The sequence below is a fragment of the Rhinopithecus roxellana genome, chromosome 15 (genome assembly GCF_007565055.1).
Source record: "Rhinopithecus roxellana isolate Shanxi Qingling chromosome 15, ASM756505v1, whole genome shotgun sequence".
NCBI classification, from domain to species: Eukaryota; Metazoa; Chordata; class Mammalia; order Primates; family Cercopithecidae; genus Rhinopithecus; species Rhinopithecus roxellana.
This window is the reverse complement of record NC_044563.1, coordinates 30393354-30465442: the sequence shown is the minus strand read 5'-3', so window position 1 is coordinate 30465442 and position 72089 is coordinate 30393354. Positions and strand designations below refer to the sequence as shown.

The 72089-nt window shown below is 38.9% G+C and overlaps 2 protein-coding genes across 2 annotated transcripts; both read left to right on the top strand.

The window, feature by feature from the left end:
* Positions 1-4531: 4531 nt before the first annotated feature.
* On the top strand, positions 4532-5978 carry LOC104664221 (RAD9, HUS1, RAD1-interacting nuclear orphan protein 1). The gene has a single exon (XM_010365697.2). It carries the CDS (start codon positions 4658-4660, stop codon positions 5378-5380), a length of 723 nt encoding a protein of 240 aa, XP_010363999.2. The 5' UTR covers positions 4532-4657; the 3' UTR covers positions 5381-5978.
* Positions 5979-45472: 39494 nt separating this feature from the next.
* KCNA4 (potassium voltage-gated channel subfamily A member 4) lies at positions 45473-52790 on the top strand. The gene is made up of 2 exons (XM_010365698.2): positions 45473-45924; positions 49059-52790. The coding sequence occupies exon 2, from the start codon at positions 49841-49843 to the stop codon at positions 51800-51802; it is 1962 nt and encodes a 653-aa protein (XP_010364000.1). The 5' UTR covers positions 45473-45924; positions 49059-49840; the 3' UTR covers positions 51803-52790.
* The last annotated feature ends 19299 nt before the right edge of the window (positions 52791-72089 follow it).

Sequence of the window (72089 nt, the reverse complement as noted above, 5' to 3'; positions counted from 1 at the left end):
CATACACCATGTTCTAGACACTGTTCTAGACACTGGGAGATAAAATGTCACTACCCTGATGGCAAGAGAAACAGACACATAAACAAAGAGGGAAATACACATAAACAATGAGGATAATATGATCACAACTGGTGGTGTTTTGGTGAGATGTCTCTTCAACAGGGAGAAAAGGGAGGGTGGGATGCAATTTGCAGGCAGAGAGGATAGCTCATTTGTAAGATCTGAGGGAAAAAAATGAACCTGTAGTTAACAATGCAGTATTGTATGCTTTACAATTTAAGAGCATAGGTTTCATGCTAAGTGTTCTTGCCAAAAAGGAAAAAACTCCAAATGACAAAAAAAAAAAAAAACCCAAAAAAACAAAAAAAACCCTTACACACAAAAGAACACAGGCAAATTTTGGAGGCAATGGGTATGTTTAGCACCTGGGTTACAGTGATGGTATCATTGGTGTGCGCATATGTCCCATATGTCCAAACTTATCAAGATGTGAACATTAAATATGTGCAGTTTTGGGGATATGAATTATACCTCTAAAAATGTTTAAGAAGGAAGGAAGAAAAAAGATCTGAGCAAGAAAGGAATAAAGTAGAACTGTTTTTGTTGTTGTTGTTCTTTGAGACAGTGTCTCACCCTGTCGCCAGACTGGAGTGCAGTGGCACAATCTCGGCTCACTGCAATCTCCACATCCCAGATTCAAGTGATTCCCCTTCCTCAGCCTCCCAAGTAGCTGGGACTACAGGCATGCACCACCATGCCCAGCTGATTTTTTGTATTTTAGTAGAGACAGGGTTTCACCATGTTGACCAGGATGGTCTTGATCTCCTGACTTCGTGATCTACCTATCGTGGCCTCCCTCAGTGCTGGGATTACAGACATGAGCCACCATGCCTGGCCCCAAGTAGAGCTTTTGAAGGAACAAGAGGAAGTCAATAAAGCCAGGGGGCCTGGTGTACAATGAGAAAGGAAAGATGGGTCAGACAAATCTGGAAGCACAAGCAGGGACTTGAGTATGCAGGATTTTGAAATTTGCTTAAGAACATTAGGAATTCGTTGACTAATTTTAAAGCAAGTAAATGGTAGAAGGGATGATGCTTCTAACTTTTATAAATTTTACATATTAAGATATATTTACATGTGTTGAAGTATAATTTATATACCAAAAAAATCACAAATTTTAAGTATCTTATTCAATAATTTTTTAGTAAATTTATAGTGTTGTGCAACTATTCTCTCAATCCAATTGAGAAGATTTAATCATGAAAATTTCCCTTTAGCATATTTACAATTAATCTCTGTTCCTTCTCCAGTCAACCACTAATTTGATTTTATAGATTTGACATTTCTGCAGATTTCATATAAATGGAATTGTATAATATGTAGTCTTTTGCTTCTGGCTGGTTTCACTTCACATAATGTTTTTGCAGTTCAGCCATGTTATAAAATGTATCAATATTTCATTCTCTTTTATAACTGAACAGTACAGTGTATGGATATATCATATTTTGTTTATCCATTCACCAATTAATTGGTGTCAAAAGACAAAATTACAATAAATTTAGTTAAAATCTCAATTGGTTTTATTGTGATTTCAGAATTGGGCAACACTTCATTCCATAAAATAGAATAAGTGTTCTGATGACCTAAGCAAAAGGGGTTGTGTTAGGGCTTCATGCAGAAGCTTTGTGCAAAACAACACCTTAACTTAAAACAATCTATTATGGATTCAAACTTAAAACTTAATTTTGATAGTATACATCAACTTTGCTCTCCTGTAGCTCCATTGCCTCCCTACTCATGTGCTATTATTATACATTTTACATGTTAGTACATTTCAAGAACATCAACACAGTTTTATGTCTTTTAACCATATGCAAGAAGAAAAGTGTTACAAATTAAAATATATTTATACTGTCTCTCATATTTGCCTATGTAATTACCCTTATTAATCTTTCTATTTCTTTGTATTAGAGTTAATCTCTAGTTTGTTTTCATTTTGCCTGAAGTGCTCCCTTTAGTTTTTCTTATAGGGCAGGTTTGGTAGAGATGAATTCTCTCAGTTTTTGTTTACTTAGCAATGTTTTAATTTCTCTTTATTTTTTGTGAGATAGATTTGCCAGATATAAAATTATTCATTAGGAGGGTGTTCCAAGATGGCCAAAAAGGAATAGTTTTGGTCTGCAGCTCCCAGCAGGATTGACGCAGAAGACGGGTGATTTCTGCATTTCCAGCTGAGGTGCCTGGTTCATCTCATTGAGACTGGTTGAACAGTAGGTGGAGCCCATGGAGGGCAAACCAAAGCAGGGTGGGGCGTCGCCTCACCCGGGAAGCACAAGGATTTCCCTTTCCTAGCCAAGGGAAGCCGTGACAGACTACCTGGAAAAATGGGACACTCCCAGCTAAATACTGCACTGTTCCCAAGGTCTTAGCAACCAGCAGACAAGGAGATTCTCTCCCGTGCCTGGCTCGGCGGCTCGCACGTCCACAGAGCCTTACTCACTGCTACTGCAGCAGTCTGAGATCGATCTGTAGGATGGCAGCCTGGCTGGGTGAGGGGCATCCGCCATTGCTGAGGCTTGAGTAGGTAAACAAAGCGGCCGGGAAGCTTGAACTGGGTGGAGCCCACCACAGCTCAACAAGGCCTACTGTCTCTAGACTCCACCTCTGGGGGCAGGGCATAGCTGAACAAAAGGCAGCAGACTACTTCTGCAGATTTAAGCATCCCTGTCTGACAGCTCTGAAAAGAGCAATGGTTCTCCCAGCATGGCGTTTGAGCTCTGAGAACAGACAGACTATCTCCTCAAGTGGGTCCCTGACCCATGTTTAGCCTAACTTGGAGACAACTCCCAGTAGGGGCCGACAGACACCTCACATAGGCGGCTGCCTCTCTGGGACAAAGCTTCCAGAGGAAGGATCAGGCAATAATATTTGCTATTCTGCAGTATTTGCTGGTCTGCAGTCTCCACTGGTGATACCCAGGCAAACAGGGTCTGGAGTGGACCTCCAGCAAACTCCAACAGATCTGTAGCTGAGGGACCTGACTGTTAGAAGGAAAACTAACAAACAGAAAGGAATACCATCAACATCAACAAAACGGTCATCTACACCAAAACCCCATCTGTAGGTCACCAACATCAAAGACCAAAGGTACATAAAACCACAAAGATGGGGAGAAACCAAAGCAGAAAAGCTGAAAATTCTAAAAATTAGAGTGGCTTTTCTCCTCCAAAGGATTGCAGCTCCTTGCCAGCAACGGAACAAAGCTGGATGGAGAATGACTTTTATGACTTGACAGAAGTAGTCTTCAGAAGGTCAGTAATAACAAATATCTCTGAGCTAAAGGAGAATGTTCAAACCCATTGCAAGGAAGCCAAAAACCTTGAAAAAAGATTAGATAAATGGCTAACTAGAATAACAGTGTAGAGAAGACCTTAAATGACCAGATGGAGTTGAAAACCATGGCACGAGAACTTCATGATGCACAAGCTTCAGTAGCTGATTTGATCAAGTGGAAGAAAGTGTATCAGTGATTGAAGATCAAATTAATGAAATAAAGTAAGAATACAAGGTTAGAGAAAAAAGAGTAAAAAGAAATGAACAAAGTCTCTAAGAAATATGGGCTATGTGAAAAGACCAAATCTATGTTTGATTGGTGTTCCTGAAAGTGATGGGGAGAATGAAACCAAGTTGGAAAACACTCTTCAGGATATTATCCAGGAGAACTTCCTCAACATAGCAAGGCAGGCCAATATTCAAATTCAGGAAATACAGAGAACACCATAGAGTTAATCCTCCATAAGAGCAACCCCAAGACACTTAATCGTCAGATTTACCAAGGTTGAAATGAGGGAAAAACTGCTAAGGGCAGCCAGAGTGAAAGGTCGAGTTACCCACAAAGGGAAGCCCATCATACTAACAGTGGATCTTTCAGCAGAACCCCTACAAGCCAGAGGAGAGCAGGGGCCAATATTCAATATTCTTAAAGATAAGAATTTTCAAACCAGAATTTCATATCCAGCTAAACTAAGCTTCATAAGTGAAGGAGAAATAAAATCTTTTACAGACAAGCAAATGCTGAGAGATTTTGTCACCACCAGGCCTGCCTTACAAGAGCTCGTGAAGGAAGCATTAAACATGGAAAGAAACTACCAGTACCAGCCACTGCAAAAACAGGCCAAATTGTAAAGACCATCGATACTATGATGAAATTGCATCAATTAACAGGCAAAATAAACAGCAAAAATCATAATGATGGGATCAAATTCACACATAAAAATATTAACCTTAATGTAAATGGGTGAAATGCCCCAATTAAAAGACACAGCCTGGCAAATTGGATAAAGAGTCAAGACCCATCAGTTTGCTGTATTTCAGGAGACCCATTTCATGTGCAAAGACATACAAAGACTCAAAATAAACGGATGCAGGAAGATCTACCAAGCAAATACAAAGCCAAAAAAAAAAAAAAAAAAAAAAAAAAGCAGGGGTTGCAATCTTAGTCTCTGATAAAACAGACTTAAAACCAACAAAGGTGCGGTCTGACAGGAGCTGCGGCCCGGTCCGGCCCGGGCTGGCATGGGTTGGAATTGGAGCCTATCACCCAACCCGAAGGCTAACAGCATCATGTGGTTACTAACTGTTCCTCATTCACCGGTTGATGCCTCCCAGAAAAAAACGCCGCCAGCCTTCCCAGAAAGCCCAGCTGCTGTTCCACCATCAACCACTGGAGGGCCCCAAACACAGCTGTGCATCTACACAGCTTCCCATCACTCACACTCGACAGGTGCCCAGCAAGCCCATTGACCACAGCACCATCACTTCCTGGGTATCACCTGATTTTGATACAACAGCGGGAAGCTTGTTCCCAGCCTACCAGAAACACCACCACCAAAACCGGGCAAGACATTCAAGTCGAAAATCTACCACCTCCAAGTTTCCACATCTAACTTTTGAGAGTCCGCAGTCTTCCAATTCAGAGACATTGGGGATCCCCTTAATCCGGGAGTGCCCCAGTGAATCAGAAAAGGATGTTTCCAGAAGACCCTTAGTTTCAGTGCTCAGTCCCCAAAGCTGTGGGGACATGTCAGCACAGGCACTTCAGAGCTTACCTTATGTGTTCATTCCACCTGATATCCAGACCCCAGAGTCATCGTCTGTGAAGGAAGAACTCATTCCCCGAGATCAGAAGGAAAACAGCCTTCCAAGCTGCTCTCTTCACACTGGCACTCCTGATAGCCCAGAGCCTGGACCTGTTCTGGTTGAAGACACCCCCGAAGACAAGTATGGAATAAAGGTCACATGGAGGAGACGACAGCACCTGCTTGCTTACCTCAGGGAGATAGGGAAGCTGAGCAGAAGCCAATTCCTTGTGAAAAGCTGACTACCATCAGCAGTCTCAATAGAAAAGACACATGTTTTTTGGAGTCATAAAGGAATTCAATTCCCAGGGTTTTTTTTTGTTTGTTTGTTTTATTTTGTTTTGTTTTTTGAGATGTAATATCGCTCTGTTGCCCAGGCTGGAGTGCAGTGGTATGATCTCATCTCACTGCAACCTCCACTTCCTGGGTTCAAGCGATGCTCCTGCCTCAGCCTCCCCAGTAGCTGGGATTACAGGCACCTGCCACCATGCCTGGCTAATTTTTTTGTATTTATAGTAGAGATGAGGTTTCTCCATGTTGGCCAGGCTGGTCTCAAAATCCTGACCTCAAGTCATCTGCTGGCCTGGACCTTCCAAAGTGCTGGGATTACAGGTGTGAGCCACCACACCCAGCCGAGATTTGTTTTCTAAGATACTTTGTGTCATGAACAGTTTAGTGTCATGAACTATTCACTTGATATTTTTCTTGTATTAACTGTTTAAATTTTTAAAATATCTTGTAGTAACTCTTTAAAATGTATGTAAGTAAATGGCTGCAGAAAGTTTTTTTAGAGAATCCTGCTTCTGTCAGTAATACAGCGATATTACCCCATCCACTAAAGGTCTTTGTCTCCTTAACCACTACTCATTAACCCTTTAATCACCTCATTCAAACCAATTCATTCTGCGTTTTTGAGGACCAGCTCTTGTCAGGCTCAGTGGCAGCTTCTATGACCTGATGGATGGAAAAAAATCAAACTCTTTGACTATGGTTGACTGCCACCTCTGCAACCTTGACTCATCAGCTGAAAAGGCAAGAAGAAGAAAGGGCAGCAAGCCCTGTTTTAGGGACTATATGAGATCAGGGAAGATAAAGAGGACATAGACGAGTTCTTTAGGATTGCCTATGTTTTGAGTTTTTGTTTCTAACTGAAGAAATCTGTCAATATTAAATAGGGTGGGAAAATGATTTATTTGAGTAACTGTTCAACTGTGTATAAATAAATAAGGAAAGTTTTCAATGAAAAAAAAAAAAAGCCAACAAAGATCAAAAGAGACAAAGGTCATTACATAATGGTAAAGGGATCAATTCAACAAGAAGAGCTAACTGTCCTAAATATATGTGCACCCAATACAGGGGCACCCAGATTCATAAAGCGAGTCCTTAGAGACCAACAAAGAGACTTAGACTCCCACACAATAATAATGGGAGACTTTAACATCCCACTGTCAAAATTAGACAGATCAATGAGACAGAAGGTTAACAAGGATATCCACGACCTGAACTCAGCTCTGCAACACAGACCTAATAGATATCTATAGGACTCTCCACCCCAAGTCAACAGAATATACATTCTTCTCAGTACCACATCATACTTATTCTAAAATTCACCACATAATCAGAAGTAAAGCACACCTCAGCAAATGTAAAGGAACAGAAATCACAACAAACTGTCTCTCAGACCCCACAGTGCAATCAAATTAGAACTCAGGATTAAGAAACTCACTCAGAACTGCACAACTACATGGAAACTAAACTTGCTCCTGAATGACTACTGGGTAAATAATGGAATGAAGGCAAAAATAAAGATGTCCTTTGAAACCAATAAGAAAAAAGACACAACGTATCAGAATCTCTGGGACACATTTAAAGCAGTGTGTAGAGGGAAATTTATAGCACTAAATGCCCACAAGAGAAAGCAGAAAAGATCTAAAATCGACACCCTAACATCACAATTAAAAGAACTAGAGAAGCAAGAGCAAACACATTCAAAATCTAACAGAAGGCAAGAAATAACTAAGATCAGAGCAGAACTGAAGGATATAGAGACACAAAAAACCCTCCAAAAAATCAATGAATCCAGGAGTTGGTTTTTTGAAAAGATCAACAAAGTTGATAGACCGCTAGTAAGACTAATACGGAAGAAAAGAGAGAAGAATCAAATAGATGCAATAAAAAATGACAAAGGGAACATCACCACCAATCCCACAGAAATACAAACTACCATCAGAGAATACTATAAACACCTCTATGCAAATAAACTAGAAAATCTAGAAGAAATGGATAAATTCCTGGACACATACGCCCTTCCAAGACTAAACCAGGAAGAAGTTGAATCTCTGAATAGAACAATAACAGGCTCTGAAATTGAGGCAATAATTAATAGCCTACCAACCAAAAAAGTCTAAGACCAGATGGATTCACAGCCGAATTCTACTAGAGGTACAAAGAGGAGCTGGTACCATTCCTTCTGTAACTATTCCAATCAATAGAAAAAGAGGGAATCGTCCCTCACTCATTTTATGAAGCCAGCATCATCTTGATACCAAAGCCTGGCAGAGACACAACAACAAAAAAGAGAATTTTAGACCAATAATCCTGATGAACATCAATGCAAAAATCCTCCATAAAATACTGGCAAACCGAATCCAGCAGCACATCACAAAGCTTATCCACCATGATCAAGTGGGATTCATCCCTGGGATGCAAGGGTGGTTCAACATACACAAGTCAACAATCATAATTCATCACATAAACAGAATCAAAGACAAAAACCACATAATTATCTCAGCAGATGCAGAAAGGTCAAAATTCAACAGCACTCCATGCTAAAAACTCTCAATAAACTAGGTATTGATGGAATGTATCTCAAAATAATAAGAGCTATTTATGACAAACCCACAGCCAATATCATACTGAATGGGCAAAAACTGAAAGCATTCCCTTTGAAAACTGGCACAAGACAGTGATGCCCTCTCTCACCACTCCTATTCAACATAGTGTTAGAAGTTCTGGTCAGGGCAATCAGGCAAGAGAAAGAAATAAAGGGTATTCAATTAGGAAAAGAGGAAGTCAAATTGTCCCTGTTTGCAGATGACATGATTACATATTTAGAAAACCACTTTGTCTCAGCCCCCAATCTCCTTAAGCTGATAAGCAACTTCAGCAAAGTCTCAGTATACAAAATCATTGTGCAAAAATCACAAGTATTCCTATATGTCAAGAATAGACAAACAGAGTCAAATCATGAATGAACTTCCATTCACAATTGCTTCAAAGAGAATAAAATACCCAGGATCCAACTTACAAGGGATGTGAAGGATCTCTTCAAGGAGAGCTACAAACCACTGCTCAAGGAAATAAAAGATGACACAAACAAATGGAAGAATATTCCATGCTCATGGATAGGAAGAATCAATATTGTGTAAATGGCCATACTACCCAAAGTAATTTATAGATTCAGTACCATCCCCATCAAGTTACCAATGACTTTCTTCACATAATTGGAAAAACTACTTTAAAGTTCATATGGAACCAAAAAAGATCCCGCATTGCCAAGACAATCATAAGCAAAAAGAACAAAGCTGGAGGCATCATGCTAACTGACTTCAAACTACACTACAAGCCTACAGTAACCAAAACAGCATGGTACTGGTACCAAAACAGAGATATAGACCAATAGAAAAGAACAGAGGCCTCAGAAATAACACCACACATCTATAACCACCTGATCTTTGACAAACCTGACAAAAATAAGAAATGGGGAAAGGATTCCCTATTTAATAAATGGTGCTGGGAAAACTGGCTAGCCATATGCAGAAAGCTGAAACTGGATCCCTTCCTTACAGCTTATACAAAAATTAATTCAAGATAGACTAAAAATTTAAATATTAGACATAAAACCATAAAAACCCTAGAAGAAAATCTAGGCAATACCACTCAGGTCATAGGCATGGGCAAGACTTTATGACTAAAACACCAAAGCAATGGCAACAAAAGCCAAAATAGACAAACGGGATCTAATTAAACTAAAGAGCTTTTGCATAGCAAAAGCAACTACTATCAGAGTGAACAGGCAACCTATAGAATGGGAGAAAAGTTTTGCGTTCTACCCATCTGACAAAGGGCTAATATCCAGAATCTACAAAGAACTCAAACAAATTTACAAGAAAAACCAACCCCATCAAAAAGTGGGCAAAGGTTATAAACAGACACTTCTCAAGAGAAGACATCTGTGCAGCCAACAGACACATGAAAAAAAAAATACTCATCATCACTGGTCATTAGAGAAATGCAAATCAAAACCACAATGAGATACCATCTCGCATCAGTTAGAATGGCAATAATTAAAAGTCAGGAAACAACAGATGCTGGAGAGGATGTGGAGAAATAGGAATGCTTTTACACTGTTGGTGGGAGTGTAAATTAGTTCAACCACTGTGGAAGACAGTGTGGTGATTCCTCAGGGATCTAGAACTAGAATTACCATTTGACCCAGCAATCCCATTACTGGGTATATACCCAAAGGATTATAAATCATGCTACTATAAAGACACATGCTCATGTATGTTTATTGCAGCCCTATTCACAATAGTAGAGACTTGGAACCAACCCAAATGTCCATTCATGATAGACTGGATTAAGAAAATGTGGCACATATACACCATGGAATACTATGCAGCCATAAAAAAGGATGAGTCCATGTCCTTTGCAGGGACATGGATAAAGCTGGAAACCATCATTCTAAGCAAACTATCACAAGGACAGAAAATCAAACACCACATGTTCTCATTCATAGGTGGGAATTGAACAATGAGATCACTTGGACACAGGGCGGGGAACATCATACACCAGTGCCTGTTGGGTGTGGGGGACTGGGGGAGGGATAGCATTAGGAGAAATACCTAATGTAAATGATGAGTTGATGGGTACAGCAAACCAACATGGCACATGTTTACCCATATATCAAACCTGCATGTTGTGCATATGTGCCCTAGAACTTAAAGTATAATTAAAATAAAAATAAAAATAATAAAATTCTTCATTAACAGTCTTTGTCTTTCAGCCGTTTGAACATACTATCCCACTTCCTTCTGGCCTCCATGGTTTCTGATGAGAAGTCATCTGTTAATCTTAGTGAGTATTCCCTGTACACAAGCCTCTTCTATCTTGATGCTTTTAAGAATCTCTGTCTTTCAATAGGCATTTTATGATGTGTATATGTGTGGACCTGCTTGAGTTTATCCTACTTAGAGATTTTAGAGTTTCTTACGTTTATAAATTAATGTTTTTCATCAAAATTGGGAACTTTTGAGAATTATTTCTTCAAATATTCTTTCTTGCTTCTTTGTTTTTTCTTCTCCTTTTCTGAGATTTCCATTATGCACATGTGGCCATACTCAGTGATGTCCTACAGTTTCTGAGGCTCTGTTAATTTTTCTCCAATCTTTTTGCTTTTTGTTCCTCACACTGCATAATCTCAATCGATCTGACTTCAAGTTTATTGATTCTTTCTTTTGTCAGTTCAAACCTGCCATTGAGTCCCATAACCACTTCAGATTTTGTACTTTTCAAGTATGGAATATTTATGTATGTTGATTCTCATCATTCTTATGTTTTTCTTTAGTTCTTTAGATGTAGTTTTCTTTCTTTCTTTAAATATATTTATAATAGATGATTTAAAGTCTTTGTCTATTAAGTCCAACATTTATCTGGGAAAATTTCTATTGACTGATTTTTTTTCCTGTATATGCACCATACTTTTTCTGTTTCTTTGTCTCATAATTTTATTTCTTTTTTTAATTAGACATTTTAAATAACATAAGTAGCAACTTTGGAAATCCAATTTTTCCTTCATCAGGATTTGTTGTTTTTGCTTTTGTTGATGGTTAGTTTAGTGACTTTCCTGGACTAATTTTGTAAGGTCTGTATTATTTGTTGTATGTAGTTTTGCCACTGTGTGAGTAGTCTGGCACTGTAGTATAGTATTTGCTCAGTTGTCTTAGGGGCCAGATCATTATTGGACTGGGATTTTCTTAAATTCTTTGAACAAATTATCCTCCTAATCTCTGTAGGGTTTCTGTGTGCTTTTTGAGGCATACCTTCAATGCTGAGTTAGGCAGTTTACAGCTCAGCCTTAGCTTATACTCCCTGTTTGAACAGAGCCTGGAGGTTAACCAGAGGGAAAAGATTAGAGACTTCTTCATCAGCTTTTCCTGGGCATAGGCACAATCTGCACATGTATGTGGCCTTACAGATTCTCACAAGCTTATAAACCTCCTATGGCCATCTCATTCCTCAGTTTTTCCCTTTAAGTCTTCGTGGAGCCTCTTGTAAGTCTAAACAGATATTAATACTTGAAGCTGCTGTGATATTAAATAATTGCCCCAATTGCTTTTGACAAATGCCCTAGGAATAGGACTGTTTGCACAGAGTGAGCTTTAAATTAGGTCAAATAAACATAAACTCTAAGAATGGAGCTATTCAGAACATTTTCAGATAGGTCAACTAGTATTAGTTCTCAGGGTATGGGGCTTTTTAGAAATGCCAAATATCAATTTTTCCCTGTCTGTTGGCTGCTAGTCTGTTGTCTTTTGCAGCTCTCATGGTTGTGAGACTATTGATTTTCAAGGTTGTTGCAGAGTTGGAGATGGGGTAATGGAAATAGGGTAAGCTGAAATATCACAAAACTCTTTCTTCTTAGTGAGATTCACTTAAAAAAAAAATTAGCAAACACTCCTTGGATTTTGGTAAGTCTTTGCCGAATATCCTGAATTCTGAGAAAGTTGATTTATTCAAATTTTGCCAACATTTTTATTGCCTTTATGAAGGAATCGAATTTTCAGGTTCTTACTCAAATATGCCAAGAACATGCCTCCTTAATTAAGCCTTTTGCGGTACAATGGTTCTTTCATTTTAATGACATTCAATTTATCAACTTTATTCTTTTTTGGATCATGCTTCTGATGTTGTTTTGGAAATATTGTTTTTAATTTCTAATAAATATCTATGTGAAAATATTAGATAGTTGGATATTTGAGTGTGGAGTTCTGATTAAATATCCAGGATGGGGATATCAATTTTGGAGTCATAGGTAAATAGATGTGATTGAATGAGGCCATAAAAACAATAGGTAGACAGAGAAGAGAACAGAGTTAAAAGATCATGCCCAGTGGCCATGAAAAGGAAAAGGATATGAGGAAGAGCCAGCAAAGAATCCCAAGAAGAGTTCAGAGAATGGAAATCTAGGTAACTGTGGTGTCTTGGCAACCAAAGGAAGAAAGTATGTGAAGGAAGAAAGAGTGATGAAGCCTATCAACTTATTTTTCTGGGGCTAATAAGACAAAGTTGGCCATGTCTTTGGCAATGTGGCACTTATTAGTTTTGGTGGGATGTTAGAGGATAACACTTACAGGAAGTTCAAAAAAGAATGTAAGGAGACAGTTTGAATGTATTGAGTATACACAGCTATTGTAAAGAATGAGGCTTCTCTGGGGCTGAAAACTGGGTGAAGAAATTAGAATGCCGGTAAGGGTTGCTTTACCTAACTGGCTACTTGTAGTGCTTCTCTCTCGGCTATCTGTATCCTCTTTATTCAGGTAAAATTTTGGAATTTTACCAAATACTATCATATGTATTATGTGAGTTGACTATTACAAAAGCCCTACTATGATGGAAGGGAAGTGATAATTATTACCTCAACTTTGCAGAAGAGGAAATGAGAGTCACTTCACTGGAGGTGAAGTGCCTTACATAGAGTCAGCTGAAAGAATGGTCTTGGCTGCAGGCCTTTTAACATCATCCCACTAAAAAGCTGGCCATGATTTTCAGGTTGACAACACTGCAGTAGCATCCTATTATGTGAGGATTATATTCAAAATTTAGTACTTATGACTAAATTTGAATAAGGCCAAATTACTTTTAAAAATCCCCTATAATCACCAGCAGGATATGGCTTATTTGAAGTCAAAAACCAACAGCTAAGATTTTTTTCTTAAAGTTGTTTTTGCATATATCTAATTCAAGTGAGTTAAATGCATCTATGACGAGACCCCACTGAATTTCAGGAACAATGTTTGAAACCCGCAGAAACTATATTATCTAATCATCTGTAAACTCCCTGAATTTCTCTTCTAGAATCATAATTCTCTACCTAAATGAACCTCCATTGTTCTAAATTTTGGAGAAGTCTTAAGGGCTCTAGGATTCAGTGCTTGGGGGCATCAAGAAGGTCCATTATCATAAAGAGCTAAGAAATGACCCTACTGTGTTAGCTTTGTTGCTGAACAACTCTTCACAGTGCATTTTTTTTTCTGTCATAGTATTTGGACTTCAGCTAACCCATGTAGTTTCTGGGAACTTTCACAGGTCTTTGAACATACAGAGTAAAAGCAAAGGATTCACATATTGATTCCTTGCTGTTACAAATTCAATGGTTGGAAATCTACCATCTGCCTTAGTTTCAGGTATCTGACATCTTAGGGATGAGTAAGACAGCTTGGAAAAATCGCCAATGAAATAAGACCCCCAATTCCACTTTGCTATCAAGGAGCTGTAAGAAATGGGAGTTTAGGGACTTTACTTTCAATGTTTCTAATTTTTTATAACATTCTAGTGTCTGTGCCATTTTGAATCTTAAGTTATACTATGGGAATTTATGAAAACTTTTAGTCTAAAAGACATTGCTAACATAATCAAGGGCTTAAAACCAAGCGTATTTCCAAGAAATCCAAGCTATTTCTAAAGGAATAGTAAACTAAATTGATGAAACAACTAGAAAAGTAATTAAATTAACAGAGGATTTTAACTTTGGAATTTAATTTTTTTTAAGTTTAAAATTGAATGATGTATTGGGTTAGGATAGGTTTGCAAAGAGCACTGATTGAAAAATACCCAGGTTTTACCACTTACTGGTAATTTACTTAAACTTTCAGAACTTAGCCTCTTATTCTCTTTCCCATCTTCTCTTTCTTCCAATGATATGGGGCTAGAAATCTAGTAGGAAATATTAAATTGTGATTTTTTTCTCCCACATTTACCTTCCCCCTCATTTTAAAGTCACATACATCTATGCTTTGTAATTTCTTGCCTCTGGAATGTTTGTGATGTATTCCATAGAAAGCAGAAGCTTTGATAATTCTCTTTCTGTTCTGTTGAGCTTTATTTTTTTCAGGATTTTAAAGCCATGAGAGATTATGCTAGCATTCTGAAACAGAGATAGTTGGGAGCAGATGCATGAATCAGAAATAAGCTGAGCAGTGAGGGAAGCTTCTAAGAAATTGGAAAAACAGGAGAGAAGAGAAGAGAGGATACCTGTGTTCAGGGATTATGTTGCAATGATGTCAAGACCTAAGACAGAAATGGCTGCCATCTCCTAGGCCTCCCCACCCTGCCTAAAGGTCATATGCCTCCAGCCTCACAGGAAAGCAGCAGAGCAACTTCTCCTGAAGTGACCATGTGAACTGAGGTGATTATGGGTGTCTGAGTGGGCATCAGTATGGATGAATGATCACCAGACGGGCCTCCCCAAAGTCTTAGTGCTATTTTGATCCTGGTGTTTTACACAACTCTGGGGTAAAGGGTGGGGAATGCTACAACAATGACAGGTTAGATCACCTTTTAACCCAGGAAGCTGGGGGTCACAGTCAGTACTAGGTTGTCTGAAAATAAATTTTAATGAGAAATTTCTTGCATGCCTGATGTTGTGGGCTGAGAATCTGACAAGTAATATATGCTGATTTCCTCCGTCCCTCCATTCTTTCCTTCCTTTCTCCTTTCCTCAGTCCCTCCCTCTCTTTCTCTTTCTATCCTTCTCCCATTTTCTTCCTTCTTGGTATCTTTCTGTAGTTGATCTGAATCATAATTATTGCTGACTTTCTGAACTGATTAGGGTTGGGGCATGATGTCAGTGGAGCAGTGATCCCACTTCGGTTTAGTCATTGTTCAGAAAGCTTTGAACAGAAAAAAGAACTACTCAATGACTAAAGCTGACTCTTCTTTTCTTCATCAGCCAAAAAAAAAAAAAAAAAAAAAAAAAGACAAAGAAAAAAAAATCCCACCAACAGGAATCGATTGCTCAAAGAGAATTTTACAATATGTGTTACTAAGACTTAAAGAGATATGTCCCACAGGGCCTGACCAATCAGAGCACTGTATCTGCTCAAGACAGTCACTGGTTCAAAGATGACAACAAGACATAGGGCACTGATTCGAAAGTTCAGGAAAGAACTTTTCAGTAGAATCTCTGGGTCTAAATATGATGTAAGCCTAGAATTGACAGTTGTCATTTTTGCCACCACATGAGAACTTATCTAAAAGTGGAGACATTGAGTCCCTGAATCCAGCCTATTTTGAGCTTTATAATCTCCTGAATTTCTTAAGTACATTAGCCAATATAAATTACTTCCTCCACTTTTTTCCTTAAATTGTTTTGAGTTGGGCTTCTGTCACTTGCTTTCAAAAGTACCTGATTAATACAGAAATTATGTCAAGTCAGGGAATAACTGTAATCTATAAGGGAAAAGCCAGGATCCCAGAAGCAACTCAAAGCATTTGTAGCAAAAAGAATGGTCATAGTAATCATATATTTTAAATAATATTAACTCTATTTCTCAGTAGCATGTCTACCCTTGTTTACTTGTAAAGGCTTCCAATAGGGATCACTCTATAAGAACAGAATGGTGGTTCCTCTGCTCTTCTGCAAGTTTTGTAATTTCTGAAACAGGAATTATTTCCAAGTAGAAGGCTGCTGTGAACCCACAATGGCTTTCATGAAAGATAATAAGTTTGTATCAATTTACAGTTGTAAGCAGAAGAAGCTTTTGTCTGTTAAGGCTTGTTCATTAAAAGTTACAGAATATTATATAACACTACACAAAGCCTAGATAAAGAAGAAGGGCTACAGTATCTACCAAAGATGTTGCCAGTGTTGTGGATCCTTTTACCTGAGAGAAATGACATTTTGTTCATTTACTGATCTTGTTGGATGACTGATTGCATTAAACCAATATATGTCAATTCATCACCAAAGCCAATTTCTTGCTACTGGGTCATAGAATAGGTGATATTATTTTGTAATATGAGGCAGAACCTTGATAGGCCCTTTTTCTTGTAAGTGCTAGCAAAATAATAAATTTACCCTGTACCATTTTGGGATTAAAGAAGGAAGGTGTTCTGCTTACTTCGAAGAAAATCAAAATTATTCTTGCTCTTGATAACTATGCTTTTTTTCTGATAAAGAAAAAAGTAGAAGAAAAATGTTAATCTTTAAAACCAAGTGCATTTTGGGTTTTTGTGGGTTTTTTTTTTTTTTGCTTGTTTTAGTTGGATCATTGTATCATGTGACAGCAGGTAGGTCAGGTAAGTTTAAGCAAAAAAGGGAAACTCATTAACAGGTTTAGAAATGGAGAATGGACAGCCAACTGCAAGAAAGTCAGCAACGCTGTCGGATCTCAAAACTAATTGACACCAGAGATAAGAATTTGAATTTTATCAAATGCTTTCATAAAATGTGTTAATAATAATTGTGTCTTTTTTCTTGCCATCTAGATGATTTATATTAATAGACATGTATTAGTTAGGGTAGGCTAACTTCTACAACAAACAGAATCAAAGAGCAATAGTTCAAAAGTTTATTGTTGAGACAGAGTTAGAGATGAGTAGGTTAATAAGGCAGTCTTCCTCCACATAATCATTTGAGACCCAGACTGACAGTCTCTGCCATCTTCAAAATATAGCTGGTGTCATCTTCAGCAAACTAACACAGGAACAGAAAACGAAACACCGCATGTTCTCATTTATAAGTGGGAACTGAATGACAAGAATACATGGACACATGGGGGCAAAAACACACACTGGGGCCTGTTGTGGGGGTAGTTGGAGGGAGGAAGAGCATCGGGAAAAATAGGTAATGGTTGCTGGGCTTAATACCTAGGTGACGTAATGATTTGTGCAGCAAACCACCATGGCACACGTTTACCTATGTAACAAACCTGCACATTCTGCACATGTACCCCTGAAGTTAAAATAAAAGTTGAAGATAAAAAAAAAAAATAGCTCCAAGATCTTGGTATCATTTCCATTCCAACCACTTAAAAGGGAATAAGGGAATGCAGCAGTTCTTTGCAAGATGTACGTTGAAGTGGCACATGCTACTTTTGCCTACATTCTACTGGCTAACATGTAATCATATAGCCACATCCAGTTGCAAGAATAGCTGGGAAATGTAGTTTCAGTTTGGCGGTTGATTTCCAGCAGCAAATAATATACCACAGATAATGGGACAAGAATTTTTAGTGGATAGCTGGTTATCTCTGCCATAATGTCCTAATATAGACACATCTTTGACTTTCAGGGATGAAACATACTTGGTTATAATGTATTATTCTTTTAACGTCTTATATGGCATTACTATTCATAAGTGAGTAAACTTATAGTTTTATTTTTCCATGCTAAATATTTTATATTTAGTTATTTGTATGCTTTTGGCTTTATATTTAAAAATTGGGGGAAATTCTGGAAAAGTATAAAAATCATTTCTTTAAGCTTTACAAAAAATTTACTCATGAAATATCTTGCCTAAGTTCTTTTATTAAGTAATTTTTTTAAATGAAGTTCGTCATTGTCAGGTTCATGACTACGCCAAACGTCATGCTAAGGGTCAGGTTCCAGCCCCAGCTAAGGCCCAAGGGGAGTGGGTGGATGTGGCGCAGGGAGCTGGAAGAACACGCGAGAGACAGTAGGTAAACGAGACATGGCTTGATTCAGCATCCCCTTTACAGGGTCAGTGTTACATTTATACACCACACAAACAATAGTGACTGAGAGCCAGGTGGTGAGCTTCTCTATGTTATGTCTACGTGGCTATGATTATATAAGACATGGGACTGGTGATGGGTCTGTCTACGCAGTACTGGCTTTACTACCCAAACCCGGAGTCCGAATTCTCCGGCCCTGGTGTGTAAGTCCAGACCATGCAAAATGTCCACCCCCAGAATATGTTCAGGTAAAGGAGAAACCTACACAGTATACAGGTGGGGAGCCAAGTGGCCATTGCTAAGATGCAGAGACACAGGTTTCACTTTCACCAACTGGCCTTCATAACCATCAATGAATGCAGCTTTGCCCAGAAACTTACCCAGGTTTCCATAAACGAAGCTTCAGTTTGCAGCAGTGTCTACCAGTTCTAGGACCCACTGTACATTGGTGGGAGGCCAGTGGATTGCCAGTTCCACATGTGGCCTCTGATCATCAAGTCCCCTCCCTCAAGCCAGGCACCATGGCAAGTTCCCTGTCAAAGGAAGGGTCCGGTCTCTTTGGCTGTCAGCAAATAGTCCTTGAGTACAGCATCTAGGTGGGGCTGGGTTGAGCAAGAGTATGTTGTCCCCTTTTGGACATTTTCTGGAATTGCTGCTCCGGGGACAATTGCCTCCACAGAGCCAGCAGCATCCCATTGGGTTGCCTGTCAATTTTCTCCCGAGCAACCCCAGCTGCAATTAAATCAATCCACATCTGCATGTGGGTCACCCCCTGGGGCCCCTTTTGATCTCATGGGGTGGTTACCTGCAGAGGGGACACCTTCCCCTTCTTTATGGCCTGGGTTCCCCAGTCCTGCCAATGGCCTTATGCCTCCCTGAGGGCTGCCATAGCAGTCGTCGTTTCATGTATGTGGCACCCCACATACGGAGTGAACTGCAGCTAGGGAGCCAAAAGCACTCAGGGGCACTGAGCCCAACACAAGATCCCTCATGTGGGAGGTAAAATGTTCATCATCTGGCCCCTGGGTATACAGATCAGACATAGCCTGCTGCATACCCATCTCCTGGAGTACCTGCACCAAATCAGTATACGATTGCCATTTACTCACAATTTCTGTTGTCTCTCCAGCATCATTCCAAACAGTCCATATGGCTGCCATCAGCCACTCAATTAACATGTGGTCACCTTGCCCTTGTGCCAACTGTCAGCACATCTGTAGCTGCTGACGAAGGGAGGGGTGAGTTGTGATAGAAGCCAGCTTCTCCATCTCAAAAGTGGAGCAAGAAATGCTGTCAGCCCCCTCATCCCAAAGGCGGAGTAACCAGGCTGGGAGGTGCTCCCCTGGGTGCTGCCTGCATTGCTTACCTAACTCCTGCAACTCAGTGGGGGTATAAGCACTGTAAGAGGTGTGTTTCACCACTGGGCAGGGGAAGGGGGGGCTGGGCTCTCCCCTGGGGTCCTATCAGCTGCTCATCTTCTACCTTCTGGGGTAGGGATCACAGGATGAGCCCATAGCAGAGGAGCGTCCTCCTCCTCCTCTGCAACAGCATCAGACTGAGTGGGAGTGTCCCGCTGGCAGATCCGGCTCAAAGTCTCTGCTGACAACTGTTTGTGACTCCAGGCTATTTATCTGAGCCTCTAAGCACCCTGCTTGCACCTGGAGGTCCTTCACCCCAAGGTTTTGCTCCAAGCTGTGTATTTGGCCCCCAGGTGCTCAACTTGTGCCTGGAGGTCCCTTACCTGTGCTGCGTCCCACAGGGACTGAGGATGCACTTCACATAGTACTGTCAGAAATGCCCATCTGACTCTGCCAGTGAAGGTGTGTTCCTTCTTGGTGCTGTGAACTTCCAGTTGCTTCAGTGCCTTCTCCACACTTGCTGGAGACCCGTTCACTGCCTCTCACGTTTCCATTGGGTGAGCTCCAAGCAGCACTGCCACCACCAGGTACCATAGCCCGTACTGCGGTCACATAGCCCACCGGGGGCCCTCAGAGGCTGAAGACCCACTCACCTCAGCCTGCTGACATTGCCAATTGTCAGGTTCACGACTGCAACAATGTCATGTTGAGGTCCGAAAGGAGTGGGTGGATGAGAAGAAAGCTGAAAGAACACTCGTGGTGGGGGGGCACAGTTGGGTGAAATATGGCTTTATTCAGTAGCAGGTCTCATCGACAGCTTCTGTCTGTCCTGTCTTGGCTGCTTAATCTGGCGGCTCCCACACACAGCTATGAGGCTGGCTCTCACTTGCCTTCAGGGTAAGCAGCTTAACTCTTTCTCTTTCTGGGCATGAGTGAGCTGAGCTGTGTCCTGGATGCCCTCTCTCTGTCTGTAAAGATGGACGTATCCGACTCTCTTTCTCTTTCTCTTTCTCTGGGCACCAGCAAGCTGAGCTCTGTTCTGGCTCTCTCCTTTCTGTCTGCAAAGATGAACAGCTCTTGCTGTCTCTCTCTTTCTCTGGACACATGCCTATACAGTGTCAGCAGGGCAATTATACCTTTTATAGACAATAGTGGCATAGAGCCAAGGGATAGCCTTCCCATGTTGTGGCTACACAGCTGTGTTTACATTATACATGGAATTGTGCACGTGCACTGCAAACTCTGGCTGAGATGCCCACTTCGGCCTGTTCCTTGACCAAAGCGCAGCCCTGTTCCTTGCAGTAATGTATTGCCTGTTGTCCCATTTTGGATGTGTATATCTATGTGTCATTTTTTTCCTGTTTCCTATATGGGCTCCACTTACAGAACTGGTTGTAAATTCCCTGGTGCCCGACAGTCTCCCTGCAGCCACCTCTCTCCTACTGCATCTTTGGGCGGTCAGACATCTAACTTCAGCCCTGACTCCTTGAACATTTATGTGCCCTTGAACAAGTGATTTGACCTTGCTGTGAGTTGATCTTCTTGTCTTTCATATGGTCTGAGAGTACCTGTGCTGGCTTCCCTAATGCTGAAATGGAATTGTCCTTGAGTGGACACTTCTTAGATGATACCTATTATGGCCAGTACCTATTGTGACTTGACCTTCTTGTCTTTCATATGGTCTGAGAGTACCTGTGCTGGTTTCCCTAATGCTGAAATGAAATTGTCTTTGAGTGGACACTTCTTAGATGATACCTATTGTGGCCAATAGCTCAGGAGTAATTGAAGCCTTCAGTTCAAAACTTGTGTGAGAAAAATGAATCTTGCCAACTACTGGAGTGAGCATAGAAATGAATCCATATCCCCAGTTGACCCTCGAATGTAGCCTTGTCAGAGACCCAGAGACAAAGTATCCTGCTAATCTGCACTGGGTTCTAGGCCCACAGAAACCATGGGATAATAAATTTGTGTTGCTATAAGCCACTAAAAACAAATTAATAAAATACTTAAGATGTTCCCCCATGGAAGGGTTCCATTGCCAGGGATCTGCACTTCACAACTAAAGGAATTAAAGAGAATTACCTTCTTCATATTTCAGACTGTGGCCTGCTTCTGGTTCTTCTTTCTATGTTCATATGTTTGTTTAAATCATCCTGCTTTTGGAGCAGGAAGAATTACTATTACAGTTTATAGAAAGAAAAGAAATCTGGTACATGCTAAATTCATTTATATGAATATTCATCTGTAACTACCTGACAAACCCAATTAGTTGCTTTCTTCTATGGATTCTGAGCCTAAATCCCTTTAACAGATCTTTGACCTTTTCTCAGGTAAGGTTTTGGAAGTATCCTATTTGTTCACTTACTGATTGTGTATTGCATGTAAGACCTTGGGCCAGAGACTATAGAGATTAAGAGAAAGTTTAATATTTGACCCTAATTTTAGGCCAAAACAATTTAGGTGGAAAGAACAGATACGATTCAATTTAATCATATTCAACCGCTGTGCTTTAGAAAGCTGGGAGTGTGGAGAATGGAGTAGGTGTACAGAAAATAAGAACAGTTTTGTTCTTGAGGTCTTGATAAAGGCTGTTGTGAGTTGGATGGACAATAATTATTACTGACTAGGTCTATCTGGGATAGTTAGGGGAGACTTTCTGAAAGAGGCAACACATGAGCTGGGTTCTAAATCTCAAATAGGATTTGATGACTGAGGATAGGGGTAATAAAACAAGAGAAATAAGTACATTCCAGATAGGAAGAACAGTATAAGCCAAAAAAAAAAAAAAAAAAAAAAAAAAAAACCTATTCCAGGGCAGCAGGGAAAAGTCTGAGGTGGCAAAACAAAGTAGGAGGCAAAGTTCTCAATATAAGTAACTTGGTAGAGAAACATTAGGAGTTTGGATTTTATCCCATTGACTAGGAGGATTTAAAAACAGAAATGCCCACAGGGGCCAGGCAAGTTATGAATAAGTAAAACGGCCAGGTGTAAGTGCAACAGGTCCCATGGACATAGGAATGGGGGATGTGAAAAACCAATCTTTGCTAATAGTGAGTTCTACTATGCAGTTCTAGCTGATTATAGCCAGACTCGAAAGCAACCTCTGTAGGGTTGACAGTTCTTGTGATTGTTCAAGAAAAAAACTTCTGTAAAATCTACTGACTTGAAAATACTAGATTAATTATGTAATGTTATAGAGCTCAAATAAAATACATTTGTCTTATTTGTAGCCCAAGAGCTTTTGGTGGTGATGGTGGCTAACAATTTTGGTAGGAGAGAAGGCTATGAATTGAATGGTGTCTTAGGAAGATTTGGTGTTTGTGATAGACTGGATGAGGTAGAGATACAAAAGAAAAAATGCCTCAGGCCAGGTATGCTGGCTCACACCTGCAATCTGAGTACTTTTTGTGACTGAGGTGGGATTGCTTGAACCCAGGAGTGCAAGGCTAGCCTGGGCAATATGGTGAGACCTTGTCTCTACAAAAATTTATTAAAAAATTAGCCAAGCATGATGGTGTGCACCTGTAGTCCCAGCTACTTGGGATGCTGAGGTGGGAGCATTGTTTTACCAGGGAGGTGGGGGCTGAGGTTAGCTGAAATACCGCCACTGCATTCCAATGTGGGTGACAGAGTAAGACGCTGTCTCAAAATAATAATAATAATAATAATAATAATAATAATAATGATAATAATAATAATTGCATCAGACCAGTTAAACAGGAAGATCTTATTCAAGACTACCACAATAAGGAGAGAAATTGAATTCAATTTTGCGGAATGAAAAGTGGAAGAGTTTTTAAGTACTGAGATGCACTAGTGGAAAAATACTGAAGGAAGTTAGTGGAGAAGTTGATCAATGTGATGAGAATGTCTGTAATTGCTAACTGGCTGTTTTAAAACTTAGGCTCCTATGTCTCCACAGAGACTGGACGATAAGAGTGCTATCTTTCTTGATGAGTATATTTCAAAAGGATGGTTCCTAGGTCCTTCAGACACTCCTGGGTTATAGAAGATTTATATCTGTTAAAGCAAACTAAACATGGCCTGAGAAGGACTCCCTATTTCTGTATTTGAGTCCACGTGGATGAAATGCAACCTAACTTAATAGGTAGACAAGACTGAGAACCTAACTTGGGAGTGTGTGCCTGTAACAGTGGCTGGGCCTTGGCCAATCCCAGCAGCCATACGTCAACCACTCACACAGTGTGGAGTGTTCAAACTATATTCAAATGAGGTAAATGCCAACCTGTAACCAATCCAGCTGTTTCTGAACATCACTTCTGATTTCTGTACATCACTTTTCTTTTTTTGTCTATAAATTTGTTCTGAACACGAGGCATCCCTGGAGTCTCTCTGAATTGGCTGTGGTTTTGGGGGCTGCCCAATTCGCAGATCATTCATTGCTCAATTAAACTCCTTTAAATTTAATTCAACTGTACTTTTTCTTTTACCACATCTAAAAGGCAGAGAAAGAATTTACAACTGCAAGTTTTCTAAAGTAAATGCTCTAAGGAAAGGGAGAACAGAGGCCTAAAGTTAGAAATGAACTTGTCTAGGCTGGGCGTGGTGGCTCATGTCTACAATCCCAGCACTTTTGGAGGCTGAGGTGGGCAGATCACTTGAAGTCTGAAGTTTGAGACCAGCCTGGCCAACATGGTAAAACCCTGTCTCTACTAAAAATACAAAATTTACCAGGGCATGGTGTATGTGCCTGAAGTCTCAGTTACTTGGAAGGCTGAGGCAGGAGAATTGCTTGAATCAGGGAGGCGGAGGTTGCAGTGTTGCAGTGAGCCAGGACTGTGCCACTGCAACCCAGCCTGGGCGACAGAGCGAGACTACATCTCAAACACACAAGCACGCACACACACACGCACACACAACTTGTCTAAAGTTTAGTCAAGCTGAGTGTTAAGGCCAACTCATTCAGAGGATAAATGCAGGGAGAGGAGTCAGAAACTATGGCAATAATCCACATGTGACATTCTGAAGTCCAAAATGAAGGACTAACACCTGAACCAAGAAAATTTGTGAAAGGCCTTGAAATAAATGAAAAAGATTACTAGGTGCTTTCAGCTGATAAAGTAGGTGTTTTCTAGTGAGCACTCTGCCAGTTTATTTGAATCTATGGGGTTTCTGTCTTTCATTGCCTGTGAGCTGTTTTCCAAGGATTTACAATGTAAGTTGTGGTTAACTGATTGTCATACCAATTAATCTTCTTTATAGACATGCAAATGAGATCTGTCTGCTGTAGGAACAATTCATTTTCCTTCCCCTTCTACTTATGTAATAAACCCATTTTATATCTACTTTTGAATTATTTACCTCTATTTAGAAATTCATGTTAGTATTTCTTATTGCTTATATATGGGTGATTCTTTGATTGGAATAGCTTACTGGTTTCTTGTTAATTAAAAGAGTTACCATATTTAGCATGGGTTTAATTACATGAGAGTCTTCATTATATAGTTTTAAAAAACATTATTCTTTAATATCTATATAGATATAAGAGAATAAAGGTATAAATGTAAGAGATTTAAAAGATAGAATCAATACAAACCAGTGAAAAATGTGAAGGTTAAGAAAAAGGAAAAAAAATGATGCTGTTGAATTTTGTGTCAAGGGGCTTGGATGGATGATTTATTGTAGATAGAAATAGCGGTAGCAGGAGGAAGCGAAGTTTGAGTACCAAAGTGGGGAGGAGAGGCATTCCTTCTTTTACAAGTATTGAGTTTGAGAGGAGGTTATAATATGCTGGTGAAAATGTCCAGCATTTGGACATGATGTGATTGGAGGTTCCATGGGAGGTCAAGGCTAGAGGTATCATCTGGGAGTTGTCTTTACATAGGTGACCTACAGAGAGGATGATATCCCTGAGGAAGAAGGTAACAAAAGGAGATGAGGACAGAGCCTTGGGGATTACCCACATTTAGGGTCAGGGTGATAAGCTGAGGCAGCAGAGCAAGATAGATTATAAATGGTGTTTACAGTTTTTCTCAGGAGTAGGAAACCCTTTAATCCTTTCCCTATTTCTCTGAGAATTTTGTCTTAAACCTCATAGCCTTTCTTCTTCTTTTTCTTTTGAGATGGAGCATCACTCTGTTAGCCAGGCTGGAGTGCAGTGGTGCGATCTCAGCTCACTGCAACCTCCGCCTCCTGGGCTCAAGCGATTCTTGTGCCTCAGCTTCCCGAGTAGCTGAGACTACAGGCATGCACCATCATGCCTGGGTAATTTTTGTATTTTTAGTAGAGACAGGGTTTCGCCCTGTTGGCCAAGCTGGTCTTGAACTCCTGACCTTAAGTGATCCTCCTGCCTCGGGCTCCCAAAGTACTGGGATTACAGGCGATGTACCCTTCCTTCTATCTATAAACTTTTTCTTCATTCATACATCCTGACCTCCCACTTTCCAGGATTCATTTCTCTGACAGTTCTGAGCCTGTCCGTCAAATAACTTGGAATCTAATAAACATAGGTGTGACTTCCAGAGCTGCCATTTTAAGCTGTGCAACTAAGCACAAGTGAATTTAGTTCACTGAGCATCTGTTTTCTCATATGACAAAAGCTGACCATGATGCTTTCTCTATGTGGTAATTGTGAGAAATAAGTAAGGTAACATAAGGCACTACCACACAACACTTGGCAGATAGTAAATGCTCTTTGAATCTAAGTATGAATTGCCAGATAGGCTCCCCTATAATGACATGATTCATTTGTAACTTTTGCCCACAACTGAAAGATTTACAATTACACCCCATTTATTGGGGAAAGAGCTATTTATCACAATGAAATATTGTGCTTTTTGAATTCCAAGAGAATTAACCTTCCTCTAAATTCCACTTCCTTATTTCATCGCCTTTTCTTTTTTTGGCTTTAGTGTATCACGGAAATTTTTTTATCTTGCTTATGCCTCATTTCATGATAGGCTGTTATAAGCGTATAAGCACAGACCACAAAAATATCAGGAAAATATGCAACTGTAAAACTAAGGTTCAATCAGATTCAGAACTTTAGTTTAATGTGAATCTTTGTATCTTTTCTCCATGGAAATTTCGTATTGCAAGGAGTAGATAAGTGCCTCGCTCTAAGAATTTAGGAGTGATTGGGTAATTTATTTTCTGCATCTGTCGGCGCCTGCTTTTTTGTTACATTTTATTCTAAACTTTTGTTAAATACATGTTTATAATTGAAAGGTTTTATAGTCCATTATGTGCCTTTTATTAGCTATTGAGTTCACATGAAGTTTTCTCTAGGAATCAGCCTGAAAATAATGCTGCTTTATTTTTTATCTTCAAGGTACCCAACCCAATTGAAGGCAAAAAAGAATGTAAGATTCTGATAAATTTCTATCTCTACTCCTATAGTTTCGTCAAGATCAAACACATTCCACACATTGGCAGCCACACAGAGCAGAGACCAAATCAGATGCATATGTGAAGCTGCAATGAAAGAGAGCTTTATAGAAAGGAAATAAAGGCCTAGCAGGCATGGCTGGCTGACAGCTGAAGAAAGTGCTACTATCATTATTAAGGGGAAGCAAATATACTGCCAAGGTTCAGAGAACATAGTATCAAACATTGCATATGGACCCAATGCGGGGTGACTCATTCTTTTGCTCTTATTGTAAATGGGAGAGCCAAGTGCTTATTCAGAAAATCTGTTGACAACAAGATATAATCTAAGACACTTTGATAGTTGTTGAGATTTGTCAGATTCTTTGTGCAAGAACTGTGCTGAGTAACCCAGCATCTATTGTCTAATCCTACTTTTTAACCATCCAGTTACTTTGCTCATGAACAATTTTATCCAGCTAGGGTAGAACATTGAAGGAAAGCAGTGAAATCTTTAGAAATAGGTTATGTCATCACTGAATTTAAAATTATGTGCTTTTAAAATTTTATTTCAGGTGTCTCATTATACTTTTAAGATACTAATGTAGTTTCATATTCCTCAGCTAGTTGGCTTGCTAAATCTTATAATATATATTGATTACTTATAGATGGATAGCAACTGAAGTTCCTAACTAAATCCCCTCCTTTCTCCCTTCCCTCCTTCCTTCTCTTCTCTCTTTCCTTCTCTCCTCCTTTCCCTCCTTTTATCTAGCAAATATTTACTGAATACTTACTAAGCTCTGGAAGGAGAGTAGTGAAAGCCCTTCTGCACTTAAAAAGCTTCTAGTCCAGGAAAATTACACAAATAATAGATACGGGTATTCCAGATAATGATCAATGGCATGAACATCGTGAAACAGGATGCTGCGATGGTGACTGGGCAGTGGGGGTCCTTTATTAGGTGGGCAGGAAAGACCTGTGACATCTGCCTGTGACTTGAATGATAAGGAAGAGCCAGCCATGGAAGGAACTTAGGTCAGGCCCTACCAGGCAGAAAGAACAGCAAGGACAGGGGTTCTGAGGGTGAATAGAGCTTGGTGTATTTAAGGAGCCAAAAGGCCATTGTGATTGGTCTCTGATAAGAGTGAAGATTGTTGAAGTCAGAGACTGAGGCATTGACTCACTTAGAACCTTGTGAGTCTCTGTCAGAAGGTTGGGTGTTGATCTCAATACCAGGGAAATTCATCTAAATGTGGAATTGATATGATTAAAGTTTACAAAGGTCACTCTGATGTGAGGTGAGGAGAAAGAACTTAAGGAATTAGAGTAGAGGCAGAAAGGTGTTTTAAGGAGGCATTTAAAGTAGTGTCAATAGAGATGATGGCCATTCAATTTGGGATGCTGCTTCTAAGGGAGAAGGGAATAAAGGATGGTAGGTAAGAAACTAGCATTTCATTTCAGATAAGATAGTAGAAGATAAGTAAATGGGGAGGATCTGATTTAAGAAGTGAGAAACTTGGTTAATCTATATAATTTATGGAGATTGTGAAGTGTTATGGCAAGAATGAGATTTCCTTGTAAATGTGAAAATCTACCTAGATCTCAATTTCATTTTTCTTCAAATCTCTCACAGATGTCACAGCTGAGGCCAATGATATTACCTTCATCCTCCTGCCCTGTCCTCTACAACTCTTGCAGGTTCATCACTACTCCAGAGTCTAGGGAAAACTCACAAGTTAGGAGAATTTAGGAAGATCCAGATCTGAGACTCAATGCTAAAGCACCCTTCTAATATATGAGGATCACATTGTCTTTAGAGACTTAGATTGACTGGTATTTAAAAGTGAACTGTCACAAATTTATGTTTTATAATGATTAAAGTTCTAAACACTTAGTATTTTGAGTTTGACACTGTTGTTCATTTTACTAATGAATGGGTCTTAGAAAGAATTTTGTTGTGCTTGTAGTAGGGAGTCATGTATACATACTCCCTCTGACAGATAATTTCAAGAACATTTTAATGGAGGGCCTAAAATATGTATGGCATGACATTTAAGATAGAGGAAGGCAGAAATCAAAAGCGTTTTTTGTTTGTTTGTTTGTTTTTCTTTTAATTAGTGTTGATAACCTCACTATCACAGCTCCCTAAAGTTAAGTTTGACTATATTTGTTATTCTTGAAGATAGCTTCAACTTGACCGGTCAGCCAAGTATTTTCCAACAACCTTCCACATATTCCGTTTACACTGAAGCTAATATTGTCCCCACATTTCAATATTATTGTGCTTACAGGAGCATGACTGAGCTTATTTGATAACACCTCTTTAAATTCAGTTAATTAAATGGAAAAAATGTTAGTAAAAAACATTTGTTACTACAGTAAAAAAGTTTATTTGACTGGAATTTTTTCTTCTTTTTGGACTGATTGTTTTGGCATTGTAAATCTGCCTTCCAAATTCACCCACAAACATGTTTCTGTGGAAACAGAGCCACAGATAGAAGCAGTGGTTATTGATTTTCGTTTGGGGCTACCACCTGGTTTATGCAAAACCCTAGAGAGCATGTGCTAATTTCCATGTATATTTTATCTCCTCTTTTCTCTCCCTAGTGCTCCCATACCCATATGAGTTTTAAAATAATCAGTTATCTGTTATTTATCAAAAAGCCAGTAAACTGGCAGTGTCTTAGTCATCTCAGACTGCTATAACAATATATCATAAACTGAATAACTTATAAATAACAGACCTTTATTTCTCACAGTTCTGAAGCCTGGAAGTTTGAAATCAGGGTGCCAGCAGGATCAGGTTTTGATGAGAGCCCATTTCTTCATTCATAGCCACCATATTTGTGCTGCATCCTCATATGGCAGTAGGAGGAAGGGATGTCTCTAGGTCTTTTTAATAAGGATATTAATCCTTTTTATGGGGCCTCTGCCTTTATAATCTAATTACCTTTTAAAAGCCCCATCTCCAAATGCCTTCACATTGGGGGTTAGGTTTCACTAAAATAATTTTAGGGAGACAAAAACATCAAGTCTATAGCAAGCTGGTACAACAAGGGCAGGGAGTCTGGACTTTTCCTGTTATTTGAGCCTTTTTGATTTGGTCTGCCTATAGCCAATTTCTTCTGACTCTGGTTTTTAGGAAGCCCACTCAGCCTCAGGCTAATCCATCGGCTTAGTCAGCCCCCAATGCCACATTGAAGCTGTTCTTCCTCATGTTCCCCAGTGTTCTCTAGCCTCTCCACAATACTAAGTTCCTTGTCCTTTCATCTGGGCCTTCCACCCTGATATGGTTTGGCTGTGCTCCCACCCAAACCTCATCTTGAATTTTCATGTTTTGTGGGAGGGACCCAGTGGGAGGTAATTGAATCATGGGGACAGGTTTTCCCATGCTGTTCTCGTGATAGTGAATAAGTCTTATGAAATCTGATGGTTTTTAAAAAGGGGAGTTTCTCTGCACAAGCCCTCTTCTCTTGTCTGCTGCCACGTGAGATGTGCCTTTCACCTTCCACCATGATTGTTAGGCCTCCCCAGCCACGTGGAACTGTGAGTTCTCTATTAAGCCTCTTTACTTTGTAAATTTCCCAGTCTCTGGTATGTCTTTATCAGCAGTGTGAAAACGGACTAAAACAGTAAACTGGTACCAGGAGTGGGGTACTACTGAAAGGATACCTGAAAATGTGGAAGTGACTTTGGAAGTGGGTAACAGGCAGAGGTTGGAACAGTTTGGAGGGCTCAAAAGAAGACAGGAAAATGTGGGAAAGTTTGGAACTCCCTAAAAACTTGTTGAATGGCTTTGACAAAAATGCTGATAATGATATGGACATCTCCTAGGAATTAAGCCCAGTACCCAATATTTATCTTTTCTGTCCTTCTTCCTCCTTCTACCCTCCATACTCAGGTAGGCCCCAGTGTCTGTTGTTTCCTTCTTTGTGTTCATAAGTTCTCATCATTTAGCTCCCACTTATAAGTGAGAACGTGTGGTGTTTGGTTTTCTGTTCCTGCATTAGTTTGCTGAAGATAATGCCCACCTCCCATCTTTTGTAAACTTTTCTTCATCACAGGTAGAGAGTCAAGAAATTCAGCATAAATTATTTTCCTCCTTGATATTGTAAAGGTCATTAATTAGATCGCATTACTAGCATCAGTGGGAGACTGAGAACTGAAAAAGGTGTAGACTTAACCTGTGACAAAGCACTCTAAAGTCCAAGTAGAGGAAGATAATTAACATGATTGTTAAGGAATTTATAGGCCTGCTTTATTTGCTATTCTTCAATAGCAAAACCTTTGCTCTCACAGAACCATGTCCACATAAACTCTGATCTGGTGAGATTTCCTTTCCATTCGTTTCACTCATCCAAAGAAAAAGAAAATGGTAAGATTTAAAATATGTATTTCTTTTCAAACCATCCTCAGACAGTTGTCTTGGTAGTTTACATCAGCTAGGGTAGAAAAAAACAGAATTATGGATGTTAACACAACACAGAAAAATACCATTTAGTTTTCTTTGAATTTTACGTTGGTTTAATTTGTTAATATTCAATTAATTGTTTTATCTTCCATTTACTCTGCAATAAAAAATTTCTTTTGAAGAAACAAATTAAAAATTCCCCCCATCTTAATGAAGTGATGAAAATGTTTAGTTAAGAGTTATCAAAAATTTCTATTAAAATTACCAAACTAACCTGGCAAATAAAAAAAATGAGTCATTGTGTTATAAAAATGTTTACTTTGTCAAATAGATTTTAGAAATAGAACAATTATCTCCTTTCTTTTGGCATTCATTTAGTTCTAACTGGTGATGAAAATAGTATTGTTTATCACAGCTCACCAGCTTATGGTCTCAGAATTTTTCATCTTTACTGCATTTGATCTTTGCAACAGCTTTATGGTGAAGCTACTGTTTTAATGCCCAATGAACTGATAAGAAAAATAAGAATCAGAAATTGTATATTTTCCCAAAGTCATATAGCTAGTGAAGAATAGTCAGGATTTGCTCCTAGGCAGTTAGAATATAGGAAGTGCACTGTGAAGTGTGCTGCCCTCTCTAACAACTGCTAATACTTTGTTCTTTATGAACAAACATTTTATATAGTTGACAATGTGACAATGTTGAATTTTGAGTCCTTTGCTCCTGGAAAGAAGCAATGGTGAAGAAATCCTCCTACATAAGGATCACCCTGAGCTGGTGTATTTCAAGCTAAGGCCCACCTCTATCCTTTCTTATTACTCCCACAAACTCCTGGATGGCTCCCTTGCTTACCTGTCTCTAAAAAACCCCAGACCCCCTTCATTTTCTTTGAGATGTTCCTCACTAATGAATATTGTCTCTACTGCAGTGGTCTAAATAAAATCACTTCTTTGGTACACTTGTCTTTCGCAGTTTAGTGCCATAACCAGGATATGATCAGCCCTTGTCTTAGGAATACCTGCTTACTCTACTTCAGTAAGACCTCTTAGAGCCCTTTGTGATCCACTCCTGACTGGTGATCTGGGACTCAGGACCCAGTGGTGATTCCAACTTCTGGTCCTGTGACGTGGGCTCTTGTCTACCAATAGCATGGTAATGATTTGATTTTGTTTCTTTTTTGAATATTCACTTGATTTCTCGCGCCCACATATTTTGATTTTGTGGTCTGAGCATTTGCTGATCTCTTAAAGAAAAGAATGATTTATAGAGATCTGTCTTTGTTGGGTGAAAGATGTTAGAAACTCTAGTGTGTTAGTATTTTGTGTTTGTCTACATGTCTGTTTTGAGGACAAATCAATCAAGAGCTTGTACCCACTGAGATGAGAATAGCTCTTTGACATGGACTAGTGAGTTTTGTATTTCTGTGTTTATGCTTAACCCATGACTGAATTTTAGAGTTGAGGCTATAAACTTTTTCTCTTTTTTTATACATTTATGTCTGTATTTCAGAAAGGCTTTTACCTCTCATTGTATGAAAGTATAATATTTTCCTGCTTCTAGATAGTTTTACCAAATTTGATCGTAAAATCTCTTAAAGTTCTATTCTAATTGACTTAGAGGTAAATTATTGCTTAGAAATTGAATATTCGTAAAATTATCAGAATTTCTAAGACTTTCAGTGTGCTAAATTTTAAAAATGTCCTTCTAAAAACTAATTCAGAAAAGTTTTAAGGTTTCAAGCTTATATAATGTAGGCAAATCTTTACCAATGAGACATTAATATTTTTAGTTTAATAAAGCAGCCATGTTTTATTTAATTTATCAATGTTAACTATAATACTCACGTAGATTTTTATTTTACTTGGTTATGTTTTCCTTAAAATTTACAGGTTTGCTGGTAACTATGCTAACATTTCTTCTACTTAGTGTTTAAGTCATAAAAAATATAAATTTGTATTTACCAAATTGAATAATTATTTGTATTTACCAATTGAATAAAACTTTATTTCATTAGCAGTTATACTTTTTAGTATGCTAGCTTGAAGATAACTTACAAAATCTTTAGGTAGCTTGAAACCTTGAATGGATAATAAATTGAGTTACTTATGGGCTATTTGTTAGATTCCTAGATTATTTCTAAGTAACATAAAATATCAAAACAATTACTTATCATAGTTTTAAGTTTGTTTACTTTTTATTTTTACTTTTATATGCTATAAAGAAGCTATATATTTTTGGGTTTGTTAATGATCATGTTCATTTTCACCACTTTGAAGATTTGTACTGTAAGGCTATATATGGCTATAAAAAGATATGAAAAACTTTTGGAAAAGGAATTTTATTTGTCATAGCCAAAGCGGGCTAAAGTTTGATTTATTTATAACATTTTAAAAAAGAATATTCTATCAAATATTATACTGTTGCAAAACTAGCATTTAGTTTTCTCTATTAAAATAGCATTTTTAAAATTACTGGTCTGCTCTTCATAAGAGTAAATAAATGGTTATTCCTTAGCTTCTGTGTAATCTACCTCAATAGCAGAGATTCTGTTTAGGTCTTAACAGACTAACCTATGGTTTATACTGACTTTATTATATCCTTGATTATTTAAGAAAACCATGGATTTTCACATAGACTATGAAAAGTAAGGAAGGCCGTGGACAACATCACCAAGAACATGCACATTCTAGCTGGCAAGCTTCAAGACACTTAACCAATGGTATTGCATAACCGTAAGATTTCCTCCAGCAACCTCTTAGAATCTGCTGCACTGATTATTACTCTTAGGTTCAATAACTGACTCTTTTTTTTTTTTTTTTTTTTTTGTCTTTTTTTTTTTTTTTCCTTTTTGTGGAGAACGGGGTCTCGCTGTATTACCCAGGCAGGTCTCGAACTCCTGGGCTCAAGCTATCCTCCCGCCTCTAGCCTCCCTGAGAGCTGGGATTACAGGCGTGAGCCACTGCGCCCGGCCAATAACTGACTCTTTAGTGACACCTATTATACTAGTATTTTCTCTTTTCCAGTTTAGGCATCATCACTCTTTTAAGATGCTTCACCTCAGACCTCTAAAACAACTGACTGACTCAACTAGTTTTATAGTAAAAATGCCAATAAGAACCATTGAGATTATTTCTTTAACCCTGCCTCACCCCACCTGGGATGCTTGTTATTGCTTCTGAGTTGTTGAATGTTGAGTGAAGAATGACTTTCATTTGTCTTGAACAAAAGGAAAAGACTGACAATGTTGGACTTTATCTGAGCTCTGTGTTCCCAGAAAAGAGCCATAAGAAGAAAAGCCACAAAGGACCACCCTGTTCAGCCATATTTCAAGTTAATGCTCACCTCCATCATTCCTCCTATCATCTGTCCTGTAACACCCATAGGATTCCAGGGTGAGCACCTTATATATCTGCCTCCATAAAACACCAGGCTCCTTCCTTTTCTTTGAGCCTGTCCTCATTAATGGATGCTCTTCATGTTGTAGTAGGCTAAATAAAATAATTTCCTCAATTCTCCATTGCATTTTGTCTTTCATATAACTTATTTCATCCAGTTCTCACAACAACCTTAGAAAGCAGGCATCATCATTATCATCTTGCAGATGAGAACATTACAGTTAGAAAACTTAATCAAGGTCATATAGCTAGTAATTGATGGATTTTTTTCTGATTTTAAAGTTTGTGCTCTTAAACTGTAATTTATTTATCAACATAAATGAGTCACATCATTATTTTTTCATACATCACATTCACCTTAGGAATGAAATATGCAATAACTTCCTTAGAGTTGGAGAGAAGAGTATATTACACTGTTCTTTTAGCTTAAAACCAGAGCCAAAGTTTGCCATTTGATGAGCACTATCTTGAGCAGAAAATTAATATGTTATTAAATATATTATTAGTACTGGGACTGTGTTGAGCTAAATTTGAAGCACATGGCTGGGCCACTAAGTACATATACATTAGTGGTGGCAGAAGACCATATAAACTGGAGCTCCCTTGAAAGATTGTACCAAATACTTTGCATGACTCCTGGATAGATAAACCCTCCCAGATGATCACATATCAAGCTAATTTTGTGCATATTGATCTTAAATCTTATTTAATATTATTTTAATTGTCTTGTAAAGTTTAGTATGTCACCCTGCTAAGAATCCTTAATACGCCTTACATTTTTCAGTAAGTATCTCACTGCAAGTTCTGAAACTTCCTCATATACCAATTTCTGCAATAAAGAAGGCCATAGAGAACTTTTTAGCTCTATTTTGTTCCTTTTGAAAAATTTTTTTCTCTCTGAATGAACCTGAACAAATAGAACAAGTAATCAAGATATTACTTTGAAGAGTGGCCCTTAACATTTGTGTCAATGCAAGATTCTAAAATAATTGCTGGAATGCTCTGCCTCTCAGAAATGACTCTTTTGGTACTTTTAACTAACACAGAAGAATATGCATACAAGAAATTATTCTAAGATAAAAGCAATGGTTTGATATTGTCTTAAAAATAACTTTAATTAGGATCCAGTCAATTTTATCACGCATTATTCAAATTATCTGCCTTTTAAGTGGAGGAAGATTTAGTACAGCTAATAAAATATCAGGAAATATCATAATGTCTTAAAGAAACCTGCTGTTGTTTAGAAAACTGCAGGAACAATTCCCATCTGCAAATGGTTATTTATTGCTTAGTTATTTTTAGATTTTATTTTTGGGTGCATCATTCACAGTAGCCTCTTGGTGTATTTGCAGAGTTTAATAATTAGCTTTCCTAGTATAGCTTACACACAACATAGAAGACAACATAAACACAGGCTGCATTCACATACGTCAGCATATAAGTCACACACAAACAGGTGAGTGAGGATACTTTTCATAGGGAGTTTATCACCCCATTGGATGATCTAACAATTCTTTAAAAGCCAATAAATTTAAGTATTTTATAATAATCAACGAGTTACTTCTTTGTGCAGGGATTATGGTTGCTTTCTGGGCCATGCCTTGTGCCTATAAGCTTTTAATAAGGTTCTAAAATGTTTGTGTTCTGAAAATGAAATTCTTAGCTCTGAATTACAGGAAAAAAAAACTCACATAATTTCATTGTAACATTGTATACTAGTTTGCTGCAACTCAATTGTAAAATAGTTTACATAAACTCTTATATGGAATGTGTAAATTTTAAGCACACTAGATATGGCCCTGGGAGGGTCTGTTATAAATACAAGTACCAAGGGTTTCTCAAGCGTTTGAACCAACTGGGCTTGTTGCTGTCAGAATTAATGCACTGGACTTGTGTTGGCTTCTGTTCGGAAAATTTCATCCCACCCACAGACTCAGATGAGTGACTTTGATTTGGGACACAGGTGACTTGACCACTTAAGCTGGTAAACTGTGATTTGAGTGGCCTTGTTCAAAAAGCTAAATCAATTAGATTCCTCCTTTTGGAAAGTTGAAAGTATGTGAAGGACTGTTGACCTGAAAGATCAAGTAACAATGACAAACTCAGCCATTAGACAAACTCATCCCCACATACATGGGGATATGGGAAAAGCAGAGACTCAGAATTGAGAGAGAGGGAGAGATGGGGATGTGGGGTGGGGGATGGGGAAAGGGAGTGAGAGAAGCCTGACTAATCATCTGTTTCTGTCTTTGAATCTTGGTTCCTCAGCTCTTTTCTGGACTCCTGTAAAATCTGACCCTTCACCACTGTTGTATATAAACTAGCTTGAATTGCTTTCCATTCCTTGCTACCAAAAGAACCTTTAATAGAACAGAAGCTATAACAGAACGCAGCCCATCTTGCCTTTCAGAGAACAGGCAGCACCAGACCAGTGAAAGGAATACTTAACTACATTTACAAATCAGGACACCTGGGGCTAGTAATCATCACTGTCTCTTAAGTAAATGTGAGTGGTATTCAGATGCAGAACTGTGAACACTCCCCTCTAACCCTAGGACTGTCTCTCTAACCTCCTAGGGGTGCCCTCCTATCTTTTTCCCCTGCACTGAGAAGAGTGACTGAGCCTAGAATTAGGTGCTAAGTGAAGGAAGGAGAGAGAGATGTGTTTCTGAGATCCCAACTTGGGATGTATTAGGTAGTGGTGTGGTAGAATTAAATTGTGCATTAGATGCTTTGTATTCAAATGTATGGGCTCCTTTTGGTAAAGCTTTTACTCTTTACTAACTTTTGAATCACTCTGGCTAATGGTTTTTCTTTTTTCTTTTTTCTTTTTTTTCTGCCCCAGATCTTCACAGAGCAAGCTTTCTTGTCATATAATCCTCAGCTCAACTGTTACCTCAGTGAGGCTTTCCTTAGCTACCCAAATAGAATTGAAACTCACTTCGCTGACACTCCATTATTCTGTATTATTTTCTGGGTAACATTTATTGTTGTCTGCAATTTCTTGTCTTTGAGAGTAAGGACCTTGTCTTCACTTATCACTACTGCTTAGTGCTTAGACTAATGCCTGAGACAATGTAGATGCTCAGTAAAATTTTGTTGACTAAATGAAAAATGAATACTGTTAACATTCTGAATGTTCAAGCTAATGTAATCTACAGCCATTTTACAAGAAAACTTGCCAAAAATTCCAAGTTGGTTGAGGAGTAAGTTTTAGATTACGAAGGCCTAATAAAATTTTAGTATCATGTTATCACACTGGTGGGTTGATTGCAAACCTTTCTATCAATTCCTTTAAAGAGAACCTGTAAGAACCATTTATAGCCAACACATTCTTAAGTTTCAGATACCATTGTGAAGTTTGCTAGTAAAAAGTCTATATATCTATTACGCAGTTCTGATGGGGTCTTAGCTCAGGCTGCAAAGATAAAATACAGAGTGATTAACCTTTATCTGAAATGCTTGAGACCAGAGGTGTTTCCAATTTTGGAATTTTTTGTTTTTTGGAATATTTGCATTACATTTACTGATCTGAAAATCCAAAATCTGAAATGTTCCAATGAGTACATCCTTTTAGTGCCATGTCAGTGTTCAAAAAGTTTTGAATTATGAAGCATTTTGGGTTTTGGATTTTTGGATTTGGTCTACATAACCAGTGCCATAGTCCGAGTGTCTTAAACAACAGAAATCTATATTCTTATAGTTCTGGGGGCTGAGGAGTACAAGATCAAGGTGCTGATATAGTAGGTTTCATTTCAAGGCGTCTTCTCTATGTTTTGAGGTGGCTGCTCTCTTGCTGTGTACTCACATGAGATTTCTGTGTGCTTCCTGAAATGGTATCTCTTCCTATAAGGATACTAGTCCCATCATGAGGGCTTTACCCTCAGGACCTCATCCAATCCCAATTACCTCCCAAAGGCCCCATCTCCAAATACCATAACAATTGGGAATTAGGGCTTCAACACATGGATTTTGGTGGGATCACGAGCATTCAGTCCATGACAGATGGTTATTGTTTTAAAATGATGATGTCCTATATTTATGTTATATTTTTATGGTTGTAGAATTCTTTCCCATACATTTTTTCATATGATCCATATTCATGATTTTGTGAAATAGGACTGATGCTATAGTACTCATTTTTACACATAAGAAAGTTGAGGCCTACAAAGGTGAGTTGTCTTAGCCAGAGGCTCTGCAGCCAAGAGGCTGGAGAGAAAAACCTACAGCCCCAGGATCTGGTCTTTGGTCCAGACCCTCAAGCAATTCAAGAGCAATTGCTTTGGTCAAATGTGTACATAGCTCTTTTCAAGGGTTGCTCTGAATAGTTAAAATTTCACTGTAAATTTACAAATTTAAAGTTATAAATTTACTTTCAAGTTTAAACCTATATATGAAGAAAAGGTCTCTTTGCTAAAAACTATCCAAAGGAAATGGGTAGGTTTGTACCCCCATATAGCCTTTGGAGATGACAGCCTAAGATCTCTTGTTTACTCAGAACAAGAGCTGATATGTGAGACTAACTGAGAAATAAATCGGAGGAGCTTCAAGTGTACATAAAATCTGATGTGTGACATGCTGTTCTCCAGAGTCAATGATGAGAAGCCGAAAGTTAGCATCCTTATGACACCCATACTTTCAGCTTTGTTTGTTTTAAATTTTTGTTTTAAAATGTATCAGTCAGCTAATTGCTAAAATTGTGTTTCTATCTTTAGCCAGGAATGAAAAAAAGTGAGCAAGTTACAGAACTAATTTTGGGTAGATTTCCCAACTGATCTGTACCCTGTGGGAATTTCTTCCACATGAGAGTATCCTTCCTACAAGTATGGTCCTTGTTTTGAAAAGCATGTGCTGGACAAGCTTTTTCTAACTCTTAACCAAATCAAAAGGAATGCTGGTCTGATGAAGTAGTCAGGATGCTGGCAGCCTGTAGAAATGCATGTAAACATTCTTATGCTGGAGAACAGAGGCTCTCTGTGAGCTTTGGTGATGGCTGTCCTTGGGCAGTAGGTGAAAGTTGTTGGTCAAAATCAAAATGAGAGAGGAAGGGGAGGAGTCAGCTCTCAAGAGAAGACACCAGCAAGTCTTAATGTCATTGAATATATTTAAAGGGGCTGCCAATGATTTTGAAATACTTCTTTTTTTTTTTTTTTTGCAGGGGATATACCATGATCTCTAGTTTTTATAAAAAGGATCACGTTTACACATCTGGGGAAAACTCTTTGACATGAACTATTATGCGTTACTGCAAAAGGCATGGTGGTGGTAGTATCTGTAGAACTGAAACACCATCCCATGCCCAAACCTTGTCTTGATTCACCTCTGCCCCAAGTTTGCTCCTGATTGGTGCCAGTGGATGAGGCTGTGGATGCTTTCTGTCTGCACCAGGATTGGTACTTCACTTTCACTGAATCTCCACAGCCACCCTATTTCCTAAGCACATATAAGGAAAACAAAGAGCTAAAAGGAGATTCTCTCTGACGGAGTGGATCTCAACACCAGTGATGCACCACAGTATCAGTGTTAATAATGGGTTGTGTTGCAAAAACCGAGTTACTTCAATTAAAGAGGGGCATTTTTAAATAGACTTGCATTTAGAAAGCAAAATCTGAGATTATTTAAGGTTATGCCAATTCAATTTCACCCACTTGGCCTCTGAGATGCATTCATAAATGAAGGAGAAAGTGATATCATTGCAGCTAGGAGGCCCGGAAATGTCTGCAACTCAGTCTATTTAGTGAATGCTGCAGTTGCTAATCTGGGTTTGCTCAAGGGTGTGTGTAGTGCATATGAACTATATCTGTCCTGTGTGTAAAGGTGGAAAGGGTTGAGAATCCTATCATGCAGTGTTTTTTCATGGATCCTACTTTGAGCATGGCATATCAGAGTCCTCCCTCACTGCTTCCCTTTCCCATTTCATAGTGGATCCTCAGTTATCTTTCTTTATTTTCACACACGCTGTTGTTGTTCCATGAGCTTTTGCCATGGGACTCCTTCTGCCCTGAGAACCTTTCTCTATAACTTCAATTAAGTGCCACTTCTTTCTGCCCCTTGTGTGACTTCTATCATTGTCTTACCACCCAAGTGTGTTGACTTGTCTGTCTCTTACCATCTAGACCACAAGTGTCCACACAGGACAGGCAGCAGCTGTCTTAATCACCATCGTGCCTGGCACCGTGCTGCAATCAGAGAGTCAGTGAATGAGTAGTCAGTCTTTCTCTCCAGGGTTGATGTTTTGTCACTGCTCTAGTCTGAATGTGTTCTCTCTAAATTCTTCTGTTGAAATCCTAACCCCCAAAGTGATGGTATTAGGATATAGGATTTACGGTGAGGTGATTAAACCATGAGGGCTGAGCCGTTATGAATGGGATTAGTGCCCTTATAAAAGAGGCCTCAGAGAGCTTCCTTGCCTTTTCTACTTTGTAAGGACCCAGCAAGAAGGCGCCATCTATGAACCAGGAAATGGACTCTCACCAGACATTGAATCTACTCATACCTTAATTTTGTACTTCCCAGTCTCCAGCTCTGTGAGAAATCAATTTCTATTGTATATAAGCTAATCCATTTATGCTATTTTGTTATAGCAGCTGAAATGGAATAAAACACTCATTGTAGTAAGAAACAAATATGCTTTTCTGATATCTTAAGTTTTGACCAGTGCTGATATGCATAAGATAGATTAGGAAGTGGTGGTAAACAGTCCCTGAAAACCCCAAGAAAAAACCAGCTGAGTGACTCACATTTTACAGGGAATGATGAGCTGCTCAAAATATCCCCATCCATAAATTTGGGAATGGGAGCATGGAACCAAATCTCCAGGGCCTTCTCATCACCCCCACCCCCATCACTTCAGAACTTTAAAAGTGAGATAGATAGTTGAGAGGCTGGGGTGAGCACGTGCAAAAGCGATCTAGTTTTCTCACAACATATTCACTGAACTTACTTGGCAAAGGGAAGCCTCTTCCATTATTCATTCACATTCTACTCTGGGTCAAGTACAATGCTCATTGCTCAGGATATAATGCCTGTTCTCAGTGAAGTATCACAGGCATGTTTGTGGATATAGAAGAGTAAACAGAACATTGCAATTCACTGTGGACCACAGTCCTCAAAGAGAACAAAAACATTTATAATGGGCCTAGCTTGTATCCCACAGGGCTTCCTATCGTGCTTTGTACGGAGACGATCTGTTGGCCTCTGCCCCTTTCTATATAAGCAAAGACTTCACAGTGTGATCTGGAACATTTGTACCACCACTGACAGAATTCAAAGCCAATGATACATTCTTTGTGGTAATAGGTGTATTTGGTGGTGGCGAGCTTAAAGAATTTTGACTAGTTGATGACTAAGAAAGGCAAGAAAATAATTTTTTCCTCTTTATAGAAAAGAGGGGCTGGGCACAGTGGCTCATACCTGTAATCATGATGGGCACTTTGGGAGACTGAGGTGGGAGGAGAACTTGAGTCCAGTTTGAGACCAGCCTGGTCAGCATAGTGAGACCCTGTCTCTACAAAAACTAAAAATAAATAAATAAATAAAAATAACAGGGCATGGTGCCACATACCTGTAGTCCTAGCTACTCTGGAGGCTGAAGCAGGAGGATCACTTGAGCCCAGGAGTTAGTTCGAGGTTGCTGTGAACTGTGATCATCCCACTGCACTCCAACTTGGGTGACAGAGTGAGACCCCATTTCAAAAGAAAATAAAAAGTAAACAAGGTTTGGAGACTAAGACAAGGTCGATTTTTACAGGTCTCAAGCAAAGAATCTTTTTGCTACTGTTTATGAGTTCCTAGGAATTCCTAGGATGATGTCAAGGAGAGAAACATAATGTTTCTTGTTTGCTTTATGAATTAATTATTTAAATGGGCAAAGAGGTAGGGGTGTATGTGCATGTGGTGGGAGAAGGCTGGGAGGGGGCATGTTCTTCCCAGTTGGTCCTAACCTATCTCTAGCTCCAGTTAGTTGCTTCTGTTCCATCCCATCACCATGTGCCTGTGCATTCTGATGGTGGCCACTCCAACTCTATTTTTCAGACATTGCTCCCCTTTCCTTGAGAATTCTTGCTTACTTCCTCCACACTAGATGCTACTCTACTCTTTGCACCAAGGAGCAACATTCTTATACCTCCATCATAACACAAATCCCCTTGCTTTATAATCTGTGTATGCATCTGTGACAACCACTAGCTTGTATGAACAAATGGGCAAAGACCACATCACTAGCACGGGGTCAGTCTACACTGCACAGTCAGATATGTAAGGCCTTGTTCTGCTACATAATTAGTTATATAACCTTTGGGCAAGTTAGCTAATCATTGTACGCCTTTATTTCCTTTTCTATAAAATAGTGGTAATAATAGTACTTACCATATAAAAAAGCATTTAGTTATGCAAATAAAATTACATAATATACATTCAAAGAACTTAACACAGAGCCAGGTAGGAGGCAGACACTCAGTTAATCTCACCTGCCTTGACCAAGTCCTCCTGAGAGTAGAGTTGTCCCTCAGCAGCATTCCTGTTGTATTTTAGTAATTCAGATTACCGACACCTAACAAATGCAAATATTTATAAAGTCCTCAGGCATTGAAAACATTAAAATTATCTGGGATAGGAACAAACAGCAAAAGGGAAGCATAATTCATAAAGTTGTAACATGATTCAATTAAAATATCCAAGCTTCAATACAACTATCATCTTTAGTACGTCATTCCATCTCATTTTTCATCTCCCTGAAAGCATTCCATAGCTGTACTGGATTGATCTCATAAACTGCTTTTGGGAAACAGGTCCCAGTCCTGCTTTTTACTATCCCAAGAAATATCCTTCTAATGAGCCAACAATAAATATTACCAGTTATTTGCTTCTGGTATGCGTGAAACCGCACAGTGATATCACATTGTGGAGGTACAGAGAGAGGATTTGGGGCGAGTGAACAGGATCATTCTCACTTCTGGAGAAACCCGCTCTTCCTGCTCTTCGGATGAACTGCAGTAGGGAATGAATTGAGGCAAAGAATGTCTCTAGAGCCAGCGTGAAGATACCTTTCTCTCAGCTACTCCACCAGGGTTGAGGCCAGGGGGTTACAGTTAAACTTATTCATGCCAAAGTTTCAAGCTGCACTAGCTGAAAGAAGTTAGAAAAACCAGGGTCCACTCCAGGTTTCATTTCTTATTTTTCTTTCACGCTGATTACAATTCGATTTTTTGTGTGTGTCTAGTTATTTAAAAAGATGAAAGAAAAATCAAACAGCAACAAAAAGCAGCCCTCCAGGTGTCCTTTTCCGAGCCCGCAGCGGTTAGGTGAGTGAGTGGAGGGCATATCTATAATTCAGCTCGGGAGTGTTTCCCTTAATAATTAATTGAGCAGCACAAAAGGAGGAGGCCCAATAGGGCCCTTGAACAAAGCTGCCGCCCGAGGACGACAGTGACAGTCCCGGCGCCAACGAACCAGCCCAAGGTCGGATTTGCTCCAGCAGTCTGGGCATCGCGCTGCCACGGCCTGCTTGGTCCATCAGGCGAGCTGGGAGAGGTGTCTAAGGAGACCCTGTAGCCACGTGGGCTTCTGGTTATTTGTGTGTGCGTGCGTGTGTGTGTGTGTGTGTGTGTGCGCGCGCGCGGTGGGGATGGACAGCAAAACCTTTTTTTTTTTTTTTTTAATGGAGGTGGGCAGTGGGAGAGATCACTAAGGATGGAGTGCCCCCAAGGAGCCAAACCTCTTGCCCGGTTGATTCTGGCAAGCCTGAGACAGGCAAGCTGTCTACTTTCCTGTTTTGATGTCGCCCAAAGAAATAAACAAGAAACAAGGAAAGACTCTTCCTCAAACTGTAACTCCAGTCAATTAGCATGAAAAGCCCAAGAAGCTATTAACCAGAAGTTTCGGCTTTAGGGGACGAGGGACTTGCCCCAGGCCCTGGCATGCGCAGTAGGTTTAACTTTCAACTCACAGTGACCTCTTCCTTAATTTAATGCAAACAATCACGCCCAGAGGTGGAGCTTTAAGATGCTAATGATACATACGTCCTATGAAGAAGCATGTTAAACCACTATGCACGCAGCAGAAAAACTCCACCTCTACATGCCCTGCCTATAGTTCCCCTTATTTGCCCTTACGGCAGAGGCCCGTAAAGGAAACCCACACCCTGACTTCGAGGAACAGCCCACTTTTTTTTTTCTTGGTGTTAGCTCCCTTGTGCGCACAAGCTTTAATTAAAAGAAAGAAAGAAAGAAAACCAAAAAACTTGTTTTTTGCTACGATCTCCCTTGATTTCTATCCCGAAGGATCCAAAGAGCCCTCAGGGAGTCGGTACCAGAGCCGTATTTCTTTTTGCAGCAACAGGTTGGCTGCGTGCTCTTCCCCCGCCTTCCAAAGCCCCCAGGCCCTGGCCCACCCTGCAACTTACTCGTCTCTCCAACCCTCCTCCCCTAGGACTGCTGCCTCCCGTGCGCAGCCCCTAGCTTGGGCCTGATTCCAATTTCTGTAACATTCACCTGCCCGGGGTTGAACACAGGTTGAAAGTCGGTCTCCTCCGCGCCCCGGAGGCCCAACCCCGGCGCTGAAGCCGCCCAACTACTGCATACAAGGGAGGCGGAGACTGAGGGATCTGCATGCGCTGGCAGGCACAGGAGGGCTCCCCGCCAGCGGCCTCGCCGGAGATGCACCCGCCTCCTAACCCAACAAACCCGCTTTGGGAGGGGGTGAGGTGGGGAAACGAAGACGGGGCTAGAGGGGAGATATAGAGAAAGCAAGTTAGGGAGAGGAGAAGATGTCCCAAAGGACCCCATTTTCGGGACTGCACCTCCCATTGGAGCTCCCCGCTCCCAAGCCCTCTGGGGACTCCCGCGCTGCCGTCGAAACCCCTATTCCGGCCCCAACGGGGACACTTCTCCAGGATTTGCTCCTCTCCTCTGGGGACCAGAGCCAAAGACTCCTGGAATGGATCCCAGATCCTGGGAGTCGGGGGGCCCAGCCGGGGTGCGGGGAGTCGCGGCGTCGTGACTGCGCCCGCCCCGCCGCGCCGGGAGGCGCCCCTGGCGACCGTCGCGAACGCCACACCCTCGGCTCGGCCCTGGCCCCGCCCCCGCCCGGCGCGCGTTCGCGGCCAGGGGAGGCGTGTGCTGCTCCCGCAGCCAGCGAGAGCCAGAGAGGGATGGATGTTGGAGGAGGAATTCGGGCTTAACAAGTGATCGTTGCTGTCTAGGATTTTGTTTCTTTTCGGAGGAACCTTGACTTCCTTTCCCAGGCAATCCCTTCTGTGCTGAACTCCAGAGGAACCAGGAGTCTTGGGGTCTTCTCTGGGGCAGCCCCGACCCCCACCCCCAGACTCCAGCCGCGAGAACCCTGTGCACCCCCCGGGCCAGGCAACAGAACTTGTTCTGTGGATATTTGGAGCCTCCACCTGCCAAACCCGAGTGATTCCTTTTACCACCCCCCCTCACCCAAGATCATTCTTCCCCTCCTCCAGCTGTTGCAGCTTGAGGGGGAAAAACAAGCCAGCCGGTGGATTTTCTTTATTTTTATTTTTCGCCCCGCCGGGGAACGGTAAGTATGATACCTTTTTTTTTTTTTTTTTTTTTTAATCTTTCCTCCACCTTCTTCTTTTGGCTGTTAAGAAACAGTGGACATTTGAGGGATAAATAATATCGGGAATGTGACAGAAGGGCATGAATGGAAGGCGGTTAAAAATAAACCAGGAGGTGGGAGAAGGGAGGTGCGGATGCTGCGCGGCGCTCCAGGGGGCCAACAGTTGTTATTTTCCCAACCCCGGGGATGCGGTGAGTGCGCCCTGCTTAACGTGCTGGAGCGGGAACCGAGGTCTGGAGGCGACGGCGCGATTAAAGATGTCGTTTCCCAACGAGAGGGGGGTTAAGATTTAGCATCATTTCACCTCCTCCCAGCCGCACCGGTTCCCTTCTTTTGGGAACAGCCGGTGAACGGGTCTGAATTGCTGCCTCTCCCAACGGTTGGATTTGCGTGCATTTTCCGAGCATTTGAGCAACATACATAGGGGCTGCATAAATGGCGTGCGTTGAAGTGTGTATTTCTCACGATATTGGCTTCTCTGATTTCCTCTCTCAATTTCTCTCTCTCTCTCTGTCTCTCTCTCTCTCTCTCTCTCTAAGGTTCGGGTACCACCCTGACACTGACACAGTTGCAGGAATTAGCACTGAGAGACGAACAGCCTTGTTGTTGGAGGGGTGAGAGGAGGAGGGGCGGGATGCTTGGCTGTTGTTTGGGGGCGCCGGGATTGGGGAATAGGTAGTCTGCAAAATCCTATTAGTTTAATGGTGTTAAAGAAGAAGACAAATTCCTCTGCAAAGATCTATATCATAAAGGCTCCTGGAAATTGGCTTGAATAGATTATCCAAACAAGAGTACCCTGAGAAAGAAGAGAGATTTTAAACCAGTCTGATTTGCTGGGAGGGATGATTTTTCTTTTCTCTTCTTTTTCTTTCTCTCTCCTTTTCTAGATCAGGGATAGTGAAATAATTAGTAGATGATTAAAAGGAAGGCAATTTGCTACTTGTAGGGTGGAGGAGGGAGTTAGATAAACAAAGACAAATAATCCCAAATAAATAAACAAATATGAAATTATTTGGTGTAGAGCAGAAAGAGGGCAGTTCTAGAACTCCCGAAGAGCTGATGGTGAATTAGAAGACTTGCTAATTTATGACCTTCTGGAAGTCGATTGGGTGGGAGGGCAGGTGTGTGTAGTACTCAACTATACAGGAACTTGGGTTACACTGGGGCTTCATTGAAATTATAATTGTTTTGGGGGAGTTGGGGAAGAAACTGAGCAAACTCTCAGGCTATTTGGTCTGTACCAGTCTTGAAAGGATGTTGGCCTGACACTCCAAGGTGAATGTCACCTCAGGATGGTTTTGTAAGTAGGGATTTAGTAACTCCTTGGGGGTAAACATTTCAGAGTATGAGATGATGTTAGGAGTCAGGCAAAGGAAGGGAGATGGCATGTGAGAGGCCCTCAGTGGTGTATTTTCTGGAGTTTGTGTTGCAATCAAATGCCCTCCTTGCCCTAGGAAAATGTGTATGATTGGGAAGGGGTGTATGATTGGGAAGACCTCTGTTTGCCACTTCCATGCTTGTCACTTCATAAAATTCAGTGTGTTTAGGCTGCTAGGCTGACAGGATCATCAAGGAGCAGCAGGTGGTCAAGAGCTGAATCCTGTTAATGGCTTCAGAAAGCCATTTCTCTTATGCTTTCCAAGTGCTTCCAGTAATAGAAGCTGGTAGATGCCCTGAATTCTGACTATCATCATTCTCTCCAGTTCTCTGGGTTACTCCCTGCATTCTTGGAAGTCCTGTTGAACAGAGTACATGGAAAAATCAAGAGGAGACAGGAGATTTGGATGGGGGCTTTTACAGGACCCGGCTGAGGAGATGAATTACCTGGATCTTGGGAGAGCAAACTAAGGAAGAAGAAGGGCCAGGAATAACAGGTGACAGAGGGAGCAGATTGGAGCTGCAAGGGACATGCAATTCGGAAGTGGGAGATTGTAAATAAAAGTGGGCAGAGAGAGAGAAAGAGAGAGGACGGGGAATGTTAGGGATGTGGATTTTATTGAAGTGGGGGTAAGTACGATAGGCTAAGAATGAAGTCCACACAAACTGACATTTTAAAAAATAAGGAGATAGCCCCTTGAGCAGAGTGGAGGAGGAGCCATTGAGGTGAACATGGAGCAACCGCCAAGGAGAGAAGATGGTTATTAGAGATGTGGAAACTGGCATTAGTTCCTAGCCTGTGGGTGGTAGAGAGTGTTCAGGATTCAGGGGAACAGAAAAACAATGGGGACATGCGGTAGGGAGTCAGGCAGTGCCAACTTAACAACGACCACTAGTGAGTCTCAGGATGTCCTGTATATCCTCATGTCCCATCTTCCCCTACTTTAGTTAGTGGCCTAAGGACACAAACACTTGGGGCTGTGTAGACAGACAATAAAAACGTAGGTTGCTGTCACGTTATTCATAACTGCTAGTGTTTATTGTCATTCATTAGGTAAAAGGCATTGTGACATTCTATCGACATCCATTATCTCATTTAGTCCTTACAAACATGAGATGGGGGAGGTTGTGTTATTATTTGTACTTTATAGATGAGGTGACTGAAGTGCATTCAAGTGGTGCTGCCTGCACAAAGTATAAGAATTCTGTTGTGTGTGTTTTTTTTTGCTTTTTTCCGACTTCCTCAATCCTGAGTCAAGATAGAGAGGAGTGTAAGGGCACTTAATTCAGAAACACTTTATGAGTGGAAATTTTAAAAATTGCCTTGAAATAGATGAATGATGGAAGCAGCTGTAAAGTCTCAGCATTATTTTTGTGGAATGAAGAGAGTGACAGTGAGAATTAAGAACTGGCATTGGTGAAGGGGAAGATAGAAGCAAGAGACATGTGAGCCATGAGTAGAGAGAGGAAAAATAATTGAGTTACCATAAAAATAAACTGAGCTGAAATAATATCTGAAGAAGAAGGAAAGAATGATGTTTATGAGTGAGAATAGCCTGCCCCATAATCTTGAAAATGTATGGGTGCTTGGTGTGTTATGTGACTTTCTTGAAGAAAAGAGAAGGATGTGTATGTGAAGAGAAATGCTCACTTTGCTCTTTATGATTTGTTTCCTTTTTACTTTTCTCCTATGCTTGTTTCCAATCCTTTTTCAGGTGAAGTGCTTCTTCTGCATGATTTTGGCTGAAGAATGCTCTGCATTTCCTTGATTTCTATGGAGACCTCAGAGCTGGTTTTGCTTCTGCTGACACCTCATCTAGCACCTTCTCTACCTCCCAGAGTCTTTGCCTCTATCTATGGTTTGGCATTGTACCTGGGTCCAGGAAGCCTTTGATGAACTTAAAAGGAGAGCCTGGAGAATCATCCTGATAGACTTTGAGTAGAAATGGCTGGACATACTTCAAACCACATCTTAACATGGTTCGAGCCATCACTAGAAGGCAAGTGCTAACAGGAAAGGCTTATTTGCATTTTATTTAAATTTAATGGACTGAGCATTGGCCAATTTCCATGGCAGAAAAATGTATTTCATTTTCTAGGCACAACTTCTGGCTGTCAGACACTTGCTGCCTTTGAATCTTGCAGCATCATCACTAACCACATCCCAGACATATTTCCACATTTCAACATCTGCCCCCAAAACATAGGTGTCTGAGACACTCCAGCGTTTTCGGACTTCTTAGTCTTGGGAGTGCTAGGCTATTTATCTCGACCAGCCAAGCTCTGGAGAGCAATGTTGAATCCCTGAGAAGAGAGAGCATGGGGCGTGCTGATTTAAAAACAGAAAATGCAAAGTTGGACTGAAAATATCCTTAGTCTTCCAAGCAATCTGCTTAAGGGTTCCAAACTTACCTTAATTTGGTGAGAAAAGAAGCTGCCCTATTTTTCTTTCTTCTTCTTCTACAACTGGAACCAGCCATTTCCGAAAACCACCACCATGGAGGTTGCAATGGTGAGTGCGGAGAGCTCAGGGTGCAACAGTCACATGCCTTATGGTTATGCTGCCCAGGCCAGGGCCCGGGAGCGGGAGAGGCTTGCTCACTCCAGGGCAGCTGCAGCAGCTGCTGTTGCAGCAGCCACAGCTGCTGTTGAAGGTAGCGGGGGTTCTGGTGGGGGCTCCCACCACCACCACCAGTCACGTGGGGCCTGCACCTCCCATGACCCGCAGAGCAGCCGGGGTAGCCGGAGGAGGAGGCGACAGCGGCTTGAGAAGAAGAAAGCCCACCACCGGCAGAGCAGCTTCCCTCATTGCTCTGACCTGATGCCCAGTGGTTCTGAGGAGAAGATCCTGAGGGAGCTGAGTGAGGAGGAGGAAGATGAGGAGGAAGAGGAGGAGGAAGAAGAGGAGGGAAGATTTTACTATAGTGAAGATGACCATGGGGATGAGTGTTCCTACACGGACCTGCTGCCTCAGGATGAGGGCGGTGGTGGCTACAGTTCAGTCCGCTATAGTGACTGTTGTGAACGTGTGGTGATAAATGTGTCAGGCCTACGCTTTGAGACCCAGATGAAAACTCTGGCCCAGTTTCCAGAGACTTTGTTGGGAGACCCTGAAAAGAGGACTCAGTACTTTGACCCTTTGCGCAATGAGTATTTTTTTGACAGGAACCGCCCCAGCTTTGATGCCATTTTATATTATTACCAATCAGGAGGCCGCCTGAAGAGGCCAGTCAATGTCCCCTTTGATATTTTCACTGAGGAGGTGAAGTTCTATCAGTTGGGGGAGGAGGCCCTGTTGAAGTTTCGGGAGGACGAGGGATTTGTGAGAGAGGAGGAGGACAGGGCCCTCCCTGAGAATGAATTTAAAAAGCAGATTTGGCTCCTCTTTGAATATCCAGAGAGCTCCAGTCCTGCAAGGGGCATAGCCATTGTGTCTGTCCTGGTCATCTTAATCTCCATTGTCATCTTTTGCCTGGAAACCTTGCCTGAGTTTAGGGACGACCGGGATCTCGTCATGGCACTGAGTGCTGGTGGGCATGGTGGGTTGTTGAATGACACTTCAGCACCCCACCCAGAGAACTCAGGGCACACAATATTCAATGACCCCTTCTTCATCGTGGAAACAGTCTGTATTGTATGGTTTTCCTTTGAGTTTGTGGTTCGCTGCTTTGCTTGTCCCAGCCAAGCACTCTTCTTCAAAAACATCATGAACATCATTGACATTGTCTCCATTTTGCCTTATTTCATCACTCTGGGCACTGACCTGGCCCAGCAACAGGGGGGTGGCAATGGTCAGCAGCAGCAGGCCATGTCCTTTGCCATCCTCAGAATCATTCGTCTGGTCCGAGTATTCCGGATCTTCAAACTCTCCAGGCACTCCAAAGGCCTGCAGATCCTGGGCCACACCCTCAGAGCCAGCATGCGGGAACTGGGCCTTCTGATCTTCTTCCTCTTCATTGGGGTCATCCTCTTTTCCAGCGCTGTGTATTTTGCAGAGGCGGATGAACCTACTACCCATTTCCAAAGCATCCCAGATGCATTTTGGTGGGCTGTGGTGACCATGACAACTGTGGGCTATGGGGACATGAAGCCCATCACTGTGGGGGGCAAGATTGTCGGGTCCCTGTGTGCCATTGCGGGTGTATTAACCATTGCTTTGCCAGTGCCAGTGATTGTCTCTAACTTTAACTATTTCTACCACAGAGAGACTGAAAATGAGGAACAGACACAGCTAACGCAGAATGCAGTCAGTTGCCCATACCTCCCCTCTAATTTGCTCAAGAAATTTCGGAGCTCTACTTCTTCTTCCCTGGGGGACAAGTCAGAGTATCTAGAGATGGAAGAAGGAGTTAAGGAATCTCTGTGTGCAAAGGAAGAGAAGTGTCAGGGAAAGGGGGATGACAGCGAGACAGATAAAAACAACTGTTCTAATGCAAAGGCTGTGGAGACTGATGTGTGAATCTCTTTCTCCACCTGCCACTGCCCCCCTCTCAGCATCTCCAAATATATTTATACATAGAGAGTGCAGTTATGAAAATGAAATATGCAAATGATCCAATGCATACAGTAGTACACTATTTAATGGTTATACATGGCATAATTGTTACTAAACTTGTATTACATATCAAATAAATGATACATCTTCGAGAAGAGGGAGGTTTAAATAGGAGCAAATCTATCTTTATATTTTTATTAGAATGCAAGAATTTTGCACATTAACTGGAAAAGATGTTGACAGTAAAGATGGAGAGAGTGTGTGTGCGCGTGTGTGCATATGTGTGTGTGTGTGAAGTAAATTGTCAATGTTAGTAATTGTGCAGTGATGGGAAAAGTTGGCATTTTGGAGTATTTACTATGTAAGAACTAATGAATCTGAGCAGTCATTTATCAGTGCTTTAACAGCATATCATATGTCTTTGGATTCAGTAGTTGTTTTTTAAAAATTGTAAGAAATACTGTGTAGAGAAAAAAGAAAGTAAATTATTTAATAGAATATAGGTCACAATTTTATCTTGGATTTAATTAAAGTTTATTTTTAACTGGAAATTAACTTTTAAAAAGGCTGCAAGGGCCTTTAGAAATTGATTATATTTTGTTATTAATTTTGGGAAGATTTAACAGCAAATGTCTAACATAGAGTAAGTGAAATTGGAGAATATGTAATAAGTTTTGTTTGCAGGTAACAGGACTGGATTTTTTTTTCTTTGCACTACTTTATATGCTGGAGATTGAGAGAGACTTCATACTGTGAATGTTTACTAATGTAACAGTTCAATGACAATCATTGGAAGAATGATTTCTTTAGTCTTATTTTATTGTTTTCTTTTCATTGTGTGAGACTAATAACCATGCAGATAACATCACATGATTCTCTTCTCTTTTAAAACCTAAATAACTGATTGACAAAGGAATTATGAAGTAAAATTTAGCAACTGAATCTTTTGAAATTGATCTGTTACAATGATGCTTCTGAAATCATACTATTTTATATATTCTTCTGCCTTTTAACTCCAGAATAATTTAACCAAAGTTAATGCATGCACTGAAAGAATTCTTGAAGAAATAAGATGCCAAGCAGCTACAGTGATTATGGCTTAAAAATTTTCTATTAAATGTGAAACATAAATGCTAGATTTATTAAGTTTATTTTTTTGTGCAGTTATATAAGAACAGAATTTGGGGATTAACCTCAGATTTTTACATTATATTTGCTAAAACGGATATAAGGAAGAATTGTGTCAAAAATTTGGTTTCAACATCATCATCATCATCTTTATTAAAGGAATTTATGACATATAACTGCATTTAACTCATGACAAAGCGTTCTAGAATGAGATAACAACTAGTGATCAGCCTTGCACTATTAAATCATCATGAGGTATAGGTTAGAAAACTCGGAATGCATAAGAGGCCTTTTTCCACAATGTTTATTTAACTTCTATTCTTTATAAAATGATTGTCTTGGGCTCTGGTTGGTGGGGTGGGGGGTTGGGGAACAAAACAAGCAACACTGCATACACTATTTTGGCACATAGTGAACTCTGGTAACTGTGAGCTAAAGACAAACAAACAAACAAACAGACCTAAAATAGCCTTTCTCAAGTTTTTTAAAATCCAGGCCATCATTTCATAATTACATAAATCCTACCTCTCCTTTAATGGTATTTGAAATTCAAAGTAAATTCAACATTAGGGTTAAAAGTAAAACTGCATTCCCTCTCCACACTTTCCCCACCACTTGTAGAGGAACACTTTTCTAGAACACCTTTTTGATTGACTGTGAAGAACAAAGATCGATAGAAGACAACAGAGAATGATAAAACAAAATACCATCTTACAATAAGATTTAAAAGATAGTGTTTTAATACATTTTGGATTTGGGGCAAAAACGTAACAAGCGTCAGACTAGGGGTAAGGCTATTTGGACTGGTTATAATTCATTTGGAAAAATCACTTAACATCTCTGTACCCAAATTTCATGATTGGTAAAAAAGAGGGCAAATGAAGCATGTTACATTACAGAGTTATGCCAAACAAATGAGAACATGCAAAACATCTGAAATGTTGAGTTCCATACAAATGCCTGATGTTATTTCTAAATTGTTTAATCTTCCTCTGGGAGAAAAAGGGATTTAGAACCCACAAGCATACATCTACTTCATTAGGATATTGTAAAAATTATGGGTAATTGCTTTAACTCTGCATTCCTTACAAGAAGTTGATATGCAGACACAAGATAGTCTATTGCTGATAGATTCAGGCATGTTATAGCATAGAAAGTTGACTCTGTGAACAACAAACCATGTATCTTACAATATAGCCAACTAGGTCAGATTATATCTCAAAGTAATTTAGGGGCTGTTCAGTATATAAGGGATGTTTATTGAACTTTCTGTAATAGCAATGACAATGATTTGGTTATGTTTGGAAGGGAAATGTACTGTATTTCATTGTTTCTATAATACCTCCTTTTAAATCTGAAAGTTATATTAAATTTGATTGACAAAAGACATTAAATTAATAATTCTGAGAATCCAGGAAATGTAGTCATTTGGGGCTTACCTTTATTGCACATGGCTTTTTTTTTTTTTTTTTTCCAGGATGAGAGGGTCAAGAAGTGACAGACATGAGCTTTCAAACCAAATATTATTAGGTCATCTTACTAAACTCATGGTTTCTTTCACCCTGCAAGATGCATTTATTTTAGGGTATCTGGATCTTGATCCCACACTGAGAAGGAAGCTTTTAAGCCCTCAAGACTTGTATGGGGGTACTTCTATATGGAACACTTCTCTTATAAGATAATTCATGAGGTGAGGACATCCAGTGCAGTTGTGAATTCATAACATTTTTCATAGTTGAAACTAGTCAAAGTGCTTTAGAACCATTTGTAAAAAATGTATACTGATGAATATGCTTTCAGGATGTATTTGTAACTAATTTAGGAAACTGTATCTTAGAGGCCACTAGACACATTTGGTTGTAAGATAAAAGGGAAGTGACCTTCTTTAGAGATCCTAATTCTTGGGATCTAGGATCCTTTTATTGCTTTTCAGATGATAATAGATGTTACCAAAAGCACACTCTTTGAGGGTCATCCCAATCAGAGTCTTTTCAAGGGTGGATGCATTGTTCTCTCTTGCAAATGCTTGGAAAGGAAACTGTTATGCATAACAGTTATGGGGAAGAAAGGAGGAATAAATAGTCCTTTTGAATTTCTGTGAAAGGAAGCCAATGGGTGCTACAGCAATGACAGCTGGTCTAGGGAGTCAAGAGAGCTGGCTTGTTAATCGTGGGCAAATCGTTTCATCGCCTTGATCCTCAGGAGTGTGTGTGTGTGTGTGTGTGTGTGTGTGTGTGTGTGTGTAGCTAACACCGGGATATTGGGCTACATTATTACTTGGTTCATTTTAGTACTGCAATTCTACTGTGGAGTAAAAGAAATGTCAGACTAGCTTGATATTTTCTAAGTACCATTCAAGTCATACCAGCTTGATTTTTTAGTAAGTAATAGAAGCAAAAATAAATAAATAAAAATAAAAATCTCACTGTTAGGTTAACCGCAGAACAGGTGTTTGAGTTTTTTCGAATGTAGACTAAGCTGAATGAATAAGATGTATTTTGAAGCTGTTATTCTAACATCTTCTAAAGGGAAGGGATTCATTTAATGAAAAATAACTCTTCAGTCCTCAGTTGAATTCATATGGTGAAATTGGTAAGTAAACATTTTGATGTCTTGCTTTGTTTTCATGCAGTCTTGTCTGTAAACAGTATTTTGACCTGTGTGAGGGAACTCATTTTATGCTTAAACACATGTAGTGTTTCACAAGTGCTACTGCATGCTTTGTCAAGTTTGTTTTAAACAGGATCACTGAAGCTTCCTGAAAATTTTTTTATTAAGCATGTGTTGAAATAGAACCCAATATGTGAATAAGAAATATGTAAAGAAAATACTCTGAACTAAGACACATATTTTCCCATTTTAAAAAAGTCAATATTAACCAATGGAAAATTATTTTTAATCACATTGGCATCACAAACAGTAGCCCCCCTACTTTCCAACAAATCAGAAATGGTCTTCTTCGTTGTTATTAATATTCATGGTTTGGATGAACCTTTAGTACTAACATTGCAGCTATTGCTAGGGAAAGTGAGAACTACACCTAAATTCACTTCACATTTTAAAAATGAACCTGTGGTGATGTGCTCATGTGCAGAAACAGTGTAACATCCTTCTTTATGTGTGTGTATGTGTTTTTATTGATACAGTTTAAAATGATTACGGGGTATCATTCAGTGACAAAAGGGCCTGTTCCAGGAAATCTCCTTGACCCAAAAGTCATTCTGAATTTTTCAAGGGACATTTGATGTGGATATAAGGTACCTTTTGGTTTTCCTGCCTGTAAAGAAACTTGACTCTAGGCACAGGATCTTCCAGACCAATGTAGCCATTGCAGGTTAGAAGACAGTGCTACTTTCTTGTATGGAAATCAGTATTCCTATTTGAGAAGAAGGTTGTTGGAGTGGTTGTGTTCAATATTGAAGGAGGAAGAGCTATTCTTTTGTAATAAATGGGAATATGTACTTCTGAAAAGTAAATTAAGATTAGGACTGTGATATGAGTTTTATTTCTGGCTTGGTTTTGTTTCCATAGCAGTCCCAATTTCTCACAGTGTCTTCTTCATAAAAGTATGCTAATACATATCAGACCATATGGCCCCATTTGAGGTTTAGAAAATATGGTCACCTTATTTATGGATAAATAAATTAATCTCAGGGCGTAAGCTGGTTGCTTAAAAGCATGGCACATATTTAATGAGCAGTGGCTCTAAGTGACATTCAAGCATCCCCCTTTCAGGCCTGTGGGACAGGAATAAATGTATAAGGCAAATAATGTGCTGAATATGAAATCGTGCGGTCATCTTGAAAAGCATATTCCCAGATTCACTGGAGGTAGTGTCGCTGACTTAAGGTTCAGCTTTTGGTCCATTTGTTGTCATTGGTGTCTTGGAAGGAGATTTTTGGTTCCAGGGTGCCAGGAGCTAAATGATTTTGGTAGTTGATCCACAAATAGTCCATCCTTGCTTCCTACCTGCAAGCAATCTGGTTTGTAGGTTATCTGTAGTTGGTTTCTCACCTGAGGCTGGCTTTACTCAGGTTCAGAAGCCTGTTGTCTTGTGTTAAACAACCAGTCCAGAAAAGGTAAAATTATAAAAAGATAAAACAATCCAGTACAAAGAAACAACAAAAACACTAGAACTAGAAAGCCAAGCAAAACCTAAGTGGGAAGCCAAATCTGTTGTTCAAACTGTTACATGCACTAGAACTAATTATGAAGGATTTTGGAGTAACATTGGTCCTACCTCTTCACCATTAGCAGAGATAGCCAAGAGGTGACTGTTGTGATGGAGGACATAAAACAGAAATAACCTGCCCCATGAATATATAGGTTAACATTTTCTGTGAAAATGATAGAAATGCCAACCTACCTTAGCAGTGGTTTTAATAGGAACTATTAGGAATGACTAATAAATATGGAAGATATGCTGGTGTTTTTCCCAGTAATTAGTATTCATTAGTATTATGTGGAAATATACTTGGATTGTTTCTCATGATTCTGTACATCAAGGGCTATTTCAAAGTCAAAGAGCCTGAAGGCATTTTTATTCACAGTTACTTAAGCTATTGGCTGTTGAGGGGCCAGTTACCTCTTAAATCAGTCAAAGCAGTTAAATAAATAGTCCCTGTGGATATCAACAAAAGCTGTGTCAGTGCTAAGTCTAAGAATTATATTTGTTTCAAAATAATTATATGAATGTATAATATATTCATATGTTAACATATATTGTGTATTTTACATTCTGCCAACAAATATAAGCAAAATGAATGATCTGAGGTATTGAAAGAGACTTCTCAAAGTGAAGTAAAAGTGTATAATTCTCATTAGTAGGAAAATGCACGTGTTTTGGAGAAATGGCGAGGCTGGAGGATTAAAAAACCTTTTTTTACACTTTAGGTTGGATTTTTGTGCCCTATAACCACAATAATACTAGTCCTAAGCTCTGAGACATTCCATAAGGGTATATAGAGTTTCATTCCCAGAAGACAGGGTTAATTTTTATGCTGTATGGAACACTGCAAAATGTTGATTTTATTTTTTTAATGCACATTATTCTCTTTATATAAAGGATGCATATAGCATGGAAACTAGACTATATGACCTGTAGAACTACTGTGTGCTCTTTAGAAATAGAATTACTAGAAGCCATTATCTTTCTGTATTTTTTGTGGTAGCTTTTGTTTGATGTGAATTACTTAATTCTCTCAGATTCAATTGCACCATTAAACGTTTCAGGTTATTGTTGCTTTTGGTGAATGTTCCAATATCTTTCTTAGGCTCTGAGGGCACACAAACAACCATTCAATAGTTGGAAAATAGCATATCTCTTGGAGATTAAGGCGATATTACCTGAACTCTCTCTATGATAGCAGCCACATTAGTTAACATGGAGGATGCATGTTTTTCTATTTATAAACTTAATGCACTTGTACCTGAATAGAATGATGATTTCCCTAAAGAACACTAATGTTGTTGATAGCATCTGAGTGAGCCTTTTTTCCTCCTGTCAATTGGTAGGGATCATGATCCAAATGAGGCTTTCATTTGCTATCAGGCAGAGAAGGAAATAATTAATGAAGCTCCCACTGGACTGAAATCTATCAAGAAGTGATGGAATCTCTAGGGAATGCATTAGGATTTTTATTTATTTACTTGCCATTCCTAGTTGGTGTCATTATGGCATGACTGTTGGGGAAAGATATTAATTTTAGGATTATTTACCTAATACTAAAATGACTTGATAAAAAACAATTCAAAATTATAAGTTTTGCACTATCTCATTAGCTTTAGCAATATTTCCAGTTAAAAATTTTAAGAATTTAATTTGAGATTTGGATATTGCAATAGTTATTTGGAGAGAGATGTATCCAAAGAATAATGATTCAGTTTTTCAGATTTCTTGAGAAATCTGAGTTTTATAAGCTTTGCAAGAGAGACTCAAAAAGTCTCTCAACTTTCAAAAATTTTGCTGCAACCCTGTCAGATTTCAGAATTCCTCTTGAGAGGAAAATGGTACCTCCTTTTCTTCTTGTGTGTGTGTGTGTCTTTTTCACATTCATGATTAAATTGGTGGATTTTATATAATCATTATCTTCTAGCAAATTAAGTGAAAGACTTGGCTACAGATTGATTAGAGGATGACAAGATTGTCTGATAGTCTTTCTTTGCAACATTTGCTGTTGATCAGTTTAGAAGTTGATCTCATTATATGTGAATTACAACACAGAGAAATGGCTATGTACTACACTATATTAGAATTTAAATGACAAAGCATGAATATTAGGAATAGGATTTCCTTTTGAGTTACTAGAAGTGTTATTAGAGCTCTTGACCCATGTCCTCCAGATCTTATCTAGCCAATGAGAATTTAGCAAATTCCTTTTTTTTTTTTTTTTTTTTTCTTAGAACAGTGACAAGATATAAACAGGATCAGTGCCAGTTGGGAGATAGGGACAGGAGCAGGGAGGTGAGCAAAGTACAAGGAGTTATGCCTAAATGAAGTCACTAATTTGATGGTGCAAATAGCTAGGTCAGTCTAAAAACTGCTTCATTTTGTCATGCTAACTATTAATTTTTGTTAAACCAAAGAATCCAGGAAAATGAATTAATCTCTTAGAGTAGGTATATATGTGTATATGTCCAAATATTCCCTTTGTTCTTCGTCTTTGAGGGCACTCACATACGAAACCATAAAACTGCTGCTGGGAATTAAAACTATATGTCTCATTAAGGATAAGATTCACCTTTCCCTTCGGAGTAAGGGACTCACGTCTTTAGGAGATTACCACTTAGACATTTACGTTTCAAAGGGAGAGAATTCTCCCCCTTACTCTAATATAGAATGTCAGCATGGCAGTACATTCAAGCTAAGATAGAAGTAAGCAACCAGTAGAAGCCCTGAGAATGAATGTCACTAACACAGAGCTGAATGTTGTGTTTATGTTGGTTATTGCTGGTGCGCAATTCTTAGAGGAATGGAAAAAGCATAAAATTTGTGCAACCTAATTAGAACTCTGCCATCATATGCTCCTTGCTGATTTAGCTGCTGCTGCTGCTGCTGCTGCTTCTCATCCACACAGAAAAGAGGTGTCATTTCACTACTAGAATCCACATACTTCACAGGTTTCAAGGCAGTGTGAGAAACAGTGGAGAAAGAAAGGGTTAGATTCGATAGATAAGGATGAAGCAGCATACAGTATTTTAAGGTGTGAATCATCTTGTGACACAAGACTATTTTTACTCACTCGAGGAACTAAGCAGAATCTTTGGATGGGAGAAGCTCTGTTCAGGAATTACCATTTCCTTTTCGTATGTCTATAGTATCACTATTAGAGATCAGTCTAGTCTAGCAAGGGGATAAATTCTTCCGTCATTGCTAAAACAAACTGAAAAGTACATGCTGGAAGCATTTTTTCCTTATTTTGGTTAAGAAAAATTGTAGTTGTTTTATAAGCTTTGCAAGAGAGATTCAAAAAGTCTCTGAACTGTCAAAATGGTACTGCAACCCTGTCAGATTCAGAACGAAATTCAAGGTAGGAGAGTCTAATAGAACTTCAGACCAAATATAAACTTGTTCAAAATAAAGTATCCAGAGATCTTTCAATCTCTTCCCCCATGTAAGTTTTTGTTTGTTTGTTTGTTTGTTTGTTTTTGTTTTTGTTGTTTTTTAACTGCAGATCTAGACATGTAAAATGTTTGGTTTTCCACTTTCCCTCCAGCCTATCTCATCCCATTCACCTTTGCATCAACAAAAGCCCAGATCAGGAAGGCTTTTGCAGTCCCTGTTTGCAGATTTCTCAGGGAGAGATTTTTATGTGTGATTCGGGTAGACATCTTCCCATTTTATAAATCAGGTCATGCCAGTGCATATCCAGAAAGCTTCTACAACCACCTGCAATGTGGGTCTGTTATGTTCTGTTGTTATGTTAGCTATTTTCTGCCTATTACTGAACAGCTGGGATTTTAGAAACAGCTGGATGATTAGTTGTGTTTTTTCCATTTTTCACCCAGATGCTTTATTACTGTGTAGAAACAACCCCAATGTGGAACAACCTGGGAGTATAATAGCAAAAATCTGCTCTGATGCAACTGTTGTTATTAGGAATTGAATCAAGAAAATTACGGGCAAACAGTTTTGACTATTGTCTGCTTTACAAACATGTTTAATACAGCATTCTCATTTCCATTTCTAGGCAAAATGGTTTGATTTAGCAACTTTAAAATGCCTCTTCCATTATTCCCTAGGCTATCGAAGCTATGCTTTGGCTGTTAACGTTTATTTGCTTAAGGGGAAATGTCTATACACAAGGAGGCACCACCTGAGTTTTCCATTCACTGCTGTCAAGAGGAGCTGACAGAGGCAGGCAAGCGACAGTCCTCTCACTCGCCACAGTCTATTTTTAGGTTGGTTCCTTTGTGGCTGACTTCAGCCCTGATGGGATGGATTGACATTCAAAGACAATAAATACTTTATTATGACGATTTGCAGATTTATAAAACTGGATGATATTGTGAAAGTGACAAATTTAATTCAGGTGCTGTTAGTTGGTTCCTTACCCAGGGCTAAAATTAGAATAAAAAAGATGCATAGACGCCTTTTCCTTTTCTAATTATTCTTTCAACAGATGTTTGTTAAGCTTGTACTAGCTGGCTAGACTGTGTCATGTACCCAATCTCTAGATGTACTAAAATTTCAGAGAATTACAGTTCATGTAAGGATTTTTTTGAGATATATATTCATTTTTCTAAATAGCAGGATTCTTGTTTATTATGATGATTCCTTTTTCCCCCTTTAGAATCTATATGTGTGGCTAGGTCTGGCTTCTCCTTGGGGAGTGAATTGCCAGGCACCATGCTTTAATAATACTTCATTTTAATAAGTTCTATCTTGTTTCTGTTATGTGCTTCATTTTCTGTAATAGCTTCTGTATAAACTGCAGAGTAAATGGGCCTGAATCCAACTTGCCAATTTTTTATGATTCTTGCATGAGCAAGAACAATACTCAGTGTTTTCAAATAGCAGAGGTGATTATATGAAGCGTATTTACTCCTTTTCATTCCTGTAATGTATTTCTTCTATTCACTAACATGTTATTAAACTATAACTCAAAGAAAGAAGCAGATTTAACTGAAATATTAAACATTTGTAAAGCAATAAACAATCTTTTTTTTTAATTTCAAAGTAATTTGCTATGACCATGGTTCTACTTTCCACACAAAAACATTTTTTTTTTTTAAATAATAACCATCTGTATCTTTCTATTTGGGAAAGATTTGAGTGCCATTGATGATTCCTTTACAAATTCTGGCTTGACTAAAAACCTGAGTTTATTTCTTGGATGCATGTGGAAAGGTTTGTTCTTTTTGTGGATATTCCTACTACCTAGGCAAACCAAATGGAATTGCGTTAATTACACGGCTAAGTCAGGACAGTTGAGGCCAACTTGAGAGATTTTTCCGAGGTGCCTTCTATCTGCGCTGATCGATTTCAAAGGTGTTTGCTCAGGTTTCCGTTTGCTTTCAAGATAATGTCTGAAACATTAAGTTAAAGTTAAGGCTTTACCATTTGAAATACAGTTGTAATAACGTTTCGCTGTCTCCAACTAGCTTTAATTTCTTAAAAACAACTTGAACTTCTATGAAATGTATTTTAAAAAACACCTTGTTTGTTTTCTGAGTGTTTCAGGACTTATATTAGAGTCCCTGGCTTTTAGTCTTCATTCAAGCCAAAAAACCATGATCTTTAATTGAAGCTGCTTCTATTGGAAGCCAAAACAATTGGTGGGGTCAGTGAAGAAAAGAAAAAAAAAAAAAAAAAAAAAAAAGCCAAGATGATTGTCTGGCATTGTGAAGCCATTGATTCAATTCTGCTTCATTAAAGCCATTAGAAGCAAACAGATCCTGGATTGTCTTTAACTTTGGGCATTTTTCAATTGCTATCTACTCTGTCAAGGAAATACCTTTAATTGTAAAACCATTATCTTGTGGGATATTTAGTTTTACTTTGGCAAACTGCAACTATTTCTTGTACTTTAGAACTATGACATTCTGTATATTAAAAATGCAAATGAAACCATGATTTTTCTATCTTAAAATGAAGGCATTTTTTTTCCTTCACAATTTTTCATGAAATCTATTTGCAAACTTGAAAATGTATGTTAACCAAAATTAGCTGACACACAGTTAATACTTGAAGATTTTTAGACAAATAACTGCATTGCTCATTATTACTATATGAAGAAGGAAATGACTTACAATTTTCTTACACACTGGAAAGTGAAAATGGAAGGCCGTATATTTATTTACATTTTCTGAAAAAGACCAAAGGCCATATATTTATTTAGATTTTCTAATGGATACTAAAATGTTCTGTGTGATTCATTCAGAAGTTCTTCAATGGATGTCAAGTACATTTGAAATATGTCAGTCAAAGGGTACCAAGGCTCAGATAGGAGGAATGAGTTTGACTTTTTTTTGAGATTAATTCCACAACATGGTGAATATAGCTAATATTTGAGTACTGTACGTTTCAGTAATGTTAAGAGAATAAATTTCAAATGCTCTTATCACAAAAATGTTAAACATTTTAGGTAATGGACAGGTTAATTAGCTTGATTTAATCATTGCACATTGTATTCAAAAATCTTAACACTATATTCCATAAATATATGCAACTATAATTTGTCAATATATAATAAACATTAGAATTTTTTTTTTTTTTTTTTTTTTTTTTTTTTTTTTGAGACGGAGTCTTGCTCTGTCGCCCGCGGGCTGGAGTGCAGTGGCCAGATCATCTCAGCTCACTGCAAGCTCCGCCTCCCGGGTTTTACGCCATTCTCCTGCCTCAGCCTCCGGAGTAGCTGGGACTACAGGCGCCTGCCACCTCACCCGGCTAGGTTTTTTTTTTTTTTTTTTTTTTTTTTTGTATTTTTAGTAGAGACGGGGTTTCACCGTGTTAGCCAGGATGGTCTCGATCTCCTGACCTCGTGATCCGCCCGTCTCGGCCTCCCAAAGTGCTGGGATTACAGGCTTGAGCCACCGCGCCCGGCCGAAACATTAGAATTTTTTACACCTAACTAGAAATGTAATTTAGAAATGTGATATTTCATTGTATAGATTACATTTCTGATAACTAAAATACATTTATATTATGTAATATTACCCTATTAGAGGCCTGTTTTTTGTTTTTTAGCATACTAAATAGCCTAACAGGCTATGTTTGAATGTTGTGAAAATAATTTGACAGTTTTAAAGTCTATATCCCTAGAATATCAGGTATGTTTTCAGAAGAAAATACCTTTTTATGTTCCTATTTGAATAATAAAAGTTAAATATCTTTAACCTTGATTTTAGATTAGGTAAGTATTAAAATTTACATTAAAAATAGGAGGAACTAATAATTTATACAGATTGACCCCTGAGATATTAACACATAAGACAAAATTCCTCTTTTCACTGGCTATTTAGAGTAATTTTTCAGTAGTCTTTTTTTTTTTTTTTTGTCTTTTAAAAATTTCAAGCACATTATTTCACTGTTTATTACAGCCTGGTCATACTATTTATTAAAACCTGACTACTGTGGAGAAGTAAACCTGTTGCTCTCCATAGATTAGTACTAAAAGCATTTTATGTAAAACTTTTACCAGAAAGATGGTTCCATGGCAAGTATTCAAGGACAGTATTAGAGACAACCCCAAGGTATATAATGGAAAGTACAGACATCTTAAATGATTCAATTTCATAAAAAAGTCTAGGTTCTTAGCAAGTTGAATGATGCCACAGCTCTGTCTTTTAAACCATGCTAGTTGCCAACTGTTAATTAGTAGTGTATGGTCAAATAAAAAATTAGGGATGAAGTACATCAGTATAGAGGTTTTGCTGTTAAATAAAATAATATTTTTATTTTAATTTTTGCTATTCATCCAAGCAAGTCCTAATTATAGGTAATTCTTGGTATTCTAACTAACAGATAACAAGTGCAAGAAGTTCAAAACTGGATTAATCATGAATAAAGCAAATTTGCCTTTTATGTATTTGTGCCAGAAGCTGTATCACAAACCTACTATCTTATAATTTTTATCATTAGCCTGCTGATATCAGCACATTTTAATAATTTGTTAATTTTCAGGGATGCCTAGGAGGTAAATGCAACTAGCTAAGAGTTAGCTAATGGGCAGACTAGAAGTTTCCCATGGTCATAGAAGTTTCCCATCATCCATGGCTACTAGTTTTATGAACATAATTGCGCTTAAAGCTTTTGTCATATTTCTGTTATTTGTCAGATTCTCAGAGAAGAAAGGTGTAGACAGTTGTAATTTTTTTTTCCTATTCTGTTTTCAAAATGGAGATCAGGTAACAGTGGAGTGTTTGGAAGAAGCAGTTGTCTGTTTTTGTAGTCTTGGCCACGTATGTTGTTTGTACAATTCAAGACATTCATTCTTTGGTGGATAAAGTGCTTAATGAATGCTTGTTATCTCTGTGAAGTATTTTAAAAGAGACTCATATACCACCAAAAAAAAAAAAAAGAGTCTTCAATTGTATTCATGCTAGTGGAAGATAAGCTTCATCCTTAGCCAGACTTAGGCTACTTAAGGACATTAGAGACTCAAGGGGATGGGACGTGCTTCATGTATTCCAGCAATTTGTAAGATGCTCTTGGAGTATTTCAATTGCGCCTTTATATTGATGAAGCTGACCAAATTATTTACTCATGGCTTTTATAGATGCTGTGCAATTGTTTTTATATTTTTTAAAAAGTGCTAATTGAAATATGTTTATCTCATGATATAAAGTAATATAATATGTAGTAATATAGTGATCACATGTAGCCATGATAGCATGGGATTATAATGAAAAAGAGTAACAACTCTTGTAATGAAGGCTCAAGAAGTTATATTAAATAATTTTTTACTATAACATTCCTATATTATGTTTTTAGTATGTAAAATAGGGACAAGAGGAAAAAAAACGTGTTTTGTTATCTGAATTCTCTCCAGCTCCTTTTTCGCTATTCATCTTTATCCTACCTCCTTATAATTGTAACATTCAGCGTTCAGATACAACCTTCCCTTGTATCTGAGGATGATACATTCCAGGACCCCCAGTGGATGCCTGACACTGCATATAGTACCGAGCTTCTATATAGTATGTTTTTGTCCTATACATACAACCTATGATAAATTAGACACAGTAAGAGATTAACAATGATAGCTAATAATAAAATAGAACAATTAGTATAGTGTAATAAAAGTTATGTGAATGCGGTCTCTGTCTCTCACAATATCTTATTGAATGGTACTCACCTATTTTTGGACCAGAGCTGACCACAGTAACTGAAAGAAGCCACCAAAAGTGAAACTGAGGTTAAGGGGGAGATTATTGTATTAATAATCTAGGTTTGAATTGTGTTTTTCTCCGAGCATAGTATCACTGCCTTTCTCTGGTAGGTACATCGTTTGCTACATTGCTTTTGTGGATACTGTGCGATTGCTTTCAGATTTTTAAAAAAGCACTATTGAAGTATGTTTATCTCATGATAGGAATAAAATATAATATATAGTAATATAATGATCACATGTAGCCATGATGGCATGGGATCATAATTAAAAAGAGTTTCAACTCTTGTAATTAAGGCCCAAGAAGTTAATTATTTTTACCATAATATTACTATATTATGTTTTCAATATATAAAATAGAGAAAAGAGGAAAAGGAGATGTTTTGTTATCCTAATTATCTCTAACTCCTTTTTCCCTGTGCATCTTTATTCTACCTCTTTATAATTGCTATGTAGTTAGCAAAACTATTCCTCTTAATTGCTATGTAGTTAACAAAACTGTTGTTACATAGCTTTTTAATTTTTATTTCATATTTTTGCTGTGATTTTGTGTCTACATCATATTTTATTCAATTGATGTACATACATTTCTTGGTCATTTCAGTATATTTTCTAGATTGCTTTACTTTTAAAAATTGTAGTTATATTATTTAAATCAAACTATGATGGATGTTTTCATAAAAATAATATTTTTTTAAAACTATTCTCTAGGCTGTCTTCCCAGAGAAAGTTGTTTTAAATAAACAGATTTTAATTTTAAATGATATTGCATTCTTTTACAACATAATATATTAATAATAAATCTAGTGGGGCATGAAGTAACTTTTGAAAATTACTCATTTGCTGTTCTCAGTAGTTGAACAAGCATGAATTATGTAAGTATTATCAATACTGTAATACCTATATGTTGACCTCAGCTTTGCCTGTTCATATAGCAAATTGTTTTCGATGATAAGTGTTGCTTGAGCAGCTGATGACAACGTGTTCCTATTTGTTTTCTGCTCTTCTATTGCAAGCAGACTCGTGCACCTTTTTCATTTGGCTCATGGTGATCAGGTTAATTATATGTCTCTATCTCTCCCTGTCTTAGCTAAAGGTCTTGTCTTCAGCTCTCTAATCTCTTTTAATTCTACCATCACTCAATGGCTTGATTTGTCCTTGAGACAACATAACGTCCTGAATTACCTAATCTCTGTATGGCTTGTGAATGGTTTCCTAGTAATTTCATGAAGGGATACTTAACAACTGGACACTGTTTTTATCTTCAGTTGTTTCTCCTCTTCGTTCTCCTCTTCCTTCTTCAATTTCTTTTCTTTATGTGTCCTAAATTGAATATTGAACTTTTTGCTGACTTAATGATTCAATACTGAGGCACAGGTAATAATTGGGAAACCCTGGGCACACTTCTTTCTTACCTACTTGGAATTGGAAGATCTCTTAGAAGAGCTGAAAACTGTTTAGATGAAACTTACCATACTATCTCCTGGTAAGAGAATTGAGCTGCACAGACTACTGAGTTTTACAGAGAATAAATATATATTTTTTATTGTAATTGTTTTTGGAAATAATACAAGTTATTCCTGAGAATGATAATTCCTGTTCTTGAAGAAAAATCTCTGTCTGACTATCTTTAACATTTTAATGAAAAAGGCTGGGGTGGAAGGAGCGAATAATTTTTTTTCTTTCCAATGGCAATTAAAAGCATATTTTCAGCTCCCTTTTCCAGAGTTCCTGAAAGATTTCTGGAATCTTTTTAAAACTCTACTTTTTCTGAGCTCTGAGCCTATAATTCTTTACTATGTTTCTTATTATCTGCTTATCTTTGGGATTGCTGGTTTGGGGGAACTGATCCAATTCGATTACCGTTGTTTCCAATTATTCTCGGAGCGATCTCTTATGCTAGGGAGATACTGTAGAAATAAACAAGTTTCTTTTTCCCTTTTAAAACTTTTAATCAATGTATGATATCTTGTAGATAGCTTGCCAACTGCATTTGAGAATTCTTGGTTTTTTAAACCATGAGATACCCCATAGTATCTTGGGGCCTTAGGGGTCAGCCATTTCAATGAAGAGGCAGTAAAGCCAGGAGCCAAATCTCAGTTTCTACAACAAATGAGTAAACAAAGAAATTAGAACACTTTAACTAGCTAAATGAGAAAGTTAAGTTATGAATAATGCTTCTATTTTTGAAGCCTCATCAGTTGTGTTTGGGGCTAACTGCAGTGGCACATCAGTTCCAGTTGTTAAATGTTGAAATGCATTTGCATTGGTTAAGTAGTCAGCTGATGCTATGGAGCCCAACAAGTGTCAATTTAGGCTGTGTTCAGCTGGGTGGTTCTTCTGATATAACCAGAGTTCCTGCATATAGCCACAGTCAGCTGGGAGGTCTGCTCTTGGCTATTCTTCCCAAGGTGGCCTCAAACACATGCCTGGAAATTGATGAAGTGACCAAACCACATATCTCCAGCATCCAACAACATAGCTTGGGCTGCTTCACAGGGCAGCTGGGTTGCAAAGGCAGCAAGAGAAGGTAAACATGTTCCAAGTACTTTTCAAGCCCCTGTCTACATACTGTTTGTTAATGTTCCATTAGTCAAACAAATTACACAGCCAATTCCAGATTCGAGGAGCGGAGAACTAGGTTTCATTTTTCTGATGAGAGAAGCTGTGAAATATTCGTAGACATTTTTCTTCAGCTTACAACAACTTTTTGTGACCATTTATTTTTCTTCTCATGAAGAAACTAACCCAGGACAAATATTTTAAAGATAACTATTCTTGTATGGGGAAAGTATGCATGGGAAGAAGGTGAAATATTTTAATTTATCCTGCTTTTGAAACTTTCTTCTGCCTGATCAATCTTGGGACATTTATGGACTCTAGATTATATGTGTTTGTGAGGGTATTATTTTATAAAATATATTTTAAAATTATTTCTCTCTATTAGGTTTTTCTTTTTAAATTTCTTTCCTTCCTGAACAAATTATAAGTTTCAAGAGACAAAGGATTCACTGTTTCTTTTGGTGTTCTTCCCTAGCCTGGGGCCTGAACATCATTGTTATTTGCTAAACTCTACGCTCCACTGGCTGTATGTAGATCATAATTTCACATTAAGCACGATTCTATCATTTTGTTGTATTTGTTTGTGATTCTTTGTACTTTTGAGTAGTTGTTTAAAGCAAATACTTGAAAAATATAAATCTTTGCATTAATACGTCTCTACTACCTCTTTGGGCCTTGAATTTTGGTCAGTAAGATTGCTTTCTCTGGTGAATTTAAAGATCATCTTGCATCAAATTTTATTAGGAAGTGTGTATCCAACTTTGGATCTATTTTTCCATTGGTGGAGCACAGGAATTTCATCGACCAGTAGACTGGTTCTAGTATACTGCCTATGAAACATCTAATAATGCTATATCACACCCCACAAGCCATTTGATATCTATTAACTGTAGTATCAATCTTATAACAATTTTTTAGGTGATTCCAGAGCATTCATATTGGCTAAATGCTGATGTTAATAATAGCTATGTTATACTTGGTACTTCTCTTGCCATGTTCATTATATATGTGTTGTACTTATAGGACAAAAAGACTGGTATTTTTTCTAGTGTACCTGTGAGGAAATGACTTGAGAATTATTATGTTCTTTCTCCTCTCCATGGTGTAAAGTTATTTTTCCAAATGCATTTGATAGTATTATATATTAGCAAATTATTTAAGTTATTTTTCAGGAGCTCTGGAAAATCATTGGTGGAACAGATAGATCCATTTATTTAGAAAGCTTCTTATCATTACCCATAGTCACGTAGTAATAGTTGCTTAATTATCTCCTTTGCTGTGGTTGTATCAGCACATATGTGATTGTTTCTTGTTCCCCATGGCTCAAAAGCCTAAATTCTTTGTTCCTATCCATAAAAGTTTTTGAACGCTTCTTTTGTTATGTTTAAATTTCATACCTGAGAATTGCCTATTTATTTCCAAATAGCTATTCAGTGGCAAAGTCAGTGCTTTGGGTAGTGTCAGGGTTATTTAATAACCAAAGGAAGTCCTTTTCTGTGTATACTTTCATCAGTTAAATTTCTCACAGAGCCACCTCTCTATACATACGATATAGCAGAATTCTCTTAGTGTTCTCTGGATGTATATAAAGTTTGTTTATTTTTTTGTTTTTATTTTTATTTATTTGAGACGGAGTCTCGCTCTGTCACCCAGGCTAGAGCTCAGTGGTGAGACCCCGGCTCACTGCTAGCTCCGCCTCCCCGGTTCACGCCATTCTCCTGCCTCAGCCTCCCGAGTAGCTGGGACTACAGGTGCCCGCCCCCACGCCCGGCTAATTTTTTTGTGTTTTCAGTAGAGATGGGGTTTCACCGTGTTAGCTAGGATGGTCCCAATCTCCTGACCTCGTGATCCACCCGCCTCAGTCTCCCAAAGTGCTGGGATTACAGGCGTGAGCCACCGCACCCCACCATAAAGTTTGAATAATAGTTAGAATAAGTATGTTTTCTAAACACTTGTTTACTAGATAATATGCATACTCATTGCTTGGTGCGAGTGGCTTCATTTAATGTTCCATTTTCAGGGATTCCTAGGGGAAGATAATGAAAAGTGTAAATTTTTATTTAATACGAGAAGAGAGTAGTAGTAAAAAGTTACTTCATAAATTTCTCTTCTGTTTTCTTCTTGAATGTTTGTTTAGCTTTTTTTTTTTTTTTTTTTTTTTTTTTTTTTTGAGACGGAGTTTCGCTCTTGTTGCCCAGGCTGGAGCGCAATGGCACGATCTTGGCTCACCGCAACCTCTGCCTCCCAGGTTCAAGCGATTCTCCTGCCTCAGCCTCCCTAGTAGATGGGATCACAGGCATGTGCCACCACGCCTGGCTAATTTTGTATTTTTAGTAGAGATGGGGTTTCTCCGTGTTGGTCAGGCAGCTCTCAAACTCCCGACTTCAGGTAATCCGCCCGCCTCGGTCTCCCAAAATGCTGGGATTATAGGTGTGAGCCACCTCGCCGGGCTGTTTAGCTTTTCATAAAGAAACAAATAGCATACTTATAGGCCACTTCTTGTATGCTCTTTGCCCAATGATGTGGTAGTCAATATTAGTCAGAGAAAAAAAAAATCCAGGAAAGAGAAGTGATAGGGATGATAATTGAGCGATCTAGAAGACTTTGCAATATGAAGTATTTGTCAAAACCAAAACAATTGGCCAGACTTAGACTTCTCTTCCATGTCCTTTACCATGTTGATGAAACCTTTAGTTATATATCTTTATATCACTGTAAAATGTGAACGATCACATTCTACACGTAAAACGTGAATGATCACATTCTACAAGTAGAACGGGAGCAAGAAATTGTTTTCTTGGATTGCTTATTGCTTATAGTGCACTCATCTGCACTGATTGTCCTGATTATGAGGTCTTCTATGCCTTGGTCTCCTCCCTTCTGACAGTAGGGATCAGTGATACTTGATCCTCCCACTTCCCCAATGGGTGTGAAGTAGTAGAAATGACAGTTGAAGCTCTAGAAATACTGGCCACACCATGCAAATTCAACCTATTAATTCTATTATATTTATGTTTCTTAAATAGCATACTAATTTTTCTTGGAAAATATGTCAACATCAGATCCAAACCATTTTTTAAAAATTATTTCTTCTTTTAAAATCATCTTTATTGCAGTATAAATTATGTACAATAAACAATATCCATTTAAAGTGTACAATTCAATGAATTTTGACAAATGTATACACCCATGAACTTACCACTACAACCAACATACAGAATTCTGTCATA

Excerpts from the sequence above, each read along its gene's own strand:
- LOC104664221 (XM_010365697.2), top strand. The coding sequence starts at position 4,658 with ATGCCTCCCAGAAAAAAACGCCGCCAGCCTTCCCAGAAAGCCCAGCTG.
- KCNA4 (XM_010365698.2), top strand. The coding sequence starts at position 49,841 with ATGGAGGTTGCAATGGTGAGTGCGGAGAGCTCAGGGTGCAACAGTCAC.